Source organism: Prinia subflava, chromosome 2, assembly GCF_021018805.1.
Source record: "Prinia subflava isolate CZ2003 ecotype Zambia chromosome 2, Cam_Psub_1.2, whole genome shotgun sequence".
Taxonomy (NCBI): Eukaryota; Metazoa; Chordata; class Aves; order Passeriformes; family Cisticolidae; genus Prinia; species Prinia subflava.
The window spans coordinates 34,527,488-34,588,435 of NC_086248.1; the positions used below are offsets into that span (position 1 = coordinate 34,527,488).

Consider the following 60,948-nt stretch of genomic DNA (forward strand, 5'->3'; position numbering starts at 1 on the left):
GCTAAGTACCATCATTTTCTAAAATCCAGAAAGGTAATTTAGGGCTCATTTACAAAGCAAATGTCATGAATAGTGAGGGGCTCTCAAATTCTGAACCTCGAAGTCCCTGGCTAGCAATAGTCTGGCTCATGTGCAGTCTAAAGCAGTGTTATTATCAATGTGGCACAGCTGATCCTACTCAAACACAGGAGTACACCTTCCATGCCCTTTCTCTGGTTCACACACACTAGATGCACAGCACCTTCACCTGAGTATTACATCAGAAACCTTGCTGATGTAGTCAGGAGATGTGCTGCATGGTTAAACATCAGATGGCTCAAGCTATAGATACAGATCTGTAGACAATTTTGAACAACTAGGCCATTTAAATAACCAGTTAAAATAGCCTTCTTGTAAATTCGGTAGCAGTTCCCAAAACCTAAACTGGCTAACCATTATTGCAGCCATTAGTCATATCAGTGGAAATTATTGGTGCAATATTATGAGAACTGGAGGAAATTCTGAAATCTGTTTAGTGTAGACTGCACCAGCTGTTTGTGGTTGCTCAGAGAAGATGGCAATGCAGTCAGTGGGGTCCAACTCAGGACAATACATCTGAATTCAAGCACCTACTGGTGCCCACACACAGGCATCTAGAGCCTTTTGAACATCCCTTGGGCAGCCTGCTGGGCCTTCAGCTCCTGCTGCAGAAGGGTTTGGGTCTCCTGCAGGTCTTGCTGCCATATGTGGCAGCTCTGTGTGGATGAGTGAGATACACAGGGGCATCTTGAACAGCACAACTACTGGCATGTGGGTGCTGCATCCCACTCCTGCCCTCTCTCAGTGGCTGTGGGAGTTTGGACAATTGTCTCACATGCAGGCTTTGATATGCAGACATCTAGCTGCAGGCCTTTTCCTCCTTCCCTGTATGCCATTGAGGGAGAGAGATTCATTTCAAGAGGTTGTTTAGACATACCTAGGGCTGGTCCTAGCTGCACTGTGCTCTGGAGCACTTCTCACCACAGATACTTGAGGAGGTCTCACAGCTGCCCACAAATTCAGAGTCAGACCCTGAGACTGAACCAAGAGGGAGGAGAGAGAAGACACAAACCTCTGCCTTGGGATGGGCAGGCTCTCCAGGCAGTGTTGGGTTTGTGCACATGCCCTTGGCAGCACCACTGACTGCTCCCCTCAGAGGAGCTGCTGCTGGGGCAGGAGCTGCTGGGGAGCACTGCCAGCAGTGCTTGCCAAGAGGTGAATACACAGACCCCACACACGCTGCAGCACTGCTGGGCATGGGCTTGTCCACTCAGGGGTTTCAGCATCTGAGAGGTCTTTGCAAGGCCATGGGCATGTCCAGACAGCATTCCTAAAACAACACAGTGCCTCTGGCTGTGGCACTGAAGGCTGGCTGTCCTTGAAGGATGCATGGGAGGAAAAAGGGGATGACACAGCAACTGATGTGTATAATGTACTTATCATTTTGTCAAAAAACAAATGCTGTACCTTCTTTAGCACTCTGCTTCCTTTTTTCAGTAAAGAAGAAACTATCTTCCTAACTTCCTATGAAGTTTCCTTACTCCATACCACAAATTAATACTCTGTGCTTTGTATACAAAGGCCAATCTGAAAAGTATTTAGCCATTCCTGAAGGTACTAACAGCCTGTAGGAGCTCATACATAGCGTCAAACAGCTGGCAGAGAAGTGACACATGAATATCCATGGACAGATAGAAGGTGCCTTGTGTATCAGCGTCGTTGCTGATCTCATTAAACTCATCCCTATGCATGCTTGTCTTCCTAAAATGATCCTGGGCTGTGGGAGCCGGGCTCCGGCCGTAGATGGCAGCAAACAACCACGAGCGAAGCAATCCCTCCCTACGGATGGAGCAGCCGGCGGGGGCTGCAGCCGGGGCAGCCCAGGCAAACAGGCTACGTGCCAGGAGTGTCACAACTTCTTCTTACAAGGCACGATTCTGTATGTCCCCCCGAATCAAATAACCCTTCTGTGTGTCACTATTACATTTTCCTGTTTAATTCTCCTCCCTACCCTCGGGTTATTCCTTTTTAAATACAGCAGCATATAGAAAGTCCTACTACAGGCATGGATAGAGAATATTGACACTTTGAAAGAGTGTGGAATGGGACCAGAGCTCCCTTGAAGACCCAGCAGTCTGAATAGGTTTTTACATAGGGTTGTATGCCATGAAACCTAAATTTTATATTTTCATGCAATTAGGTAAAGTAATCCTATTCATAAAATTATGAAGCTGTAGTTTAAAGCCTAATTACTGGTTTCTATTCCCACAGTAGAATTACTTGGGATGTGTTACCTGTGTTTCTCCTGTGCCTCTCTGAAACTTAGAGAGTTTTTAATTTCCAGCCCAAATGTAGTCAGACTATTCTTTTTCATTTCTGTACCAACTTTGTGTTTTAGTTTAAATAGCTCTTCTCCCTACCCAGTATTTCCTGCTCAACAGAGCTTCCCACCATTAGACAGTGTAACTTGCAGCCACGTAGCCACAGGTTTAGGTGAAGACACTTGCTCTTCTAGCCTTCACTTCCATACCCTGAAGGTATACCCAGAGGTTTTGCCTCCTTGTCTCCCAACAAAATACCCACCTGCCAGTGTGGCTAGAGCATCACAGACTGGGTGAAGGGCTTACAAAGAGATCAGCTTGATGGGGCCATCTGGAGGGCAGGGGTCAGGTAAGGTCAGGGGAAGGACGAGTAGGGAATTAATAGGGAAGGGAAGAAGTGAGGGTGTGGGATCTCTAAAGAAGAAGTGATGGGGTTGAACTGTGGTGCAGATATCTTGGGGCAGACTCTCTTGAGTAGCTTTGCAGGCTTCTGTTGTTGCCTGCTGCAGGAATACCAGGGAGACTAGAGAACAGACATTTTGTCTCATATGTGAGGTTGAAGCCTTTCTGAACTCACTTTGTTCTATTACCTGATGTCTGGAGTCTTGCCATTAGGGTCATCACTCTCCTGCAGCTCATAGCCTGATGGCCCCCTGACCTGCTGGTGTCTCACGGCTTTGTGCACCATGGAGCCCACCCATTCCCCAAACTTGATCACTCAACTGGTGCTGATCCTTCATTATTTCTCAGAATACACTCTCTAATCATTTGCTTGCCTTCAAGCACAATGTGCCATTCTCCATCCCTCCTTCTCCTTCCCTCGTCATCAGTCGTGGCCACTTGAAACTCCCCTCACCATGGCTTCCTGGCACAGCTGAGCTAGCAGTGTTTTCCATTTGGAAGACTTCTTACAAACTTTGCAGAAGTAGAGTTAGGCTTCTCTCCTCTCTGAAATAAGTAATTTATTTTGAAATTAAAGAAGTTAGACTGAAATCAAACAACAACCTAATGAACAAGCAAAACTAGGGATTCATTTGCAATACTTACCCAGAGGTGGGCAATCGGTACCAAAGCATGACTACTGTATTTTGATCCAGCATTACTACTTTCTTTGCAATCTTAATTGCACAGATTCAGTGAAGTTTTTTGTATCCTTAGTTAAGAAGGGGGATAAAAAGATTGTAGATTGCTAGGTTTGAATGTCTGCTTTAATAATCCTCAACTTGGATGCACAGTATTACATCTGGGAAGACTCCTTTCCTTCCATTGCACATCCATTTCATTTTAGTCATTTAATATTGAGTGATACTGATTGATTGCTACTGGGACTGAAAACGGGGAAAGTACTACATGAATACAGGAACGGGATAGGCAAAATTATTTTGCAAACACAGATTTGGATTTTTATGACTTTGTTCAGGTATGTCATTAAACAATAGATAACAAGTTCCAGAGATAGGGGGGGGTTTGTGTGTATTCTGTAGAACACTTTAGCTATGAAAGCAATTATAGTTGTATTGAGAGTCTTGCCTTAGTAAAGGTGAAACACAAAGTGCAGAAGTAGAATACTAAAAAGGTTCAATTGGCTTAGCCCAGAAATTATGTATTAACAGTGACTCCCTCTGAATTAAGAAGACAGTATTTTGAGTTTCAGTTTGGAATTTGTTTTCTGTAAATTCCTTCACTGAAATGAAGTCCAAATCAGAGTACCAGATAAATTCACCTGCAGATTCCAGGATACCTAGCATCAAATTGCTGCCTTTTAGATAGGCTGAATATGACCTGCTTTCCAAAACCTAGCAGCAGGTTTTGTATGACCTCAGGCAGTAAAACCATCTCCACATGCACAGGCAGGTAGAGTGTTCCCAATGTCCTCAACATGCCTGAGCTCATAGAATATGAAAAGGCTCCCCTGTCAGGCCACAGAGGTATTTGGAGCATGTACTGATGGTGGCATAGAGGGTGTTATTTTTTCCTGACCCTGAAGCCTTGAAGCATGAGATTTGATTATAATCATTGTCCCGTTGCAGAGCTGTGCAGAATATTTGAGTATTAAGAGTGTGGCAGAAAGTTTCCTTTTCTCTGTAGAAGACCATCGGTGGGTATTTAGGGTGACCCTCAGATTTCAAACGCACACACACAGACACACACAGCTTTCCCTACCACACCCACAGGCCAGAGTGGGACAGCTACTTCACCTGAAAGCATGTAAACAGCATTTCTTTCTTTCCTGGATGAAGCGTTCAGGCATTCACTCCTCTCTCTGTCCAGCTAAGCTCAGAGGGAAATTCCTGAACCACATTTTTCTTCTATTTCCCAGGGTGAAACCACTGCTGCTTCTCCATGGCAGACATGGTTTTCCTGTCAGCTCCCACCTTTCTTTTGAGAAAAGTTTTTCCTAATCTCTGAATTACATGTGGATCTCTTCTCAAGGCTGGTGCAGTGTGGGCACTCTCCCAGCTGGGCTGCATGGGGGGCAGGTTTGCCCCCTCACTTACAGCCACCTTCATCCTGACATGACCCCTCCTTCCTTACAGCACCATGATTTGTCTTTCTTATTCTCCCATTTCTTCTCCTTGGAGCTGCTAATTTCCAGCATATTCTCTTACACTGAAAATGTGTAGAAATATGCTTCCCCCCCAGTAATTGGATCTTTCTTTTGTAGATGTTAGAGCAAGCCTTACTGCATCAGTACCATGTACGCAGCAGATCCAGGGCACTAAGAAGCTGATTCCTGGTATACATTACCAATGCAATCTTCTGAGATCCAAAATCATGCCAGCAAAGGCTTTGTGACTCACCCTGTGAGCCATCAGCATAAATACTGAACAGCCTTGGACCAGAAACTGAGTATTGGGAGACCTATCAAAATCTGCCCAGTTCATTGGAGATCTCCATTGTCATCTGCCTTGGGACCTGTCTGAAAATCTCTGGATTTAGCACTTACCTTCTTTGACCAGATAAAAGTTTTAAGATCTAAACATAGAAATAAATAACTTAAATATGTTATACATAATGTATATTATATGTAAATCACACATATATATAATGTATCTTATATGTAATATATAATATATATTACATACACATCAGTATACTAAATACATATAAATACTTTGCCAAAACCCAAGCAGATGCTATTGCCATATTGTCACTATTGTCCAAACTGCAGTAAAGTCAAAGACAGTGAAATTTGACTTAAGAAGGTCTACCTGCCATAAAACCATGGCATTGATTACTTGCATTTTTCATAGAATCACAGAATCATTGAGGTTGGATGACACTTTCAAGATCATCCAGTCCAACTGTTAACCCAGCAATGCCACTATAGCCCCTAAACCACTAAATCACATCACCCAGCAGATGGGGACATGGCTTGAACACATTTCTAGCCTCACTTCTTTGCTGCTACATCCTTATAGAAACCATTCCAGTGTTTTGCCTATCAGGTTCTATATATTTTTCCCATCTTTTTAATACTGAAAATGAATCTAATAAAATAGTTCAATACATTGAAATATTAATGCTAGTAATGAAAAAATATCTTACTTTTATTTCCTTTAAAATTCTAAACGTGACATTTCTAGGATGTATTTGAAAAGGTGTAAATTTGATAGGCGCTGCTTTGAATTTTCCCACGTTAATAAAAATAAAAGAAATCTGTTGCTGTGGTTGACATTTTTTTCTTTTTGCCTACACAGTCTGAGTAGAGCACTGGTGCTTTCATACCACTAAAGTATGCAGAGGAAATGTGAGCTTCATGTGAGAGCTTCACCCAGAGGCTTTTAGGATGCAGGTCTGGGGACCCTCGCTGCCACTGTGGAGGTGGGTGCCTGGGGCTGCCCATTCCTTGGTGCCTGCTACACCCACCAATGCCCAGGGCACACCCCTGGCTATTTCATCTTCAGCTTCCTCTTGAGAAGCTGATGTAAATTGAATACATTTAAGCTACGTGGTTGGCAGTTTTGTGTTTGCATCCTGATCCCATGTGGTTCAACAGGTGATTTTTCTAAGCACTTAAAGAGGTGCAAAGTAAGCAACGTTTCTGGGTTTAGTACTTTAATCACTATTTAATGATGCACTGTGCCTTTACTGCTCCCTTGCTCTACAGTTTTTCTTCCCCAACACTTATATCTGATATTCAGGGTGTATTTAAGCACTACAAAATTTAGCAAATTGCAAAGCACTTACCGTGTATCTTGGCACTAATTGCATTACAGGTCTTGTTTTTCTCTCTACAGTTATTACTTATGATACCTACACAAAGCCTTCCTCCAGATATCTTAACTGATAATGATGTTATTGATGACTGTGGTTTGAGAGCTCTTGCCTGTTGCTGCAGGGCATTTTGCTCTCAGATTGTACCAAACAGTAGTTATCTTTTTTACTGTATTGGATTTTAAACCACATAGATGTTAATGAATTATTTAACTTTTTTATTTTATTTATTTTATTTATTAACTTTTCCTTCACTGTGGAAATAGGCTCCCTACAGCTAGTTTGAACTAATCACTCAAGAGAAGTTTGAGATATCACAGTATGGACACAGTAGTCCTGGGAAGGCAACTGTTGGGAAGGTTCAGGATCACTCTGTGCACTCCAACATTTACCACAGGAGCTACAATCACTTTTGGTTATTTCTTGTCACATTGCACAATGACAATCAGCAGTTTTTTCCTCTGAACTATCATAACTAATGAAAAGTCACAAAAAAGAGCTTGCTGCTTTGTAGAATCACTTAACAATTTGTGTTAGAAGGGACTTTTAGGGGTAGTCTAGTCCAACCCCTCTTCAGTGAGCAGGAACAACTTCAACTAGATCAGCTTTCTCAGAACCCAGTTCAGCTCAGCCTTGGATGTTTCCAGGGATGGAGTGTCCACAACTCTCTGGGTGATCTGTTCCAGAAGCTTGAGAAAGTCTCAACCTGGTGAACAAAATTCATGGCATGGTATAAAAGTTCCCAGAATTGCTTTGGTTTTGTTCTAACCTAAGCACCTGAAGTATTCAAATGAATACTTCAACTGAAGTATTAAAATAAATCCTAAAGGCTTTCTACAGTCAGTTGGTTTTGTAAAACACTTCTGATGTTTTACCAAAATTGTCCACAAGAGCTAAACATGTGGAAAAATTCATCTCCAGCTGACATAAGCTCAGATATGCTTAAATATCGCATTATATTATTTTGGACTTTAGTTGCCTGAAAACATCTTTCTAAGACAATAGAGATTTGAAGGCATTTGTGTGTGAGCTTAGCTCATTCTTACTATGTTAGAACTTTTGTGTGTAACCTCTTACTGCTGTTGAGACAATCAGTTCTCAGGGAACTTAGATAATACTAAGTGGAAAAACTAAAACTAAAATGTGTCCCCAGTATAGATAAGACATGCTAAAATATGTTGATTAAATGCTGGCATATGTGAGTCAAGCATGTGAATCAGGTGAAGAACAATATGAGCATAAACATGTAATAAAGATGAATTCTTTGTCCTGAAGGAACCAAGCCAGCCCTTCAAGAAACTGCAAAACCTGAGAAGTCTCCCCAGCACTGGAGCCATGCACGAGTTGAGAGCAGTTCTGATCCTCCATGAAAGACCATGACTTGAAAATTATTCCTTAGTGGCAGTTGAGGAATTAAGCTGAATTAATGATTTGGGTTTAGTAAGTTTAAAAAAAAAGATGTTCATTTTTAACATGTCTTAGCTACTTGAGCAGGAAAATAGAATGAACATTGAAGTACAAGACATGCTCAAATGAAGGATTATCACTAAAAAGCTTTTTAAATCAAGTGCCCAATGTAAATAACAAGAACAAGCTGAATGGGCATTTCTGACACTTTCTGTATAGCTGAGAAGGTAAAAATATGGTTCCTGATTTGTGCCATTATGGAGCTTCAGCTCAAGTTTTTGTTGCCTTATATGCTCCAATATCCCTGTGAGTACTGTCTCCACTGAAGTTAACTAGAGGAGACTTATAGGGGAGATTTAATTACAGGTCTAAGACTTGTATTTTTTTGCTTCTATCTTAGATTCAGTTACTAAGTTTCCATTTTTCAGATTTCTTATTTCTGCTTCTTGGTAGCATAAAAAAATATTAAAACGTAAAAAAAATTATAAAAATGTAACACATATAGTTGTATTGGCACAGCCTGCAAACCACAACTCTGATGCTTTAGTGATTGTAACAAATGTGAAATAAAAACACTAGCATAAAATGCCTGCCAGGTAGGCCTCAAACTGAAATTCTCATGACTTCGCTTTATTTTTTGGCTGTTAAAACTCACTGTAAGGAAACAGGATCTTTGTTTCTCAAGACTTTTTTTTCTTCCACTTCCTATCCTAAGCCACAGATTGTAATCCTGTTGTCATCACAATGTGCCGTGGGAATATGATACGATGCTGTTCTCACTGATGGCAAAATGTGTTTAAACTCAGAAACACAGGCAACCACATTGAATAATCTCTTTCCTCAGTTTATATGACATAGAGTTGAGTCAGCCTCAAAGTATCAAATGGGTAATGAGTAAAATGTTGAGATAAGGAAAAGAATTAGAAAGCAGAATGTTCTGGGTATATGAGAAATAATCTCAAATTAATTTTTTCTTGAGTGTCAGTAGCCCTTATTACTGAAAGCTAGGTTGGGCACCAGGCTCAGTGTGTTCAAATATTTTATGTAAGTCTCTTCAGGCTTGAGGCACAAGGTCAGAGATTATGAACTAAAATTTCATCCTAGGATCTAGGCTTTCTGCATAAAATTGAGCAAACTCTCTTGCAGGAGCACATGATGTACTGTGGCAGCATCCCCCTGTCAGAAGGGCACCAGCATAGCATGGTTCATGGCAGTGCAAAGGGAGGCTCTGGAAAACGAATCAATCCTCAGGACCAACCTTATGTCATTTGCTCTCTTGCAGGGGTGTGACTCCAGGTTTTGTATTGTTTCATCACAAAGAAGTCATGATCTCTTTCGTTCTCAACTACTGTTTTCCTCCATTTCCCTCCTGTTAAATCCATAGTAGCACAGGCAGTGAAATTTGGTTCATGAATGTTCACATCTAATCTTAATCTGTTATAAAATTGAAAAGAAAAAATAAAAACATCAAGAACTGTACAGATTTTTTTTATTAGACAAAAGGATCCTTATGAAAAGAAAGGTTATATAAGAAAAAACATAGAGGATATTGGATGCACCACAATGATCTGCAGATTTCCCACTCAGCTTTTTGTAAACTTGGAACAAGGAATGTACTTAGAATCTATTTTTATTTTTCATTATGGAAACATGAAGCCTAAGAAGAATGTTAGACAAAATCTCCATGGGTTAGGAGAGAACATAAAGATCATCCTTTAAAGAACTGCTCACCTTGAATCTCTCCATAGGTTCTGTTCCAACAGGAAGACAAGAAGTCTCTATACTTACAGGTAATCATAGCTGCAAATTCTGTATTTTACTTGCCTCATTTTGTGCACTGAGTTGGTTGAAGGTACAGCAACATCTGCTCAGAGAGTTGTCAAAATTATCAAAATACACTCCCAAGGTTTACAGCAAGGAAGGAAAATAATGAGAGATTTCATACTACCAGCACAGTTAGTGAGGGAAGAGATGCAGACAGCACACATTCAGCTTCTTTTCGCTGCTGATCTCTGAAGAAAAGGCAGGTCATTCTCATCTTGATGAAATGCCAACAGGTGGAGTTAAAATTGGAACTCCAGGAAGAAATAAGACATTGTTGGAAATAGAACTGCACAAGAAAGTCTTGAAAGCAGAGGAAAAATAGACATATAAGTTTGAGTTACTAAGTACATATTAACTACCTAATCTGTGAATGAGTATCTTGAGAATAGTGTGGCTTTCCTACTTCCAGGATAACCCTCCCATACCAGCATGGCGGGGTGCTTCTTGATAGGCCATTTTCTGGGGAAGCTGAAAACCTGGGCTTTAGTCCTTTCCATCTGAGATAACAGACAGATATATCCAGGTGCAAAACACAGCTGAGGCCTCCCACATCATTTATAAGGATCTATAATCCCTATCTTCAACTGATACCTGTGGCAGATAAAATGGACATATCCCAGAGTGGACCACAGTCTACCCTGCCTTGTCCCTGAGTTTAGCACTCCAAAGGCAGTGACTTGTTTGTCTGCTCAGTTCAAAATACACAACTCTGTGAATATGAATACGAAGTTCCTGTGCACATTACGTCTATTTCTAATTGTAATATAATTCTGAGTTTCAGGAAGGCTGCTCAGATGTGAAAATGTAAAGGGAACTGATCCTGATGATAACGATAAGGACTAAGGGGCATTTGGTGTTTAGCTCATGTTCTCTTAGAACACGGCCTGATAATAAAAGGAACAAAAGAAATGTGATGAATGAGAGTGGGGCTCCTAAGAGGAAACAAAACACAGATGCAAACAAAGATAGTGAAATAACAGGGATCCTTTAAACCAGTTGGTGCTTTCCTGAAGAAACTAAAAGACACAAAATCCACATAGGCCAGAAAGGCTGATTGCTAAACATGTATGTGTTTGTAATCAAGGTGTAGTTTGCAGTCAGGAAGAGTCAGGGCTGGACGATGTGCTGACTGAATGGAATATTAATATGGTCGATTGGGACTTCAATTCTCCCCAAACTTCAAAGATTTGTTTAAACAATATAACTATTCTGTATTTCAAATGAAAAATAACCTTGGACACAAGCATTTACCAGGTTTTAGATTTTGAAAAAGGAAATTGGGCACTTAGCAGTAGAACACAAAATGGCAAGCATTAAAACCCAGAAGGTGAATCTGCATTTTTTGGCATCCAGTTTAGATGAAATAGAAATAATAATAAGTATCAAGACAAGTAACCAGGTCAAGGGCTGATGTCTTCCAGTGCAAACAGATGCGAGTGCTTTGGCTTCCTTTTGCAGAAACACTGACAATATAGAAATCCCTTCAGCTTTCTTTGTCTCCATTGTAATCAAAGGCATAAGAAACAACAACAGAAATCTTGTTACCATGTGTGCACTGCCAAGTTTAAACACGGATTAATCCAAAAGCAAAATTGCTGCATTTCTGATGCATCACTGGGCCAGTGTGCAATGCAGTCACCCTACAGCGCTCCAAAGCCTGGCCTAAAACCCCTAGGGAAGAACCTCAGACACTCCAGCAGGCCCCCAGGACCTCAGCTGTGCTGACACTGGTCTGGCAACACTTTACCACATTGTAGCTCCCAAATACTCTTCTGGTGAAGAGTTCATGGCTGTGATGCTTTCCTCTCTGAGCAGGGCCTGAGCAGAGCCATTCTTCCCCAAGAGACCCAGGAGCTCCAAACATGTCAGATCATGTGGCACTTCCACAGCATGAGGATGGGTAACTCCTGTACAGTTCCTCTGCACCCCCACCTCAAACACAATCAGCAGTTAAAAGAACAACACAGATGAAGGGAACTCGGAAGAGTGGAGCATTTCACAGCCCCTCAGATGGCGAGGAAGGTCTGCTGGGGCAGAGTGAGCAAGTGGCTGGTCTGGCACAGAGATGCAGTTGGTGCTCATGTGCCAATGAGCCCTTATTGATCAATATACAAACTCACATATAACCATGCACATCTGTATATTCGTGCCTTTTTCTTCTCTGTGTAAGATGTAGATTGGGTGGATACAGACTTGGACACAAGTAACTCTACTCTAGCCCCTCCAGACTGTGGGCAGTGCGACTGTAACAATCTGACCTTCTTCTTGTGGTGAATAACTGTAGACATAATTCTAGTTACTTGAGGGTTTTGGGGTTTGTTCACTTTTTTTTTTTTTTTTTTTTTTTTTTTTTTTTTTTTTTTTTTTTTTAGCCGTTGGAGGACTACCTAGAGTCTTCTTAGCACAGATCCTCCCCTCCTGATACCAAAGAAATAGTTTCACTTATTGACACAAAAGATTCAGCTCATAAGATACAGAACAACAGAATGAAGTTAACTTCCTAAGTGAGAAGTGATCAACACATGCTAGAAACCCTTTCAGGGCCATTTGTAGAAATAGCTGTAGTTGTGTTGTTTGCATTAGCACTCTGAACTATTCCCAAGCTGAGACCAGATCTTAGTGTTTGCTCAGGCATAAGGGGAAGTGTTAATGTTTACTGAGACAGAATGCTGTTGCTTAAGGAGCTTAATTAAATTTTTCGTTCTTAGCCCATGGTGTCTCACTCACTAGGCACCAAAGAAAGATAGATAAGGACAACCCCATTTCTCAGGTTTTTCAAGTAACTCTGACAGGTGGAAATATCAGTCTGAAAATCACCCTATTCTATTAACAGTTTTTCTTACCAAATCCTCATTATAAAAGAAGAATATGGAAGTGGAAATAATCAAATTGTGCATTCAAAGAGATATATTTCATATGAATTAAAGATACTTATCTTCATTAAAGTAACCTGACAGAGAGCTGCTGTGCCTCATTCAGTTAAAAATATTTGGTTTTCATGTTTATTTTCCATTTACAAATAAGAACCCCTTGGATATGGTAACTTAACTGGAGGTATTCACCTTGAAATTTTTACTTGGAATCCAGCCTGGTTTGCAATAATCAAAGGTTATTATCTGATGGGTAGAAGTGGAGAAAATAATATCTTTGGGTTTTTTTCTTGCATTTTTAAAATTACTTTGGTTAGAATGTGAGAACAGCAACTCCTAGATAGGCAGGGCACTAGTCCAGCTCAGTCTCTGACCCTGGATGCTGAAAAGGATGTGATGGATCTGCCTTATCTATGTCTGGTGGTTTTTTAAAACTTCTCTATGCTTTTGGTCTCTCTGACACCTTCTAGTAAGGAGTTTGAAATTTTGATCACACATTATATGAAAAAGCATCTTCTGGTAATTTTAAGTCTGTGATGCCCCACAGCTATGTAGAAATAGCTGCTTATATTCTATCTCATTAATGATTTACAGATATCAAATAAAACTCTTTTAGCCGCATTTTTTTCCTATGCTGAAGAGTAATATAAGAGAAAATAATCCATAATATTTCCTCCCCTTGCCTAGGTGTTGTTCCCATTCTCTGATCCTAAAGGCTGCCTTTCTGTACCTTTTTTTTAGTTACACTGTATCAGTGGAGAAAAAGGCCATGCAACATTCAAGATACAGTTTCACCAGCGGCTCAAAGGGTGGTATAATCATGGTTTCTGTTTCATTTTGCTACCTGCACTTAAGGAGCATCTGATAAGCAATGTTTAGCTCATTGGCAAAGAGTGACTTCAACCTTTACAAGTCATGCTTACTCCCATATATATAAAGCCATATAAGTTCGCCTTTATTTTTTATGACTCTTGTCTTTTTTTTTTTTTTTTTTTTTGACTAATTTCACCACTTGCAATCAACTAGCTCCCTTCTTGAACTTGGGATGTTGGTACCTTTCCCATTTTTTGCAGGGATACTGTATTTGAATACCTTAGACTACTACAGAGTATTCTTCCATAGTCATATGTAGAAATACTTACTTTAAAATGCTCAGGATTAAATCTGGAGTGGCTTTTCTTCTTGTGCATTGTCTGTCTAGTTGGGCCAAGAACTGAAACTACCTAAACCGGTTGTCTCTGAATAATAGCATGCTCTGGACTCTTCCTAATCCCCCTGCAGACAGCTGCAGTCTCCCCTTGCACCCATCTGACCCTTGCAGCCTTTAATCTGAGGGTGCTTGGCAGCTGTTGTCACCCTCTGTGTGAGTCACCAGAAGCACAGCCTCGATCATCAGGTGGATTTGTCATGCTGAGCTTTACCCACTGAACAGGTAAGTATTTTGTCAGAGTTTGCCAGGCAGACTCCCGTGCTTGTCATCAACAGAGAGGACAGGCATGCACAGAGTATTGCTGGTTCTACCAACTTTGGGATGGGGGACTGTCCTCTAGATTGTCCAAGCTGACTTCTCAGTGCAGGAAAACTGGGTTTTAACTATTGTTCCTTCCTGGATAGGAAATTTCAACCCACATTGATTTTACAGCACATATTCTTTCTGTTACCAATGCAAAACTGAGCTTTCTTTTAAAAAATACTTCTGCTCCTCCAATGGTGTAGTCTTCTCTGTTATTCAGATGCATTTGAACTTCACTGTGTCACAGTATCACACTGATTATTTTCTATCAGATGCCTACAATTATAAACATTTAAAATTAAATATTCCTGTTCACTAATCTCCATCCTCGGACTCCCAGCAGTCACACAGAGTACTTTCATGTGGAGTACTGATCTAAACCTTGTTTGTATGTCTTACTTCTTTTGAGTGTTTGCACCAATCTTTGTTGTCTGCTGTTTGGATTTTTTCGTCTTCTCTCAGGCATGCAGAGTGTTTTCAGTTTTGCACTTTCAATAATGAGTCACTCCAACTGGCATGCTCTCCTGCATCTGTCACCTTGTCCTCAATCCTCCATTTTAAAGCACTCCTACATTCTTTTTTTTTTCCTTTTAATCTTGAATGCTAGCACACCCTTTCCTTTCTACTCTGAAAGCTGGAGTTTTCACATATTCTGCATTTGCCTCTGTTATATTTACTGGAATGATGGTTTATGGAAATAAAGTCTCTTAAACACAATACTTGACATGTTCAGGGAATAGAAATCTTAAATGATAAACAAGAATCTGTGTAATGTCCTCGTGGGACACTCAATCATAGCAACCCAGTTCAACAAGAGAGCAGAGAGATGTGGTGAGTCTGTCAGTCTTGCTGACAGAGTTCCTTGGAATACATCAGTTGGGTTAGAAGGAACAGCAAACATAATATTATTTGTACATAACTTGTCAAAAATGGGGTTTTATGTTTTTAAATAAGCAAACAAAACTCAAGTATTTCTCAACCTGTACACACTTATACAACAGGAATAAGGAACAGACACATTTGCAAACACAGAGATGAACCTTTTGAAGGAAATGATTTATTAAAAATTGTATCTTTGGCTCCGATGCTCACTGAGATATGCTATTAGGCTGAGCTAATTTCTTGTGTCTGCCTTGGAAAGACAATTGTCACTATGGTTTGCTTGTGCAGCACAGAGGAACACATAAAACCTGTGTCCTCCCCCTCTAGGCAGTGCTCCCAACAAGGTTTCCAGCCTTGAGTTCCATTACAGATTTGTCCTGCTGCTTGGCCTGTAGGGAATCCCCTGTCCATGGAAAGCCCATGGAAACAGCACAGCCCTGTGCTGCCCGTGCTCCTTCTCCACGGTCAGCCTTCCATGCATACTTCAAGGGTGTGCTGGGGAGGCTGGGCTGATGCCATTCATAAATCCAGGCCTTTGCAGAACATTCACTGAGCTTCCTCTCATTACACTATACCAAGGGCACCTTCAACACAAGGGAGGATTAAGCTTGGTCAAGCCAGTACTTGCAGGGGCATCCCACCCCTGACACCCCCCTCAAACACCCTCATTTCCCTAAAAATGGAATTCTCCAGAAAATTAAAGGTATTTGCATTTATGACTAAGAGAAAGAAACTGAAAACTCTGTGTGGAACTTCCTAAATGTGTTGCTCATGCATAAATCCTTGGGTATTTTACACAGCAATGTTGATTATAATTATAGTACTAGAACATTTCTATCTGCCAAAGCGTCTGCCTTGCACCTGCTCTCCTACCACGGAAAGAGAGCAGTGAGAGAGAACAGAAGCTGCATCAGGAAAAGGAAGAAAAATAGTAATCTCTTTAGAAAAGCACCATCAGTTTTTATTCAAAATTTTTCTGGGATTCAGTGTGGGGAAAAAACAGGCATGGATCTTCCACTCTTTGCCTGCTCACGTTATAAGCAAACTCATGAAGGGCATCTCAGCTCTACAGTTCTTTGAAGAATTGAAATGAAAGGATGGATCCTCAGAAGCTGGTATTTTCTCTTTGTCTGATTGAACAGTAACAAGTCTTGCAGTGTCAAGACAGGTTTTCTTTCCCTCCCTCTGAATGGAACGTGTTGATTGGCACTGTGACATCGCCTGAGAATTCATATGGCTCCCCTGCAGGTCAGAGTAAAGTCACTGCAGGTTTCAGAGCGAGCCAGGGTGGGATTAAAAACAGCATTTCCTTTGAGGCCATTGAATCCTTTCTAGATTTCCAGTGTGCTGCCAGTCAGCATAAGGTTTTTCCTGATAAAAGCAAAATGTACACCTGGAAATGAAGTCCTCATCTATTCTGCAGTTAATACATAGTCCTGGGTTTCATATCTAATTAAAATTATATATTCATATACATAGTAATATATGTTCAAATGCAAAAAACCTTTGTATCAACGAAGTGTATAAGAATGCTCATGAGTAAAAGTTGCTTTAACAGAGTGCTCACTTAATATTTTAAAAAATTATGCCTAGCACTCCACATTCATGTCCTAAATCATTTCTATGTAACTCAGTAAATAAAATTAATAAACACACAATTAAACATTCATTTTTCAATGTATTTAAAATACTTATTTTAGACAGAAAGGCACTTGGTGTGCATGTGAAACCATATTTTATTACTTAGTATTTGCCAGCAATATGAGACATCTCTTGCAGTGCTGAGAAAATGAAAACCCAAGGTAGTGATTTCCAGGATTAGATCTGCATTTTGCATGGAAAACACTCTTAAATCTTTTTGTGTTTTACATTTCCTCTTAATAGCAGCACCATTTTAAAAAAATACATATTTTCCAAAATTTTTATTTAGGAAGTTACATCTGATAAAGTTTAGATTTCCTATTTGTCAGTTTCCAACTAGGCCATATATATTCAGGGGAAAGTTAATTTAATATGTATTTCATACATATGTAAAAACTCCATGCATATTTCATTATATATATATATATAAAATATAAATATTCTTGGATGACAAGAATATATATATTCTCCTATATAATGTATATTTTATATACAACATATTTTACAGTATAAATATAGGTAGAGATAAATATAAATTATATGAAGGTAAAAAAAACCAAAACAAACAAGAAGAAGAAGAATAAGAATTTACAGTGTCTGTTATAGCCACAAAATACTTTGGTAACAACAACAAGAAAATAAATTTTATATGATATGAACAGGTTTTTTTGAGAAAGAACCATTTCAGGAAGATGGGAGGTAAATGTAATGGAAAAATGTCAGACTCTTTTTTTATACTCATGCTGCAGTAATGCCTGGAGGCCAGAGAGATACTTGGCTGACTAACAAAATGCTAATTATCCAGAGACTTCTGTTTCACAGAGTAAAGCCACATCAGTAACTGGGAAAGTGGGATCTGTGGAATTCTAAAAGCATACTAATGAAAAAAAAATGCCAGGAGAAAATTTAAAGGATGAGACAGTAAAAATTTTTAATAATGTGATATCCCACCTATTTGCTACCCTGTGTTTCATATTGTGAATACTAGGATGTGCAGGAATGCAAGGTCTCAGACTGTGGCTGTAGCTCAAACAGGAAAGAAATCAATAAAAATGTGAGCAGAGGAAGAGGATTACAATATTGAGGATGCAGCTTTAAAAACATTGTGCTAGTGTTCTTCAAGGTCTTAAAAATGACAAATTTATGGCTATCAGAGAAAATTTTCTATTATCTACTTTGAAACTTTTACCTGCATGATACCTATATCTGAGTATCTACATTCATGTCAAAACCAAACATTGTATCCCATAGTTTTCTGCTTGATATAAAATATATTGAATGTTTTGATAAATTTGATAGTGAATAGTAGCTTGAATATTATATGTGGGCATATAAAGACATGCACAAATGCTTTTGAGGGAAATTAAAAAGGGGAGGATCTTAGGCAAAATCTCCAAATGGAATACACCACAGACAGGTCTTACACTCACAGACAGTCATGTGTCAAAAGAACAAAGTCAAAAGACTGTGAGAATGAGCACCAGAAAGTTAGAAAAATGCCAAAATTATGGTTGTCTACACAACTTAAATTCAGCTTGCATGAATGGCACCACCACCTCCTGTTTTTCACAAGTCCCTTCCCTCAGTTCTCAGAATAGGTGATGAGAAGGTATTGATTGGTTTTTCAGCACATCATTTGTTCTCTGCTCAGCCTGCACACTCTGATGGCTTTCTTTCATAGCAAAAGCAAGACAAGATTTCAAGATGCTGCTCTGATGGCCAGGGGAATTGGATCTAGGGGATTTTCAAGGTCCCTTCCATCACAAACCATTCTGTGATACTAAGATTCAACCATGGTGACTGCAGGAATTAAACAGACTTCACAGAGCCTTTAGGGACTACTGCTCCCATTTAATACTGGGTGGCTAATGTTAAAAAGGCTCTTTAAACCTGGCTGGCCAGTTTGAGATAATGAGGACTTCATTTTTCCATAGACTTAAATTATACAGTACTGCATTTAAGGCATGATTCTCATTAATTTCAGATGCAGTCCTGAGCTTTAGATCCATAGTGTTCAAGCTATTTAGGACACAAAAATGCAAGAGGGAATTTGCACTTGCAAACCTTGGGAGGGATGGACTTAAACACTTCTACAGATCTCACTGCAGTCTCTCGTATCAGACAAACAAATACAGAAACATGTCATTTGGATTCCTATTACCTTGCTTGAGACATCTAAAAGCTATTGTCAAGCTAAACTAGGCATTTGTAAGTTAAGCTGGTCATCTTTCAGAGACAGTAGAGACACAGATTGTGCCAGAGAGCTTGTCATCTTGCCTGCCCTGTGCATTTTAGACATTTTAGGACATTTTTAGAAGACACCCTCTTCTTCTAGGACACAATCAGTTGTCTGAAGGTTTCTATTGAACAGCAGCCTGAATTCATCATGTTAGATTTAGATGAATAACTATTAAACACTTAAATTGGATGAGCTATAACTCACATGTGAATCTCAGAGAATTTTTCTTTAAGTTTCTGGTTTTTTATGTGACTGACTGCAGCATTAAAATTGTTCCACACTACAGTCTAGAGGTGAATTGCCATGTTATACAAATACAAGTGGAACAACTAGGAGGTGAAAAAATCATCACACAATAATAGGACCTGGATAGAAAACTTCAGGCCTATGATACAGATTTTGAGCTAAAAGACTAAGTGTTACTGGTACTAACTTGGAGCCTGTCTAGAAGGCAATGGGAACTTTGCAGCAGGTTTCTTAGGCTTTGTGGAATAGCATTTCCTGAGGTCCACACAGGCTTTGGAAATGTGTACACTGGGGCTGCAACTCCTATAACTATTTTATTCCCAACTCCCAATTCCCCTCTCCCTTCCCCTCAATGTACTAATACTTAGGCATGTATCTTCCCAACTTTGGCTTTTCATCTTCTTATTAACCAGTCCCAGGTTCTAGCATTGAGACCTCTCTTTGGATCAAGTCTGGGAACAAGACATCCAGGCTCAATGTCCTTCACTAAGAAAAACCTGTCTCATGTCTTTTGACTGTCTTCCCAGTACTTTCACGTTTGTAAGCACTTGGAGGTCTTCCTGTCCTTTGTCCTTCACCTCAATCTTCTTACCCTGTTCTGACATCACCAAGTTATTCTTTTCCAGTCCAAATTGTCCTTCCCATGCTAAATGCTTTATTTTGCCAGCTCCTGTTCTACTCATTTTTGCTTTGCTTCTGCAATGCTGCTCCTTGGTGACTGTCCTGTCTCTTCTCTCTTCCTATTCTCTGCTGCCTATTTGGGACTTGGATCCAGTCTCTTTGCTCAAACATTGTCTATTCTTCCCACATCCTTAGGCTGTCCTTCCCCATATCTACTGAAGCCTACACCTCTCCAAAAAAGGCACCAGAACTTTTTCATATTGCAAGATGATCTCCCAATCCCCAGAAGTGTTCAAGGCCAGGTTGGATGGGGCCCTGAGCAACCTGATCTAATGAGTGGCATTGCTGCCCCTGGCAGGGGGGTTGGAACTAAGTGATATTTAAGGTCCCTTTCAATCCAAAACGTTCCATGATTCTTGAAAATGGATCATGGATTTGAGCTGTCTTATTTTGATTGGAGTCTTCTCCACCCCCACCTTCCCTCCCCACTCCCCCACTAATTCCTCTACCACAGGAAAATTTAGCCCAAATAAAATTTGGAAAATTATAAGCAATGGAAATTGTGATTTTAAGGGAACTGACAAACAGCCTTAAAACCGAGTGATATCAGTTTTTACTTTTGGTACCTTTAGCATTAATTTGCATCTTCATTAAAACAGACAGGCTAACAGCCTATTCCTTGTGTTCTGTGCTACCAATAAGGATCCCTGGGATGTGAGCATGCAAAAAGAAGTGCTGAAATTCTGACATGATGGAATTGGCAGCCTGATAACATCAGTGACAAGAAGCCAGGCAGGAACTGCAGGCTTAGAAGGTCTCTGTCAGCACCCATCTGCAGGCACCTGTGTAAGAGCTCTGACATCCCTGCAGCACAGTACGAGATATCGTGTGTACTCCCCTGGCTGGCACTGCTTCTCCTCAAGACTGACATCACCTTTCTCAGGTGCTTGTTTGTCAGAGGCACAGCTCTGTTTGTTGCAATTCATTCCTTTCTGAGAGAGGTTAAATGCTCCGTTATATACATCATGCTTAGCGGCCTGCATCTTTTTGGAGAGTTGGTGCTGTGCTGATAGCTTGGAGAGACAAGGGAAATTGAAAAACAATCACTCTGCCTCCATCGCTATCTTTGTAGCCAGGAAAGCAATATATCTGAAGAAACAGTTAATTGAATGGAACATTGTGAGAGAGGAATTTACATTGCTAGGGACTGTATTACCAGAGGGGTCAGATCAGGACATTCCAATAATTATCTTAATTTCTTCATCTCTTTTGTCAATATCTGTTGACTTCATTTCATTTGGCTGCCTCTCACTTATTTCCAGAGGCAAGAGGGTAAATCCTGCCAGTGCCACACTGCAGCACTGTGTGCTCCAACTGCAGCAAACACTGTGACATTATGCTGCATTATGCTGAGCCAGCCAGACACTTCTGCTGAGCCCTGGCATCAATGATGTATCAGTGTTTCACTGACTCCCATTTTATTAAAAGAGGTTAACAAGATTGGTGTTCAGCACTGATGTCTCTGTTTCTTATCTGCATGGAATTTAAAGTGCTCATAACTCCATAGCAAGCGATACTCCTGTTTTTTTAAAAGATCCCTGTAACTGGTGGCTGATTCCATTACACATTCTCAGTCCCTTAATGTGCTGCTTTCCCATGTGGATACGTTATCCTTTACCATTTGCCAGCCTGGGCCTGGGAGCAGAGTGCAGAGGGGGAGGGAAACGAGGAAGCCCAACGTGCTATGTGCAGTCACACTTTGCCACATGGACACGCGGGGCTCTCACGGAGCCGCACGTGTGCCATGAACGCAACACATCGCTCGTGCCCCAGCAGATTCCAACCATCATCCCTCCGTGAAGTTCACAACAGCATCAGTTCTCAGATATACCTGAGAAATTTGGAGGGTTTCAGTCTCATTGACAGAGCGAAATGTAGACCTGTGCCCCTTCAAGTGAGGCCATTCACTCCTGAATTACCAGGAGCTGGTTCCCAATAGCAAAAAAGAGAGTGAAAAGATATCCTTTCTTGGAATTGCATCTCTGCTTTTCACAAAGTTTTCCATCCAGTGTTTCAGTTAAATAGAGGAAGGGGAAGAATAATTTTCTCTATAAAATGAAAGAATGATGTTTAATACTACTACAGCCTAGTCAAAATCCAGAGAAATGAGGAGAAGGGGGATGGATATGTTCATGAAAGAGGATTCCATCTTTAGACCTCCAACATACTCCGCTGTAGGAATCACCTGGCACTTTAGTTTAAGTGGAACTACACTGTTTGATTATATCCTGCATTTTTGTATATAAATAGAATGGAAAAAATACACACCAGCAATAGGACAAGCACAACATTTATTACCCAAGCAATCATTTTATAGCCGTTGGTAACACTGGTAATGTGAATAGACTGGTCTGCTGACTTAGTTCTGTTCCTTTGGGTTTTTTTAATAAAAAAGTTAATTTGTATTTATTTTATTTCTTGGAATGTAGTTTGGATCTCATATTATTTACTGACAAAAACAAATCATTTTGTGGAAATGCTGAATAAAGCCCACTTTCAGGTACATTATGTCTATTGAAAATAACGTATCAAATCCAAACAGTGGTAAAGATAAAGGTTAATGAACACATCCCTGGTGGTCTTTTTTCTTTGCAAATTGATATTTTATTTTCAAACTACAGCAGAAAGAATGCCCCATTGTGTCATATCACAACTAAAATGTGCTTAAGGCCTCATAAGACACCATTGCAAAATTTTCAGTAAATTGTCATTGCACACAGGTGAACATCTATCAAAGTTGTTCACAAATTTCCTGCGCAAACTTTGCTTTTAGTGGGAAAAAAAGAGTTCAATTTATGAGCTAACAGACCAAACATGTAAATAACTGACATATGCATGTACAGTCAGTACCTGTATGCAAATATCAGGCATACACTTAATCTCAAAACCTGGTCGTAAAGTGTTGCTAAAAGTGGGAGCATCAAGATGAAGCTAGGTTATAAAATAATCAAGATCAAATTTTGTCTGTTAATCTATTTTCTCAGTTCAGACTCAGTAAGCAGAACAACAGTTCCACATGTTTGACCTTGCTTTTGTCACTAAAACACATTCCTGACAAGATCAAGCCAATTCTCTCCCTATACCAACTCATGCAATGATTTTCATGCAATGCCCCTGCTTTACTAACAAGTGAGAGGTATCTCTGCCTCAAGTGAGGTGAATATGAAGCCAGCTGACTGTCCTCTGTCCAGATATTCCCATGTCCCAGTGTGATTAGCACTGTCCTGTCAAATTTAGCCCTAAGCCATTTGTGAACACTTCTTTGTTTATAGTAGCACACTGAAATCTGCACAGATCTCTGTGTTTACTTTTCTGTGTATCCTATTAACAGTGCACTACATTTCAAGATATCACACTGCAGAAAGACACAAAAGTGTTTTAAACCATTTTAAACCAAATTTTTAAAAAAATTACTTTCATTCTGGAAAAATGCTGCTTGGTATAATTCTGAGAAAACAAAATTGGGGTTTTGTTCCACTATTGTAAAATCAGAGTGGCTGTACAAGAATTTTTGTACTGCACTTGAAATTTTTCAATTGCAATTTTGTACAAAAATCCCTATAAAAATCAAACTATGGCCAAGCAAGATTGAACCCTGTAAATGAATGGCTAAGATCTGTTTAGAAAGTGGTATAAGGAAATTTTTTAAATCTATGACCTTGAGAGAAATTTTCAAAAAGCTGACAACTGATCAAAAGCTCAGGTATTTTTATTATTGTACAGGAATAAGTAGAGCCATAAACCAAAATATTTCAGTTTTCATTCCAGTATAATAAAGCAGTGCATTAGATCCTGATTCCCAGCCTTCCTTTCCTAGAGGCAGTCTAGTTATATATGTACAACCAAAAACAACCTGCAACTCAGGTCGTGCACTTTTTTTAAAAAGTAGAAATACAAAAAAGCAGGAGCTAAGGCACAGAATGGGGAATATTGCTTTAGTTAGATGAGTCAAGAATGCATGAGGGAACTGCCTCTACTGGACTCCATGTTGAATTCACAGCTATGTATTCCACTACTATATTAAAAGAACCAATTTTAAGTGTATTCCATCACTCCTATTTGACCAACTAATTGTTCAGCAGCTGTATGTAACTCCTACATGAAGAGTTTTTAGCAAGATGAAACCAATGTATTGTTACTGTGCTCAAATTGCAGAAGAGACAAACATGACAAAGCATCTTCTATCCCTGATTTACCAGTTTCCAGCCTGTATTTCAAGGTCAATGGGAAGAGAGCAAAATGTTTAGGGTTTTTCTTGTTCAGATTTTTTTTATTATGTCAATGATAACAAGTTATTATTCCAACAACAGGCTTCTGTATTTCTCTCAAGAAAAAGGACTGCATTACTGAACTATAAAGCCAAGAAGACTCATCCAGTGTGAAAGTATGCAGGGAACAACAGCTGTTAGTCATTATTTTCTCCTTATCCTTTCAACACCTCTCCTTCAATTTGCTCTCTAATGGATAAATCACACTTTCTCTCTAGGATATTTTCTCATTTCAGGCAGGTACTAAAAAGAATCCTGAAACAATTAAGAACTGTTGGTCAAAGACATCCTATCTTTTGTTGCTTTTACTGTAGACATTAAAACTAATTCTTACGCTTTATCAAACCAACAAAGCTGTGTTCTCCAAGCCTTTTGTCACTACTAATGTGATGGAGGATGTTTCTGCTTTTCTTCTTTAGACAATTAACCTTCCCTCTTTTTTTGCCTTACACGGCCTATATTAAATTTCTCAAAAGAGAAATGTGAAATATAAAATTTATATTTTATATATTTATATTTTATATATATTATATGTATTTTATTCAGGCCAAAGAAGAATCTACCATCAGAGAGCTTTAAACATTTCCTTTTTGCTTTAAATTCACCTGACAAGCTTCACAGTAGTTATTTGGAAAAAGAGGAAAAAGTAGAAACAATTTTGCTTATTATCACATTTGGTTTATTGCACAAGTTACTATACTTTGCTCTATTCTCTATTTCTTAGCTGTAAGATGAATATGTATTGTAGTTTGAGCCTTTTGTTCACTCTGATTTTAATTAATCTCATTCTAGGCCACAGTGAAGATGAGGTAGGGAAAATCTGAAAAACTACAAGCATCATGTCCTACTAAACTGGACTTTTCACTGGGAAATACATTTTCCTTCATTAACTCTTGAAGTCATAATTATCAAATTTTCCAAGTGGCCAAATGGCACAGATCTCCCAATTGACAGAATGTGTCCACTGGTGAAGTTGGAATGTATCACAGCATGCACAAGCTTGAGTGTGTGCACACTTCCAACTATTTCTTGTTCAAAGTAAGTAGTTGCTTTCCTTGAGAAAGCCAAGTCAGTCTACATCTGATTTTGACTTTAGGATGTGAAAGATTAACCTGATTACATTTCCCACACAGCTTCTAATATGTAACATTTTTTACAACTAGTACTGCTGGTAGTAGTTAGTGAAATGGATTGTGTTGAAGTCTGTAGCTACTCCTTTTAGAGTAGCAGCTACTTCCAGCTGCTCTTGGGCAATGTTAAGGTAGACACACTCCTTATGCCTCGTGCAAACTCAAGAAGGCATAATATTATTCCAAAGAGTGCCTCAATCTTTGTGGTACCTCTGTAATGAGGGTCTTTAATGGGACAATAAATTACCTAGGATTTAAGCCCTCTTCCAGCATCTAGGGCAGCTCCATCCCACCAACCCTCCTAGTCCCTAAGGCTGATATTATTACTGTTTACCAGCTCTTAGGTAACTTGTTTCTGCCTCTCTCACATGCATCACTCATTGCAGCCTCAGAAAGAAAAGGGAAAACAAGAATAATAAATAAAAAATAGAAACGAAAGTGAACTCCCTCGGTAGCGGGGAACATGGGAACGGCAGGAGCTCCATGTAAAACCTTGCAAGTGTGGTGACAGCATCCGGTGCTGGCAGCAGAATGAAGTATCGGGACCGCACGAAAAAGAATCAAGGCAGGCACATTTCCTCGGTAAAACTACCCTATTTAAAAAGGTGTGTGTGTGTCCATATATATATAAAGAGGAGCTACCACCGTCGCCTGAGGGGGAGCACGTCAGGGTGCGCACTGACGCGTTATTGAGCAGGGACCCCTCCGCAGGGGTCATGTTCTCCGCCACCGCGGGATGGGGCTCCTTTGGCCGCGGCTGCTCCCGCGGGGCGCGGCGGGAGCTGCCCTCGGCGGGGTCGCGGTGCCCACACGTGTGCCGGGACTCGCCGCTCCGGGGCACAGACAAACGCGGCTGGAACAACAAAAGGCGGCGGTCGCGGCGGCCGGACGCCGCCGCCGGGGCTCAGGGCGGCCGGGCACGTCGCCGGTGCCGCCGCCCCCCGCTCGGTTCCCACAGGCTGGCCCCGCCCGGCCCCCGGCAGCTGCCATGTGTCTGCTCGAGTGCGATTAACACCGCCCCGCCAAATCCCCCGCGCCCGCTCCCCCTCCGCGGGCCATTTGGGGCATGCACGCGCCCGCGCCCCGTGTTTACACGGCGGCGCCTCCGCGCGGGGCCTTTTTGTGCATGGCGCTGGCGGATGAGCCGGGGGAGGTGGGGGCTCCGCGCCGCGCAGTGCCCGCCGCCGGCTATAAAAGCCTCCGGGCCCGCGGGCGGCAGCGCCAGCCGAGCGGCCGCGGACCGGCGGAGGATGGAGGGCGGCTGCCCCCGCCCGCTCTCGGCGGCGCTGCCCCCGCAGGGCTGCTCGCCGATCTCCTCCCCGCGGTGCGGGGGGCGGCCCGGCCCTGCCCTGACCGCCCTGCCCTCGCCCCGCAGCCCTGCGCCCTTCTGGAGACCGTGGGTGCCCGTGCCGGATGAGGCGGCCCGGCGCAGCGGCCCCGGCCCCGCAGCGGTGAGTGGGGCGGGCGCGGCGGAGCTGCTGCCGCCGGCATCGCCGCGCACCCGGCTGGGGAGTCCCGGCGGGGCGGGGATGCTCGGGGAGGGCCCGGTGCCGTGCCCACGGGCTGACCTCTGCTCTCTCCTCCGCAGCCTCAGAGCCCCGGCGGGCTGGCGGAAGCCTCCCGAAAGCTGGCGCAGTACACGCACCCTGTCAGGTAAGTGGCAGTCCCCAGCCGCTTCCCCCGGGGGACCTCGGGCACCCGGGGCCCGTTGCGCTGCGCTGCCGGGAGAGTCCCTGGCTCGCCAGTGTAGTGTCTCAGCATTAGCTCTCCCGCCCCTTTTGTTTCCACCCCTATATTTATGTAGATAATAAAGCGCCTTGGGAGTGAATTTGCCATCTATGTGCTTTTGAACTGAGATCCTAGGGCAAAGGACTGCCAGGACTCGTGGATTTAACATATTTGAGTTGCTGATGTGCCTCTGTGGTGTGAGACTTGAGACCTATTACAAGTTACGCGGGTGTTTTTTGGTGGTGGTGGAGTTGGCTGAAGCACCCTGTTACTCATTGCTGTGCCCAGGATTAAAAAAGGCACGGGGGTGTAGTTCCTAGGCTGTGTTGCTGTGCAAACATCCAGCGCCCTCCCAGAGCAAAAAAGCAGGTGGAGGTGTGGGAGAGAGTGGCAGGAAGGGAGGGTATGCACTGGCTAAGCACCATCGCCGAGGAAAATACTTGCGTAACTGCTGCTTTCATGATAAAGGTAATGACAGTATCTGCACGGTCAGCTCTGAAAACGAAACAAAGAAAATAACAACAGTTGAATCTACAGGAGAGTCTGTATTCAGAAATACTGGTAGGTGTGGCAAGGTGCTTGTAATAATTGCACAGGTAGTTTTTCCAGACAAGATGTGGCTTTCTTTCAAATTTAAGCTCCGATCCTTCTAACAGTGATGCACTAAGCAGCTGTACAGGCAGACTTCACTATGACTCCTCCAATGCTTAGGCTTGGGTAAATGCTGTTGCAGGGAACATTGGTAATGGAGACCTGTTACAAAGCCAATGACAGTGACTTTGGGCTGCCAATTCTGCGGTATTCTGTTAAACAGTAGCCTAAAAATTGTTTTTTGTAATTGCTAGAAAGCAGTCTAGTTCTGTTTCTTAATGCATTTCTATTTTAAACAATCTCTAGTCAGCATTTCATTATGTTGTAGTGTGCTAGTCTCTTGGCTCTCGGGACTTCCCATGGTCTGTTCCTTCTAGCTATTTCTAAACTGTAAGCAAAATAGGATGGTCATTGAAAATGAACAGGAAAGTGGAGTATATTAATTGTAATGTATTATCATTAGTGTGTAGCCCATGCTAACTATGATTTTATCAGCCTATTTTGTTAATTTCTGGATACAGCACAGACTGCTTTAAAATCCACATCCATGGGACATCTTCCTTAAGGAAGGAAACTGTTGACAGTTTTGGGAAAGACAGATGAAATATCAAGGCCTGATCATCCCTAGACCTTTATCATACTTTTGAATTTTAGAATGGTGTGAAACAAGTATCAACAACTTCCTAGGATTGGAACCTTCAGTAAGAAAACTACTAATTTGATTCAAATGTGGTTTTGATCCTGTTTGACACCCATTACATTCCCTAGGAGTTGTTCCAGTAGGGGCAGTACTGCTTGGATCAGATCCCTAGGTAGTATTGATAATGAGGTGCTGGAGTGGGAAGTTTGAGATGCAGGGTGTTAGGCTCTCGAAGCTTTGTTGCAAAACTAGCACTCTAAATGATCTTTATCTCTTTGGATGAAAATACAAATCCAGAGATTTTTTTTTTCCTAGTTGAATGTAGAAAGCAACTTAGCAATTGAGCATGTAAAGAAAAGCTCTGTGGGATGCTTGTTTTAGTATAATTTCACTTTGGTTTTTTGCATGTCAGCCTCCAAGTAAAACACGTAATAAGCAAATCCATTGTATACTTGTTTCAGACTATTTTGGCCCAAATCAAGGTGCTATGATTACTTGTATCAGGAAGCTGAAGCACTTCTGAAAAACTTCCCAGTTCAGGCTACAATTTCCTTTTATGAAGATTCGGATAGCGAAGATGATGAAGATCAACTGGAACAAGATTCAAGAACAGAATCAGGTTGCTGACTGCAGGGAAGGCCAATGTCACTTCTAAGACTTAATTTAAACTTAATATAAATATGTATCATAGTATTTTTAAAGATAATTTATTTCTATGTAAGTTATTCTTAATAAATCTGAGATGTCTTGTAATTGTATATTATTTCCTTTGTTTTGTTCCTGTCCTGGTTTAAGTGGGGAAGATATTGATTAGTATTTTTATATGTGAGGTCCTATAGTTTGTAGATCACAAACTGAACACCAATTTTTGAAACAGAACAGATGCCTTACTTTGAAGGGCTCTATGGTTATGTGACTTTCTCAAAGTCTGAGGACACAAGGAAAGGTTGTCATTGTGATTAAGTAGGCTCCATATGGAAGTGTATCAAGGAATCATTGGATTAAGTATTCCAATTGTGTCATGCCTGCTGTTACAACAGTTTCAAACAAGGACCAGAGAAACAATATAGCTGTTTTTGAAAGGGAGAAGAGAGTTCAAATTCTAATCTAGTTCTTGTTGTGTAGAAGCGTTGGCCTTACTCACTCATGCTCTCATGTATATGTGCTGTTATACATAAAAGTGATAGTTTCATATAGCATCTGTTTGTAAAGTGGACATCAAGAAATGAGAAAAATGTCTAATTGAGTTACTATAATAGTGAGCTTGGTTTTTAATAATTGAAACAGTTTGGTACCGATCATCGTGAAGGCCAAAGCCCCTAAAAGAACAACAAATACAAAGCTTTAAATTAAAGGGCTGTGCCTCTGTCAGGTAGCGCCTGTGTGCTTACCTAGCTCTGGCCTTGCCTGCGCGCTGTGTGTTGGCTCATTATGCCAACACCAGCCACGGAGTGCCTGTCCCGTCCCGTGTGTTCCCACGGGCCCTCACCCAGAGCCTCTCACGCTCAACCTCCCGAGCGTGGGCTGCTGCAGCCGTGTCTGCCCCAACCCTCCAGCCTGAGCGCCTGGTGCTGGGACACCTGGACGGAAAACCAATCCTACTGCAGGGGCAGGCAATCCCCCTCGCCCCCGGGAGACGGGGCGGGGTCCCTGCCCACAGGGATGTCCGGTCCCGGGCGGTCCCCGCCGCGCCCCGCCCGAGCCGAGGCCGCCGGCGCTGCTGCCGCCCGGGCCGCGGCCCCGCCCGCCGCGGCGGAGCGTGCGCGCTGTGCGCCAGCGCTCGGCCCGCCCGCCCGCCGGGGCCCGGCTGCGGCCCGGCCCGGCACGATGCTGAACGTGACGCCGCCGGCCTTCCCCGCGCCCGGCTCCCAGCAGCGAGCGGCAGCGGGTGCCCGCAGCAAGGTGGGGGCGGCTCTGCCGCTGTTGGTCGCTGGGGGGGAGGTGAAGGGCGCCCGCGTTTTCCCCGCTGCGCCGGCGGCGGCTGCCTGGTCTGGCCCCGCCCGGGCGAGCTGCGGTGCTTCCCGGCCGGTTCCCGGCCGGTTTCTGGCTGTCTCTGGGGCGGGCTGCCGCCGGCCGCCCCCTCCAGCCGCCGAGGGCCCGCGGCAGGGGCTCGGGGCCGGCTCGGCTGTGTCGCTGACAGCGCTGGGCACTTCTCGCTCGAGAGGGCGGCGGAGATAACGCTTCCGGCACTCCTGCCCCGGCTGTTCCTCCTGTGCGGAGATGGCGACTTTCACCTTGGAATTACTGCGTGCAGCCTATGCGTTATGTGTTGGATCTTCATCTTTGGAGGGGTTTTGGGAGCACTTGTTGTCTAGAGACCTTGCTTGGAAAGCAGACTGGGACTAAAGTAGCATTGAGCAATGTGGCTTTATGCACGCTTTAGTTTGTTTACTTCTGTTTTTCCTGTGGTTTTGTAAGACCGCAGTTCTTTAACCCTGTTTCCTGCTGTTAAAGTTTGGATCAGAGGGGTTCCCAGACTGTGGTGCTGTTGGAAAGGTGTCAGATACCGTGAAGATTTTGCTTTGCCTTTCAGGACAGGCAGGCCATGGCAATACTTCTCTGGAAAGCCACTAGACTTCTGTTCCAGCTTTCTCTGGATGAGGCTTCCAGTTGCTGTAGGGCTTGTGGAAAGTCTTTATGAATGCTGTGAAGGCGAAACTTGTGTTACCTGACCAGGATTTTTAAATCTCCTTTATTGCTCCTAGTTTTCCAGACCATATCTTAAATGATTTACCACCACAGGCAGACTTGGTATCTTCAATTTGCTTTGGGAAGAGTCATCTGAATGTTGGAGTTCAGTAGTTTCTGTGACACTACCCAGAACACTCCCTTAAACACCCTTACTACTGAGTAGGGCTCCCAAATATCAGTGAATAATATGAGTTAAAACGGCTTTTTCTTCCTTTAGAGTTTGAAGTTGTTTGTACATTTGTTATTTTTCAGGTACCTTTAAAACCAGGAAGGAGTCTTATGGATTGGATCCGGCTAACTAAAAGTGGGAAGGACTTGACTGGTTTGAAAGGGAGGCTGATTGAAGTGACTGAAGATGAGCTCTCTAAGCACAACAAAAAGGAGGACTGCTGGATATGTATAAGAGGTTGGTTGCTGTGATGCTTCTTCTGCATTTTTTACTTGGCTTCTCTTTTTTGTACTTAAAAAAAGAAGCAACAAAACTCAAAAAACGAGAGCAAAAGCCTCGCTCCAAGAGAAACTGTGCATGTCCTGTGCTTAGGCCAGGTGTAATCTTGACATAATTTGGCATAACTTTAAGTAAGAGATTGTGTGTTACAAAGATTTTTATTGCACCAAACCTTTCAAAAGAAATCTTCCAAATGGGCATATTTATACCTATTTTATATGCCTATGAAAATAATAAGCACGTGATTTTAGGTAATGTATTAAATAAGAAGGACTTAGCAAGAAAATAGGGCTTTGAAAATGCTGACATTTACACTCCTTGGTCTTGGACAGTTTATAATTTTGAGCAGTTAACTATTTTTAAGGAATGCTTTAGAGCATCCAAGGACATGTAAATATTAAAAGTACTACTTAAACCTGGAGAATGGTCTTTAGGAAATAACTGTGAAAGCACACATCCTACTTCATAAAATCTATGTATAGTATAATATAATGTATAGTATAATATATGTATAGTATAGTATAGTATAATGCAAATGACAGTTGCCACACAGAGCAACTGTAATCTCTGTCTACAACGACAATACCTGTGGTAACCATGCAATTCTATTTCTGTTACTATTTTAATGAAATTTTAGCTCAGAAGTTGAATCATATGTTATTTAGCAATGCATGAAGGTGGTCTGGAGCAATAGCTGTGGCTAGAAGAGTATTTTCAGAGTTGCAAATGAAGTTCTTAATTGTCCTACAGAAAGGAGTAAAACATTTGCTCTGCAGTTTAATCCTTTACAGGCTAAAATACACTAATATCACCATAAATTTGTTAGGAGATAACACCAGTTTCTATGAAGATGGAACCACTCTTTCTACAGACATGTCTCGTTAGCTACTCTGTTCTTCTTAATCTGTTGGTGATAACATTGATCTGGTGAGGAACAGCATTGATATTTAATACAATGCCATGTCTGAATGTCAGCAGAAGAAAGTTAATTTCTGTGTGAGGGTGATTGTATTATTGTTGGGTGTTAAAGGGGATGAGAGTGAAAGTAAAGGTAAAATGTTACTCAGGACTGACCTTTGAGCAAAATAATAGGATTATTAAGTCCCTGTGCTGCAGTTGCATGTGCTAGTAAAACTATAATGGGAGGAGAGCTAAAGAAAGCTTGTTTGCTATGGACATCTGTTAGTTTTTCACTCTGAAAAGCAACATATACTGCAGACAGAATTCCTGTCTAAAATGCTTGTTTTCTTTTTAATCTCATCCTACCTTCACTGCATCTCTCAGACTGGTTTTACAAGAACTCTATCAGGTTGCCTCTATCTTTCCTTAAATCTTTCCAGGTCTGCCTTTTCTGTGTTCTCAGATAAGTAGTGAAGAAACCATCATAACTGAAAATCTCAGTAGCCCTCATATGTGGACAGGTAGTAAAAGAATATAATTATGGGAAATGTAAATTAGGTCTCTACATTGGTAGTTAGACTGTGTCTCTGTGAGAAAGTGCAGAAAACCATGAGTGCAATGTGAAGTCAGAGAAGAACAGAAACAAACTTGGTTCAAAACCCTAGTGTGGTCAAAGAAAGCTGTCATATAGGGCACAGATTTGTATATAAAGGAAGGTTCCGGGGAGTTATAAAACACATGAAGGGCATATAAGTGATACTTCTTTTGCTTCAGCAAGTTTGATGGTAAATTTGAGTAATAGTCAGGAGGCCATGGCTATGCAGATACTTAAAATTTATTGTGTGCAGTAATCACTGCTGCACACAAGATGGCACAGTGAATACAGCCATCAGAAGAGCAGGTCAGTAAAGTGTGCAAAGATCCTTCCTTTGTTATTGGCTGGATATTTGTTGTTGGCTGGGATGGTTGCTCTTGCCAACTAGGATTGCTCCCAGTATTTCTGCCCCAGGCTCAGTGCTGAATGCCTTTCTGTCCTTCTGAAGTAATTAATGTACACTCCCTAATGTCTTCAAAGCTTGTTCTGAAAGCACTGCCACAGTTAGTTTTTGGTAGCTTCCTGTTTTGATAATGTTAAATCTTCAAATATTCAGCTAAATAGGGATGCAATAATCACGTTAACAGCAATATATCTGTAGTTAAATCTGTTTATAGCTGCATTCTTCAGGGCTCTGATAACCCAGTTGCCTAGCAACAATAATTAGCCTTTGTCATTTTAGACCTGTAAAGCGACATTGTTCTATCTCACTGGAAGTGTAAAAAGAGTGCTGAGCCCTTTTACTGGGACAGACACAACCAGAGTTGTAAGCCATTAATTAGCACAAGCTATGTTAAATTTCTTATATTACTGAATCTAAGGAATGGAAGTTTTGTTGCTGATGGTGACAGTTTTTCCTTGTGTGGGAGAGTTCGTTCCTGTAGGCATTTCAGTCCATGATGGTGATGGGTGGTAGGGAAACAACTGTGACAACACTTCAGGGATAGCTTAATAACTGAATACTTAATAACTGAATACTTAATAACTGAAAACAGTTCTGTGCACTAGCTGGTTCAATTTTGTCTCACTTTAAACCTGCCTGTGCTACTTTTGCCCCCTAGCTAGGATACATCGTGTTCAGTTTCTAGGTTGAAGTCTTAACCCAGGGCAAGAGTTGTGGCATTGTAGGATTGGCATCTCCATGTGATAAAACACCTCTTGTACTCTGCACAATTGTGCCACTTATGTTTCTGTGAAATCATACTGTTTGTTCCAATTATGCCTACTGTTTCCAAGTGCACTCTTTAATTTATGCTAACCTTTCCATTATTTTTGGAGAGAGGAGTGGTTGTAGACATGCTGCTCATATGCTTTTATATTCTGTTTTCTTCAGGATTTGTATATAATGTCACGCCGTACATGGAATACCATCCAGGTGGTGAGGATGAACTAATGAAAGCAGCAGGAACTGATGGTACAGATCTCTTTGATCAGGTGAGAACAGCTGGCAGCAAACGGCACATGCTCGCTGTACTTTGAAAAATGCATATTTTGCAATTATTTTTAGGGCATTTCAATGGAAATGATGATTTGAACTTTTTCAGTCCTAAGGAAAGGCAGCAGTTACTGCTCAGAATGACGCTTACATGTGCTGGAAGAGACACGTGGTTTAAACTTTGTATCAAAAGATAGTAATAACAATGTCACTTCATGTTGTTAGAATTATACTTCAATTAGACCTCTTTTTTAGCAGAAATAGCAATAAAGGTAGCAGCAATTTGAGATAGGACCTTCTTAATAAATTGCTGCAATGACTGCTGTTGTTGGAGAGGCCTGTTTTTCTAAGAGCTTTCACTTACTGAAAAAAGCTTGTAGAATTCTTTGTCAACTTACTTGGCAGCTGCATTATCAGAAAAATTGCTGGAGCTTCTATTAACTTTAACTGGTGAACAAATCACAAGATGACAGTTGGTCTCTTATTTGTTTACTATTTTTAAAAATGTTTTGAAAATACTCAGAAAATAAAGGTTCTGCAGCATGGATATGCTTTCTGCAAGGAATCGCAAATTTGATGCTGTAAAATGTGATTCACTGAGTTGGTATTTGTTAGAAACAGACATTCTGTGGATCTCCATTACTCACTAGGTTTTTCTGAGAAACTGGGGAAGAGCAGAAAAGAAATCTCTGTTTCTGAAAGGAAATATGTTACCTGTTTACATGACATGCATCAGAGTATGTTATGCCTTCATTTGCACAAGTTTTTAACATTGCAAATAAAGATGGATAATGTTTTAGGTTTGTTGAATTTATCCTTGGTTAATCCTTTCACAAATGAGGTTTTGGGCATAATTCTTTGATTTCAAGAAATTTGTATTATCAAGTATCCAGTGTTGAGTTGTGCTTGGAATTATGTTACTGGGTTGTTATCTGATGTCCTTGAAAACAGGAGTCTTGACATCACTAATGTTTGGGGAAGCCCCTGTAGTTAAGTTCAGATACATGCTTGCAACTTTCTAGTTTTTTGCCATGGAAATGGAAGCAGGTTTAGATCCTGAAAATATGATTTTCACTTTTATTTTGTCTGGCTTACGACTTTCATGCAGCTGGAGGTGTTTGATTTCCCCTCTACTTTAGCAATCTGTGTCTGGTCAGATAGTGGTCTTTTTTATGAGCTTGGTAGATTGCTAGGGTTCCCAAATTTCTGGAAAAATTACTATCATTCATAATCCTTCTTTTTTTTCTGTTACCTGTATATGAGGAAAATACAACTTGTTGATGGGATTCTTTATCTCATCTCCTTAGCTAGTCCAGTTCAAAGTTTTTATTTTTAAATCTAGATATCATTCAAATTTGTCATGCAACACTCTGTTTCCTTTTCTCTTCTTGTGATGTTATCCTGGATGCCCTATCAGAATTCGCTTTTCTGCCATCCATTTCCTCTACAAGTTCTCCAGTTCTGGTCTGTAAAGCTACTGCTTTTTCTTCACTTTATTTTACTTTCTAAAATAGAGAATTTCCAAATGATTCAGTGATAGTAAGACAGAAGCAAACAGAAATACACCAGCTTGGTAGGAGGTGTTTGTTTTTCTTAACTATTATTCTTTGTTGGTTTCCTTCATCCCTTTTCCCTTCACTTGTCTAAACAAGACTAATAAACGTTGTGGTAATGACAAGGTCTTTGGTTTCTTAGTTGTGTAGCATGCATCATAAAAATACTGTTCTGAAATATATTCTGTAGCTCAAGGTTATGATGTTCAGATACTGCAAAGTATAAATGAGTAAATTAAACTATTGTTATTTTTTTCATCATCTGATTGTTTCACTTAATGCCATGATATCTGTAATGGAAGTAAAAATAAGTACTGACTGATGTAGTAGTGACTTCTAATATGTTTAAAAAATAATCTGCTAAATTAATTATATTTAGTCAATGTACAAAACCAAACTTTTCTATTTCAGTGCGTAGAACAACATAGTAAGAATTCCAAATTTTATGAAAAAATATTTTGTTAATGTAGGTTCATCGTTGGGTCAATTATGAATCAATGCTGAAGGAATGTCTTGTTGGGAGAATGGCTGTTAAGCCTATTGCTGCTGCAAAAGGTGAGTTGTTTTAAGAATGAAATATTGTCTGTTATACTTTATTCCAAAATTATCTGGAAATTATGAGAAATCCTAAATCATCTCATATTTATGAGGAGAGCCTCTGTTCTTGCATATAACAATTTTTTTACAACAGATATCTGAAGATGAAATTGCTGTATAGTTGAAGACTTTTAGTAATGTACTGCTATGTTTCTTCTTTTGTTTTAGTCATTAGAAAACAGCAGTGCATGTGTGTTATATGTCTGTGTATACAGAAAAGACCTTCTACTGCCCTGCCATCCCTCTTTTTTCTTCTGGTCTCAGAGGGCAAACTATCCTAGGCAGCTCTCATATTGAAATAATAGTCAGTATTTTCAGTCTGGTGATTTCAGCACCTTACATACGTCTGGCAAGTTGCATATGTATTGAGATACTTGAATACACTTCATGAGCAGTTATTCTTTCCAGAACACTTTATTGGATATATTGAACACTTTATTGAATTTACCTTGAGAAAATTTTGCTGATACAACAGACTCCTTTGAGCCAGGAGAGCAACAAATGTAGTAGAGTCTTAGAATGCAGGTGATGGTTTCCAGAAACTTTATAATCTTCAGTCTGTTTTCGGTTTGTAGGCCACAGCCAGAATTTCCTATACCTGCAAAGCAGACACTGTTAGTCAGTATTGGCCCTTGGCAAAACTGCAGTGAAAACATGAAAGGATTAATGACTACAACTATTTTTTTCTCCAATTCTGTGTCATACTTTAGTTCACAGTTTCAGCTATCTTGTAGCTCTTCAGCTCCTGAAGAAGTGCACTGCATGCTTGCTTAATACTTAGATGACATCGTCTTAGCAGTTAGGTTGAGTTTGGTCTTTGTGTGAAGTGGAATAGTATTTTCCATCTCCATGATGCTAGGTAGCTAATTCTAGTGTGGAACTTTTAAGGTAAATGCTGGGAAGTATGGAGAAACCTGAGCAGCATAACTGCCTCACTGAGTTGAGGCATTACAAAGACATTATTGCTACTTTGTCAACTGAGTTAGAAATTTAAAAGTAAACATGAATTTTATTGATTTTATTAATCTAAGTTTTCTGCAACTGGAAGAAATTCTTGTGACAGCCAGTCAGTGAAACACAAACACATCTTTGCCCTTGCAGGCTCTGGCAGTTCATTTTCTGCTGTTCCCTTTTTCTGCTTTGTTCTGTAATAATAGGACTATCCATTTTGCTGTAGTAAAATTTTCAGGATAAAGGTCAACTATATAAAACTAGTTCTGTTGCCTTTGTCACTTTTAGCCATTTCAGACTTGAAAAAAAGTAATTTTGTTAATAAAGAATCAAACTGATAACGGAACTACAGAGTAATTTAGGTTGGAGACAACTTCCAAGATCGAGTCCATCCTTTGAACAGCCACCACCTTGTCAGCTAGACCATGAGCTAAGTGCCATGTCCAGTCATTTCTTGAACACTCCAGGGATGGTGACTCCACCACCTCCCTGGGCAGCCTGATGCAATACTTGACAGCCCTTTCAGGGAAGTTCTTCAGATTTCCAACCAGAATCTTCCCTGGTGTAGCCAAGAGGTTTTCATAAAAGGGAGCAGGAAGAACAGATTTGCTTCTCCTACTTAACAAACTTGACTCCCATAAGAGAGAATATAAGTTGGATCTTCCATATTAGGACATTCTAAGATGAGCAATGCAGAGAAGGGCAGAAAGGAGCCCAGGTATATCCAGAGGTATACTTTCCCCACAGATTTACTGTGAACAGAAGGAACAGAAGGACATGTGGCTGAGAGGTGCAGTGCCTTTCCAATCAAGTTAAGCACCTTAAAAATGAATTGGCACCGTGCTTGGTCTTTTTGGTTTTCTTTGTTTGTTTGTGATTTTTTTTTCTGGCAGTTGTATGCTAGTTGTAGCATACTGTAGAATTAATGAAAAACTCAGATAATAACATGAAAATAAAATTATTTGGCAGCAGGAGTCTATAGAAAGATTTTGTTTTTCCTGTGTTCCTCCCAGGGATTTGGTTTAGATTTCTAAGGATTGGGTTGGTCAGATTTTGCAGTCCACTATGCCATGTCTTGAGACAAGTGTCACTGGGATTCTTAACAGATTCAGTGAGCTTCTCAGCTATGAAGTTTATAAAAGATGATTTCTGATGGGGTTTTTTTGAAGTGTCAGTGTTCTGCCATTTCCTATCCTTAAGTGCTGTGCAACATTACTGTAACGTACCAGTTTTTTAAGTAGACATAATCTTTTGGAATGGCAGTCAGTGCTGCATTTATTTGTTGCTTCTTGATGTCTGAAGCATCCTGGTCATTCTGTAAAGCCTTTAGGAAGATTTATTTGGATATCCTTACTTTGGCTAATTTGGCATGATGTGAGCAGGTACTGTAACTTCTTAACTGTTGTTTTTTCTTATTGTTTTTTCTTAATGCTTGCAGAGATTTCTCCTACTGTGTCTGAAGACAAGAAGCAGCTTAATGGTAAGTTTTCACCTGAAGCGAAGTGGGGAGTGGATCTCAAACTTATGTGAATATCATTGAATGAGCAGTATTTACCCACACTTCTCTTTGCATTTGAATCCAGAGCTGAGACTGTAGTGATCTGTGGAAATTTCAGAAGGCAAAATTCTAACCAAGTATTTGAATTCTGTGTTTGAAAGTGTTGTAAAACTGCAGTAGAATAGTGTAGAAAAGGGAGATATGGGATGGACAAGCAAGGTCAGCTTGTCTGTGAAATGCCAGGAAGATTTTCTGCCCAAGTCTTTTCTATTCAGTCAGGTCTTCCACTTATTTAGCCGGATCTTTTTTCTTTTTTTTTCTCTTTCAAAGTGCAAAATTTTGCCTTTTCTTCTGAGCTTCATGAAGTTTTTGTCAGCCCATTTCTTCCGTCTCCCTTAGTAACCTTAACCCTTCATGTTTTGCTTGTTTGCATGATATGTTATTGCTCTGACTGGGAGAGTGTGTGCCCTGTAGCTTGCTAGTGATGGTGTGAAACAATATCAGCGTTCCCTGTTCCTTAGGGAGTGCTAACAGTAACTAGCCTCCAGCTGAACTTTGTATGCTGATCACACCTTTTGTGTCTGGCAGTTCTGCTGATTTTCTGTGACACAATCCACCTACCAAACCCAGCTCTTTTCCCATGTGGCTATGAAGATGGCATGAGAACCTTTAGCACTAGCCTGTGCACAGGTGGGACTGTGCAAAGCAGCCCTGTGATCTGCAGGGTTGTAATTCTGCCGTTCATCTGGTCACCTTAAACTCTTCATTTCATGCCTGCCACCAGCCTTTGGCTTCACCCACAGCTTTTCTTTATTTGTGATCACCATGACTGATAGAGCACTTAGCTTAATTGGTTCACAGATCACCTGAATCATCATCTTTTTATTGCAGCGTGAATCACTGTTTTCTGTAGCATCTTACAGTATTTAAAAATAATTCATAAATAACTTGGTTTGCCAAAATGTTCTGTTCTATTTTGGCTGTTCACATATTTCTCTGGACCTGCAGAAGTGAATAGGAGTATGTATGACCAGGGATTCCTGTTATCCCTAGAGACCAAGCAAATCATATGATGTGTGTCCTCAAGAAAGGCTTAGCTTTTGAGAAGGCTTTTATCGTTAGGGGGTTGGTTCTCCTTTGCAGTGATCTGACTGCTCTGCCATTTAGCTTCCTTGGCAGCTGCAGATGGTATGTACTTAGGAGTAATTAAGGATCAAAGAATAAGTAATTCGACTGAGTTTTAATTGCTTTGGGTTAATTCTGGATGATCAAATAGTTTTGACAGATTGGATTAGACCAGAGTGGCTCTTTTTGTTTTTATCCACTTCCCACGTGGTAGAGCCACTCAAGTAAGTAGAGCCACTCAATTATGTGTTTAAGCTTGTAGTCATACTATGAAACTTACTGGCATTTAGAAGATAATAATCTGGGTAACTGAGAATTCATGTGCTAATTATTTTATGCATAGCCATTTCAGGTTTGCAAGGTTTGTCTTTGAATGGGCTTGAAACCAGAACTTACCAGCTGTTCAATCTGCAGCTTCCTCCATCATCATTCTATCTAGCTTCTTTGTGCTAAAACTGATGCAGGATTGCAGTTGCTTTTATCTATCTCTGTCCTCAATTTTTTGCCAGATATTTTCAATTTCTGTTCTGCCAGAGATTAGTACAGTTGACATTTTGAAAGACTGACCAATTGTTGCTTCCCAGCAACGGCTGTTTCAGAGTCTTCATGCAGTTAAATAGTTAAAGTGAGTATCTGAATTCTGTGAGAATTCCTGGTAAAGTGCTGTGTAGAAAGATTAAGGCTGGTATCTTTGTTTAGTCGACTGACATTTAATTTTACTTGTGAATTAGGTTAGATCAGACATCTCATTGAATTTATTCATCTGAATTGTATAAACAAGTAGTTCTGTTAAAGGAAAGTAATTCAGATAACCTTTTTTATCTTTTTGTGCTTCACAAAGTGTAAAAGCACAAGCTAATAACAGGTGAAACTGAGTACAACACAGATACTATGGTGTATGAAAATCTTAATTTCTGAAGTAGACCTCTATGTTTTAGGACTCTGCTCTCTAAGAGAAAGTGCTGAATAAAAACTAAAGTATAAAATGTATGTAGTCTGGCTACCTGTGGGGAAAAAAGCCACCAAATACTGTTTGAGGACACTTAGAACATTCAATCAAAAACCCAAAACCACAAACCCCAAACGTACCTGAGCATTATTTCTATTAAGCAAGCATCCCAGCAAATATTTTAATGACTCTCTGCTCTTTGCAGGTGTGCTTCCTGAGAAGAAAGTACTGGCTTCTTCTAAAGATTTAAGTCCGAGGTAAGCCTTTGTCTGTCTTTGTCTATTGGGCATTCTATTTAAGAATTCTGTGCACTTCTTAGTAAATACAAGGCAAGTTCTTCTATGGGTAGCTCTTGAAATTTCAGTTAAAAGAGTATATGTCATTGTATAAGTAGGCAAGTTGAAGTTTGGGTTTAAACAACTTGCCAGAGGTCATGGGCAGAATAGCTTTCAACATCAACAACTTGCCATATGGGCAGATGATGGTTCTTGGCTTGTTCTGTTGATTCCTGAACCTTGTGCTGCTTTGTGTACAAATGTATGGCTTATATTTGCAGGCTCCTCAGCTTTGTTTCTTAAGAAAACTCATGGAAAGTGATTCCAACTGGACTGATTACTTTCTTGACAGTAACTAATTTGTCCATAAACAATTGCTGTGCCTTGAGAAAGGCATCATTTCCAGCTGGAATATATTAAGATGTGATAGCTGCATTCCAGTTTCTACAATAAGTGAAGCAAAGCAGGCCCTAATAGGCCCCTGTGATATGCCTGCTGTTGTCACTGAGGCATCGTTTTACTCCATGATGCCTTTGGTCCTCAAGGTGCAGTTTCTCACTGGGCATCAAAATCCCCTGGGAGTGTGTGTTCTCTGGGCTAGTTACGTGCCCTAATCATAAAATACCGTGGTTTGTGAACGATGGGAATGAGGTTTATTTTCTGAAGTGCTCTCCAAACCTTTCTGCCTTTCTTCCCGTGTGTGTCTGGCATATTCTGGCATGTGACTGGAAAGTGTGCAGCCTAAAATGTGTTGTCTGTCAGAAATGCTTGCTCCTCCCTTTGTGCCTGTTTTTCTGGTCCAGGAGCAGATGGAAGTTACCTCCTGCATATGCCATGCAAATAATTAGCCAAGTTAGCCAAGTAAGGCCATGCAAATAATTGGCATTTGAAGGCTTCCTTTTTTTTTTTTTTTTAAACTTTATTACAAGGTTTGGACTTGAGAAATAGGAATGAATGCAAAAATTTGATTTGTGGAGATGAAGGGAACTGTGGTTTTGTGGTCTGTGCATCAGATCTTTAACTCTTGGAAGCCACCCTGCCTGTTTAATGCTTTTGTCTGGATGCAAGATTTTGATCATCCATTAGCAAGGTTCATATACTATAAAGAGGGTGCATGTGCTTTTTAAATGAAACTAATGCCATACAATTTTAACTACAGTGTACTTTCAGGATACATAATTAGATAGTTATTCTAGTAATTTTGTGAAAATTACTGACTTTTAGCTTGGTCTTCAGAAGTAGTAAGTCATATGTTTGGCTTGTAAATTTGTTAAATAATCTCTTTTTGAAGGCTTGAGGTTAAATATGTTTTTATATGCTCAAAGCAAGTATATATTTTTTTCTTTATTGTATTTTTTTGTTTTACAGTTATGACTGGTTCCAAACAGATAGTTTGATCACAATTGTCATATATACTAAGCAGAAGGTAGGTATATTTAATGAAGGAAGAATTAAAAGAACCAGTTGTGATCTAGCTTGAATTCTGGGAAAACTTTATAAAAATTGTTGGATTTTTTTCCCTTGGCTATGAAAGGACATGAATGCAGAGTTGGTGATAGTTGACTGTCAAGACAAACAATTAAGGGGAGAGATCATCATGGATGACCACTCATATCTTGTAGAAATTGGTAGGTACTGTAATTTTACAGTTGAAAGTACTGAATTTTTATTCTACTATATTAAAACCTCCTCATCAGACCATAAGCATTTTACATGTACCAATTAATATTTTATTCCTCTTTCATTAGAGATGGTTAAAGTGCCTTGATGTAAAGGAATTATGTTGTTTATCAGCTCACATCTTATTTTGTTTAGTATGTCCTAAATTTCTTACATGTGGACTAAAATGCAGTAAGAAATTGATTTTAAGGTTCCGTAAAATTTTTCTTCAAGTGTGTTTTTTACAATTATAAAAAGCCCTCCTTCAGAAGGGCAAGTGCAATAATTGCAGATTAGTAGCTTTACATGAGCCATTGTTAAAAGCAATGGGCAAAATAATGCCTTCATGCATGAGGCTTGTACAAGTCATGAGTCACATTTCAAGTGTAGAAACTGTTAAGTCATCCACATGCATAACTTTTTAGGATTATTAGTTCCCTCAGTATAAGTATATATGTATATATGATGGCTGGAATAGAATTTTGTTTCTGCTTAACACAGAGTTTGTTTGTATTTATTTCAGACTTGGATCATGCAGTTTCAGAAGATGTGTCTGGTAATTTCTGTCTCCTGCAGCACTTCTGTATCTTTTCTAGGATAGTCCAGTCAGGATCTGAACTTCCATGATCCTTATGGGTGCCTTCCAACTCACAGTATTCTATGATTTTGATATCAGAATGGGGAATTTCAAATTATTTTTCTGACTCATCAGATACTTTACAATTTTACTTACCATCAAGTCCTGACACAGTCACTCAAACCAAGCCACAACATATTTTTTTAATTGTGGCATTTGGGCCTGTGAAAGTTATTAGTTGGTAGGGTGCTGCTCCCTCAAAATATGACTAAATGTTAAAGTAGCTGTGCGTATTCTGCTGTAAACTGTTCTTTGCCAGACTGGGATTTTCTTGGATTTAGTTATTAATTCAAATGGTCTTGAAAAGAAAGTAATAAATAGTGGTAACTACCAGTCCAGTACATGAGGACTCTGGGTTCATGAGCATTTTTCTTGACTACAATGGTCTGTGAAGTTGTCATAGTTCCACAATCTATTTAGCAAATAATGTATATTAATTATGAATATGTAGTTAGTGCTTGTTTTAAGTGCACTCTAAAACGTTATAGAAAGATAGCTTGGAAGTACCTTCAATTAGATATTCTAATGTAAAAATTTAATTATGTGCGTCTTGAGAAATATGAGCAATTGTTCTGAATTTCATTATAGTTGATGTGTAAAATAATTTTTTGTATGGAATATAACTAAAAGTAACCATATGAAATCTTTTCTCTTGTAGTAAATATTGCTGAAAAAGTGGGGAAAGTAGAGATTATCTTAAAGAAAAAGGATAACATTCATTGGAAAACGCTGGGACAGCCCTGGGAGGGTCACAATACATTTATCAAACGCACAGACAGAGGTAAGCAATTTCATGGCCAGCTGCCAGCTAGTTCAGGACCTATTGGAGCTTGTTAGTCATATTTGGTTTTTTTATAGGGTTTTCTTTTTCTGTTGTTGTACCTTCATTTCTTACACAATTGTTGTCTGATCTTGAAAGCTATTCATGAGTTTTCCTAGAAGGGAAAGGTTTGACTTGGAGGAGGGCGTTTTGCTTTGCATTAGTTTCTTGGTTTATGTTGTCCCACAGTGGTGTTGAAGGTGAACCTAATGTGGGAGGGTGAGCACTGCTGAGTGTTGTTCCATCTCATGGTTACCTGTGTGCTCTATGGCCTCTCTGTCGATTTGGAAACCTCAGTAGACCCTGAGGAGAGAGTGCATGGACAGGTGTCAATGGTTATGGGAGGAACTGGAGTGAAGGATCAAACCCCTTCACTTCCAGTTGTTACTGTAGATACAGTAACACCTGTCACTGCTCTAAGGTTGTTCCAGTACACTGCAGCTTTGTAACTTGAGCTTGGATTAAATAAGGGACTTCAAGTCATGTGTAGGGATTAAAGCCAGCTCTGAATAAGCTGATGTGTCTGTAAGAAGCAGTAAGTGTGATATATGGATTCATTTTGTGGTTACAGAATAATATGAACTTGTTGCAGCACCGGAGTACATTACAGCGATCAGTGTGGCTTTGGGTTTGTTTCAGCTAAATTAAACATTTCTGCACAATTACATTGTGTAATGTAACCACACTCCTGATGTTATTGTGGTCACCTAGTTTCTCAAAAGCCCTCTTGATCCTCTGTCTATTAATGCTCAAAAATTGACTGTTGGATTATATTATATGCCTTATTATGTGTGAAAGCAAAGCTGTGCATTTTTAAGAGTTAATGAAATGTTGCTTACCATATTAATGAAATGTTGCTTAGTCTTACTGGCCCTCAGTTATGCTACATGAGCCTTTAAAGTTGAGAGATTACTGTGGTACAAAAAGGAACACTGCATAAAAGGACATATTCCTAGCTACCTTTAGCTTATGTGGAATGTAATTTCCCTTTGAGATTTCAGAAACTGTTAAGTCATCCACTTGAAAATTAGATTTTTCAATATAATCCTCTATTTAAGGGGTTACAGCCTGGTCTAATATGTTGTCCACTGTCCATTGCTCATTTTCTCCCTCCTTGTGGTTTTTTGTGATTATAGAAAACAGATAGAGAAGATCATCTGAAAGAACAAGAGATATAGAATATAGTGGTTTTATAGATCCTTTGCAAATGAGGAAGATGTGGGTAGTTAGATGCAATTGACAGAATACATGTTGAGCATTAGTAACCAATGCTTTCTAGATAATTATTTTGCTTTTTTTTTCTAAGAAGTCAATCTCCAATACAACATTTCTCCTGCTACGCAGAGGAGTGGTATTGGTATTAGATTATTACATGTCATTGACTGAGTTCACACCACCTTAAATTGAATATGAATAAACTAAGTTAAAGGGCTTGCTGACCCTGAGTTTCTTCAAATCCCTGATTACAAAAGTGAGGAATCTAACAAATAAAATTATATCTATAGCTTTTTCATCCCTACTCCAGAAAGTCCTATTTTGCATTTTTTTAAATTTTAAAACTTCCATATTTAAAATTGAGCATGCAAGAGTGTTTATAGAAGAATACTCAGGCCTACATGTCTTTCCTTCATTTGAACCTGTACTTTCGGCTCAACCATAAAATCTACATGTTGGAGGCTTCTATTCACTTGGTTTAGTTTTAAGTAACCATTTCCCTTTTCTGCTTAGAATTGTGCTCCCTTATTCTAAATTGCAGAGTTTTCATTTTTGTTTCCACTTTCGTGGAGCAAAATAATATTTTGGGTAAAGAAACCCATATCTTGTGCAGTGTGAACAAAGAAATAATAATTAATAGCTAAACCAATAATTTTTAAAAAGCTGTTTTATAGCTTTATGTCTGGTGTTTCTATGCAGCACTCAATGTACAGTAGTACTGATGTGTTGCTCTAAACATTCTAATTTTTTTCGCTTGAATCTTCCTCTGCTTCCTCTCAGCATTGCCCTTTATTTCTGATGAATATGAGAGTCTTGTGTGGAGATAGTGCAACTAATAATTTCCACTTCTGAAAACTTGGGAACAGAACAAAAAGTAGCTATGTTATCTTGTTACACTTTTTTTTTTTAAATTTATTTTATTCAATTTTTGTGTATTACTAGTTCTTTCAGTAACTTCTGCATCCTAATAAAAGTAATCGTTTTGCCTGAAATTATTCCAGTTTGGTGGCAAGGCTGTGAATAGTCAATGCTTTTGGAACCACTGGTGTTTCATTCATTAAATTTTTCTTATCTTTGAGTTTTTTAGCATTTTTGTGTGTATTGACCAGTTAAAACACTTCCATTATATTCAGAGCACAGGAAGAACAGCTGAAAAACAGTCAAGATTGACATTTGAAAGGTTTACTTGATTTTATGTCTTTATTACACATTGATATGACAGCATTCAGGAATGAGTTTGTAAAGGATGGGTGTATCTACCACATGTGCAAAAGCATCCATACGCTATAAAGTTATTTAATATTTATTTCCAAAGCAGCCATGTCTAAATTCTGCAAAAAAGTGATAAAGGTCTTCTTCAGGAGCAATGACATAATGCAAAGATGGTACTGGAAGCCTATGATAACTTTATTATATGAAGAAACAATTAACATAAGCCCCTACTTTTTTCTCCAAAGGCTAGCAAAGTCATGCTGCAAGATAAATTGCCTATGTACTCTCATATTTGTGCTGTGTTTATAGTAACATTTTGGCCAGTGTATTTTAGTTAATTGGATAAAATGAACAGAATTGTTGAATTTCCTTAAAGTTGAAGGGGATTTTTCTTTTTTTTTTTTTTTTAATTACTGCTATTTCAGTTAACTCTACTGTGTCTTAGGATGGTCAGGAGATTCAGAAGAATATTCAATACTGCATTTACTCTTTAAGAAGGATTAAGTGCTTCGTTTTCTGGAGAAGTAATTATTTACAACCCACGGTATTGCATCGAAAACACAATTCAGTATAATTAGATTGTCAGTGTAGGGGAGTTGATGACATTACCTTTAGGTAGCTATTATGAAACTGGTCATTGAAAGTGCAAACAAAAGCTTGTGGTCATAGGCCTGGCATTCTGTGAAATTTAAATGCAGTATAAAAAGTAAGATAGAGCTTTCTCATTTAACCAAAACAAACCCTTAAAACCTGACCCCTCCCAACCAACCAAAACATCATACAACACAATGATAGAGTGCAGGTTTTCACATAGGTATTAAGCTGTGATTTTCTTGTTGCTGCTTTTTCTGGGAAATAAGATATGGAAGCCCACTCATGAGGGGGCATGCACATAAAAGCAGTAGCCATATGCAATTAAAAAATTGCATATTAGTAGGGATGACTTGGGGGGGGGAGGTGTATTTTTTCCCATGGAGAATAAACTACTTTTTCCTTCTGAAAATGATTCTGAACTTTTTACTCAGATTCTCATTTTGAAAAGTAACCTAATACTAAGTTCTGCTGTTTTGAAGAGTGTGCAACTAGTGGCAGATGTTTAGAGTGTTCAGTAAAGAAACAAGGTGTTGTTGCCTCTGAGGGCTGAAATGGGATGCCATTTCCTTGTTTTGTGCAGTGGTTTTCATACACATCAAGTGGATGATCACAGAAATTTTTTTGTTGGAAGTACCAGAAGGGAGCAGAGTGCTGCCACAGCACTTGATTGTGTATCAGCAAGACTGATGCTGTGACAGGGTGCTGTGTAACCAGGGAAAGTTTAGAAGGTGTTGATTCAGTTGGAACTTTATTTTGGAAGGGGAGAGAGGCCATCTGGGAAGAGCATGGCTGGCCTTTTTGGATAATACGAGATAGCCTGTGAAATCTAGTAATTACCTGAAGCATTTGAGGGTACCGATGATTTGATGGTCAGCAGTGAGGGTTTGTGGTTGTCTGAACTTCTAAGGCTGGGCTGCTGCTGGAAGTGGTAGGCAGCCACCTTCCTTCAGCTGTGTGGTCTAATCTCCATTATGTTGGCAGTAGTAGTATTTGAGGCTCCTCAACCAAGTAACCTCAACAAAATAAGGATGAACTTTCAGCTGGTTGGTGGACATGTTTGGGTGGTAAATGCTTGCTGGCAGTGGGGTCCTCTGTCTGAGATGGAAGGGTAGTGGAGCTGTTCATCCTTTTCCCAAGCCAACAGGCTAATGTTGCTACTGCTGCATCACTAGGATTATGACTAGTAACTAAGACTAGTTTTATCAGTGAAGAAAAGCAAAAAACATTAAGGAGAAATTCTTAAACTCCCTTTCATGACAAGGAAGAACATGCAGTATGCAGAAGGATAACACTCTCCAAAAGCTATCACTGTCTGTACAGCAGGTTTGTTACTAAAACTGAATTTGTATGCCTATAAATCAAGATGCTACAGTTCTTGATTGCAGCAAAGGTGGAATCTGAATTTAGAGAATGATGTCTCTAGCCCATGATTGTATCAGTTTTTTGTGGCAAACCTTTGGTAGTGAAGCACTGCAGGGCTTCTCTAGATCAGGAGCTGCAGTGCTGGCAATTGATGTCTGCAAAATGTTTTATCACACCTGCCCTTCGCACTTTGAAAAATCAGGGTTTGCTGCTGGACATTGACATTGTGATCCAAAATTGAGAGAACAGTACCTTTTGCTTCTGTACCGTAGCAAATCATACGTCTTTGGCACCTGACAGTTATCATGGGTTGCAAAGGCAGCTGTTTGGCTTCAGCTTGCTACTAGGGGCTGCCTCCTTTTGTTGAAAGGCTTTTCTCCTTTGACAGTTCTTTTTGCTTGTGGCCTCAGATTTTATAGGAGTGACTGATAATGAACTAATTTTAGTCAATGCAGCAAAGACTACAGTCTAAATGAGAAGTTTACTTGAAAGGTTTTTCAAAAGTTACCTTGAGTGAATCAGGACAAAAGTTCTATGTAGCAATTAAAGAGAGGGAGATAAAGGTTATTTATGAGGAAAAGGCTGGAATTATGTTGGAAAGGTGAAAAAATTGTCAGGGAACGGTGAATCAGTTGATGAATCAGTTTTTAAACTTCTTTCTCCACTCCCAAATATGTATAAGAGTATTAGCTGATGAGTGTTAAGGGTTATATTACCAACTTCACACATCCTTTTAAGCAATTCTTAAGTCTGCAGAATTCACAGCAGTCTTGGCATATTTATTTGGCTGCTGTACTTTGCAATCTTCTTGTGTATTGTTTTTTCAAAAGAAGGACAGAAAACAAATTTCCATGAAGTTTTCATAATATTTATACAGCTGGAGAGATGCTGATTTGTTTTAATTCAAGATTGGTATTAAATTGAATTACTGACTTGCACTTTTTCAGGGCTTTAGGCATTGTTTTGATTCATCTGAAATGCTTCAAAATAAGGGATTTGTAGGACGTTAGATGGCAGATGTGAAAAAATCTTAATAAAAAAATATTTATTCCATGTCAGAATCTTTACATCATGTTTCTGCAGGCTTTTGTAGTAGATAACTCACTGGTAGCTATTTGAATAATTTAAGAAAACCAGTGTATGCAGAAAAATGCCAATTGTAGACAGACTTAGTCGAAGGGGAGCTCTGGAAGGCATCTGCTGAAAGCTGTTCAGTGAAGGTTTGAATATCCAAGGACAGACTCCCTCTGAGCAGCTGCCCCAGTGTTTGACCAGACCATCCTCATGGTGATGCCTGGTGGGAATTTCCTTTGCATCGCATCCTGTTTCATGAGTAGCTCAGCTATTCATGCCAGCAACATGAGTATTTTTCAATGCCATGAAAAAGAAATGTTACTTCACTGAAATTGCTCCAATTTAGTAGTAGAAATTGTTGTTAGAAGGGTGTCATGCTCAAGTATTCTCATAACCTGACAAATTTTGAGAGGCTTTACGTAAAAATATCCACTGGGACTGGTCACAAATTCGGTATTGAAAATGGCAAGTGACATGGTGGGATTATTGTAGGAAAGTGGCTCCTTCTCTCTGCCTTTTTGTTTTACTGTTATTTGGCTTGTTTTGGATGTATGAAGTTTAGGTAATGTTTCTCATGAGATTTTGTTGCTTGTTAGCTTTCTTTCTTTTTTTTTTTTTTTAATTTAAATTCCTTGCAGAGCTTCTAGTACCTAATAGCCCATGAAAGTTCCTTGAGTTACAAACCTGTTTAAGCAGTGTGGTGCTGTGATCACACGGATATTCCAGGGTGGAGATAAAATACTCCAGGGCTGAAACAAAGGTCTAGCTGAAAAATGCTCTTCTAAAGGTAGAGGAGGAAAAATTACTCATGATCATCTTCTTTACTGAAGGCTCCTATGAACTCCCTGGAGTTTTCTCTTCTCCAGGCTGAACAACCCCAGCTCTCAGTGTATCTTTGTAGGAGAGGTGCTCCAGTCCTCTGTTCATCTTAGTGGCCTTTTTCTGGACTTGCTCCAGGAGGTCCACTCCCTTCTTATATTGGGGACCCCAGAGCTGACCATGGTACCCCAGATGAAGTCTCCCAAGAGCAGAGCAGAGGTGCAGAATCCCCTCCCTCAGCCTGCTGGGTGGCTGTGGGTACTCTGGTGCTGAGGACTGTGGGGTGATGCTGGCTTATATTTCATTTGCATTCCACCAGCTGGTTTTGGTCTGCTGATGTGTACCCATGCTATACTTGTATGGGGAACTCAGTGCAGGTGCATTTTGCTACAAATGGTTCTGATAGTTTTTGGTGCTTTTCTACTTATTTCCAGTCAATAACTCAGAGACTCTTAAAATAACGTTATGAATGAGTCCTTAGTCCGGAATTATAAAAAATATTGTAAGTCATTATAGAAGAAGCATCTATTTCTTTTCTTTTTTTAAGTATATAGTGGAATACACAAATCAGTCTCTCTTATTGAAAGATATATAATAACAGAATGAGCTATTGAGACTTAACTAACAAATAAGATGTTTTTAGGACTGTTCTACAGAAAATGCAAGTTGATTTCTAAGACAGAAGTTACCCATGACACCAAACTCTTCTGCCTAATGTTACCTAAGGGCACACATCTCCATGTTCCCACTGGACAACATGTTTACCTCAAACAAATTATTGCAGGTAAGAGAAGCTGAGAATGTAGTAATGGATATATTTGCATAAATCCTTTTCATAGTGTTGGGAGTGTGCCAAGTCTATGGCCACTAATTCCCTGGTTGTTGCTGACAAATCTCTGCTTCCAGGATCACAATCAGTGCTTAATAATGAACTGACTGGATTAATATTAATGGAAAGCTAATTACTGAGATGGCTGGTATTTACTGGAGACCTTATTGTCTGTACTGTCAACTCTCCTTTTAAAAACACCAAAGCAGTGCTGTTCATCTTTGAAGTGTGGGAAGCTTATTGTGTATGTCTTATGTATCATTAGTCAGTTCCTTTTAGTTTGCAGCTTTTTTGAAGTGAGGGAGTACTCTTGCATTTTTTTATTTTTTTTTCTTTTTCTGAAGGATTTATGGTAGTCATGGTAACACAGCTTTACACTCCAGTTGTGCAATATTAATGATAACGTGAGGTTATGAGAGGAATGTGTCTTGAAAAGCACATGTGCTATTCTTCAAACTTTTGTAAAAGCTAAAAAAATAAAACAGAAGGTCAAAGAAATAGCCAATTTACTGTTATAATGTGTACTTAAAATTTGCATATTAATAGTTATCACTGTGCTTGGATTGCAGTGTACATGGTGCAGACTTCTCAGAACACTTTGTGAACATCCATTAATTGAGAACTGTTTTGACCTTCTCCTCCTCCCTTCCTAATTTTTTACTGGTGCCCAGTTCTTGAGATCTTACTATCATTATACAATAGCCTTTTGAAATGATACTGCAAGAAATTATAATTGTGCAGTAGTAAAAATCTGCTGTTTAAATTCAGAATAAATCAAACTGTGGTACTTGAGAATTAATGAAAATGTTTAGATTTTCATATTCTTTGGGGGTGACTCAAGATCTTTTCATCCTGTGTCCTGAATTGCTAAGGAGCATGGAAATAACATACTCAAGTTTTTAACTGGAAGTAGAAGGCTTCCAGTAACAAAAAGTGGTGCAGTGGAAAGTAATAGCTTGCCTAGAAAGCATGGGGTGGTTTTATTTTACGGTACAGGTTATTTATTTACTCTGTTTATTTTGGTATTTGTTTGTAGAATCTGGATGTAAACTACTTTTCATATTATTTGAGCTGTATCTCTGTCTGCTCTCTAGGGACAGAGGTAGTAAAACCATACACACCTGTGTTGCCTTTTTTGCCACTGGATTGCCAAGAACCACCTTGCCATGATGGAGTGCATATATATTTAATGATTAAAATTTATTCCCATGGATTGTTCACGCAGGCACTTGACCACCTCCAAATTGGTAAATATACGTTGGGGGGTTGTGTTTGGTTTTGCAGTAATTGCATTATTTTTAAAGATTCACTGTCTGAGTGTTGTGAGTTTACCTAGTTAATCAGGACTTAAATCCATTCTCTCAGTGTAAAGGCTTGTCTTCACTGTAACTAGGAGCTGTCCATTACAGAAAGCTCTCTCCTGAGTGATGTATGTGAACTGTATCACACATCACAGTTGATGGCTTTGATGTCAAATGCTCTGAGAGCAACTTCTTGTACTTCTGCATAAAGAAAGTAGGTCTGTTTTATGGGACTTAGGATGCACTTTCTTTTCCATTTCAGATACAGAGGTAGATTTTAACATTGACTTTGCAAATGTTTTTGTACTCATATTGTGTAAAATCCATCAAGACAAAACATTTTATTTGTACATCTCTTCTTTTAACAAGAATGATCCTTATGTGAAGTGTATAGTACCTTTCTGAAAGAAACCCTCATATTACAAAGATGAAGGCGATATGAAATGACTTTTAAAAAATCAGAATGCTAATTAGCTTGTTTTCATCAAATTAATGTTTACTTTCTAATTTTTTAAATAAAGGAGATTATATTTCTGTCAGCAATCCTGAAGGCAACTTCAAGAAGTCACAAGTTCAAACTTCAGAAGATCTCCTTTTATTGGCAGGAGGCACAGGTTTCACACCAATGGTTAAGCTCCTGAATTTTGCTCTGACTGAAGTTAGCTGTCTCAGGTATGTGGACACACAAGTTTAATAAGATGCTAATAAAACAATTAACAGAATAAAATGGCATGAAAGCATTTTTCTTCAACTTACAGCTAAAATTGGCATGCATTAGGGAAGAGTCTGTCAGAAGCTGAGGCAATTTCCACTTACTTGGTCATTGGCTATCATCAACATAAAGGACCGATTTGCACTTTGAATTTTAGTTGTGGTACAAATGAGCTCACTGAGTAGAACCTTTGAAGATTTTTTTTTTTTTAATTAGCTTCACATTTGACTGCCTTTTTAGTACGGAAATATTACTATATAGATACCAGATTTTGGACTGAGGGGGGCTGCAACTGTTTACTTATAGCTTCTCTCTGATACATTGGAATAGTTAGCTAGTAGTTTTCTGGTTTTCACCTGCTAAGCAGCAGTAACACATTGTTCCCAGATGAGTTCCAGTCTTCACAGATTTATGTAAGTACAGCATTAAGTATATGTGAATTCATGAAAAGATGTGTATTGCATGTGCATTCTGTACTCTGTAAAATCTACAAGAAAGCATTATTTGTTCTTGGTCAGGGGAACAGGTTGTTATGTCCTTCAGAACTGCAGAACTGGTACTTCTGCTTTTGAAACATAGATTAATTGTGCACTGATTTTCACACTAAAGCTACAAAGCATGACATAGACTGTAAAAGTTTGTTTCTAAAAAACCAAGCTCTAAATCCAGACACTATTCTTATATTGTTGTATTTCAGCAGTTACATATAATCCTGTTTTGTGAGCAGAGAGACTGTACTGTTTGGCTTTTCCAAAATGTCCTGTACTGTCAGTAGCAGATAAAAAGTGGCTGACTGGCTTTGCAAATCCAAAGGATGAGTCTATCATCTGACAAAGTGCTTGGGAACATATTTTTAGTTCTTTTCAGCACAATTTCATATGGGAACTCAGTGTTAGTTTAGGGTGTACAGCATCTATTTCCTTACTAGTGAAAGTAAATGAGTTTTTCCTTCTTGTTGTGGAGGCTGGTTAGGTGCTGGAGTGACTTGAACTGAGACAGGTGCTATTTATATGTAGACTCTTTAAGACTTTGTTTTTCTGACTGTTCTAGGCAGTTTGGTTCCTTGGCCTTATATTTGTTCTTTAACCCTCAATTTATTTTTTGGGAAAGTACTACCAGAGTGTCTTTTATATAAGTATACTTATCTGTATGAGATACATATGTGTGTATATGTATATATGAGCAGTATAAATATGATTTGCATAGAATTACCTTTCTTTGCAAAATAACTAGCCATAAGTTTGGATTGCATATGCTAGTACACAAATCTCAGAAAGCTGAGGAATAATCTGTACAATGACAGATCTGTCACCTCAGGGTGCCAAAGCAACCTCTGGAGTGCTGTGTGAGTGCTGCTGAACCTCAGGGGCTGCCCTGTGAATGCTGGAGAGTCTTCAGCTTCCCTGGGTAGCATTTGCTGCAATGGGCTTGGATAATTGAATTTTCTTTCTTACTGTCTAGACAAAGTCTGCCTATTATCTTGTAAGTCTATTTCTTGCCTACTGTAAACAGACAAAATAATTTGTTCCCTTCATAGCTGCACTATCCTTTTGTGCATCAAGTCATGATGCTCTTTCTTCAGTCTTGTTTCCCCTCTTATGGGCCAAATTGTATTTGACCAAAGTATTAACTATAAAAGAATGCTGCTCCTCTAGGCTTCCTTTTTGAGATGAGGTTTTTTTGCTCCTTTTACTGGTTTTGTACAACTGCAGTCAGGTGGGTACGTTTGTTAAAGAAGACTGAAGCACAAGGGCCCTAAACACTCTGTGGGGGCTAATGCTCTTCTTGAGTATAGGATGATTGTAATCTAATCTTGATTCTTCTTGATAGTTGTATCTTACGAAAGTCTCCAGCTTTTCATTTCGAAATTAGCACTCTGTTCTCATATTCACTTTTAATATAGTACCCCACTTTCATCACAATTCTTGTTTGGAAGGTAATTTTTTAACTTCTCCTTCCTCTGTGTTAAAATCCTATAAGGGTATCTAACTCCTCTTTTTGAGCAGTCTTCCATAAGACCTTGCATACTAGTTTTTTCAGTTTGTTAAAATCTACATCCCTTGAAGTATTTTCCAGTATTTCATTCTCTTTCCTTACAAGGGCTGATGAAGCTTCTTATTTATTATCTAAAATTTTGTCATCATGCTGTCAAACAGCTTTTCCTTACTGGTGGGGATCATATCTAAATTTCCACTTCTTCATTTTAGTTGTGTTCTCCCTTATTTCCAGCAAGACTGTGACCAGTTTATTCCAAGTTTGTAATTTTCTGTTGTTTATAGTGCTGAGTACTGAGCAGAACTGAAGCAGATACATTTGTCCACCCTGGAGAGTACCAGTAAGGGCATCTCAAAACATCATTCTCCAAATAACCAGTTTTTACTTTTGTGCCCAGTGAACAAAATGCATGGCTTTCCTATGCATTTTTTATTGACTTTCCTCCCACCTGAGTAACACTCAATGTTGTGTTGCACTGTGCCACCATTCAGAACACTGCTTTAGTGTAGAGGGCTCTATTTTCCATGTTTTCAGAGAGGGGTGCCCTGGGAAGCATGTGGAGATTCTAGGACATTCCAGTTTCTGAATAAGATGATTTTAGTGTTTAAGGATGTAGCATAGCTGATTTGGGGCTGTTTTGTCTATACTAGGCAAGTTTTCCAAAGCTGGCTCAGTGTGTCTCATTTTGACTTACAATGCCTCTAGAGAAAGCAAAAAATACAAGTAAAATATTTCTGTATGATGCATTAAGTTCTGATTCTTTAACAGAAACAATCTGCAGTTGATTTTAAATTTTGTTTTGGTTTTTTTCTTTAAGGACAGTGAAGCTGATCTTCTTCAACAAAACCGAGGATGACATACTCTGGAGAAACCAATTGGAGCAGTTAGCCCTTAAAGATGAAAGGTAATGAAAAGATTTGTGGAGAACAACTTGTAACATCTCTGTGTACAGAACAAGTCTTGGAGCTTAGAATAGTTGTACAGCTTTGGCACAAGGACAGATTCTGATTCTGTAAGCTCTTAGCAAGGAGTACAGTGAGACCTAGGGAGTGGAAGGAGATCCATTGCTCACAGATGCGTAGCAGTGGCTGTGTTCTGCAGGTCCCATGGGAGCCAGGGATTTGGTTTACAGTGTTAACTGTAAATGGTTATCAGAGATGATATGTTAGATGAGATGGTTTTCAAAACTGAGAAGCTTTTTGATGCAGAAGAAAATTTGCCTTAACCTTAACAATAGAAAACACAGTTATGCAAAACTGAGCACAGAAGAGAGAAAGAAGGGGACTGTACCCCAGGAGAAACATTCTGAATGTAGAGAAGTCTTACAAAAATCTTTTTGGTGTCACTGGTTATGTAGAAATTAAAAGTTTAAATAGGCTCATTACTTAATTTTTTTCCTAATAATTGTTGCATTTTGCCCTCAATTACAATGTAATTGCAGAATAAAATGCAAGTAGTGCACATGTAATGTCAACTTAATTCAGCAGGCCATAGTTCTGTCAGGAGACACAGGATTATCAGGCTACCCTTTAATTTCAGTTCCGTTGCTGTTACCACTAGATAAATTGTCACTGCTTAGATTTTATGTGATAAAAATAGGTTTTGTTTATGGTTGATTTGTAGTTGAATTTTTCCTCAGTAGAAACCACTTGTTCCTTCACAACACTGAAGTGAAAAATCAATGCTATTTCATACCCTGGTGATGTCTGGCACATTCAAAGCTTTGTAGTCTAGACATTGTGCAAATTTACAGTGAAAGCCAGTTCTCCCTGTCCATAGGAGCCTCAGATACAGAAGTGCTTGGTTTTTACTCAGTTGCTGTTCTGTTAGTGAGTGTTTGAAACCAACATTCAGTGATGAGTATTTTCTCATTACTGAAATTGTACTGGCATTTTCACCAAGTATTCTTATCTCACTGCTTGTGTATTGAGCTACATCAACATTTGTGTATAAGTGACCAATGGAGCAGTAAAATCTGTGCTTAAGTATCTTCATTGGTGCCGACTGGGAGCTTTTATAAGGTGAAATAGAAAGCTAGAATTTTTAGCACTGAAAGATTTAGTTAAATAAATATGCAATATTGGATGTAATTTGACTGACTTTATCAGTAGGAATGACTAAATACCTGTGAGATCTGATACTGCAGTGCGGAGCTGAGCAGAACAGGAAGATAACCATAGAAAACATTAGTCTCTTGGTCACTAGCATTTTGTGTAGTAGATTTCTAATTAGAGGTAATATTTATGAAATATTCTTCTGCTTACCAGGTTTGAGGTTCAATTCATTCTTTCCCAACCATCAAAAGAGTGGGTAGGTAAACAGGGGAAGATTTCTTCATCTCTTCTCTCTGAGTTTGTGAAAAGAAGCAGAAGAGACTCCAAAGTGCTTGTCTGCATCTGTGGTCCAGCACCTTTTACAGAACAAGGAGTACAGTGAGTATTTTCAATAATGAACTGGAAAGTGCAAAATTTAAAAAAATTTGATCACCTAATCAGCTGTAGAGATTCTGATTTGGTAATCTTTAAAAAGTGGCCTTATGTTGTCTGCTTTGTAAGAAAACTTCCAAAATTAAAACAAACAAAAAGAATTAAAAAGAACACCTTGCGCCATGTTTGAGGAGTATATTTATTTCTAGCTAGGTAAGTATCAGCAATATGTAAGTTTCATGAGTTATAGTAAGTTGTCTAGAACTTTGTAAAAGCAACTCTTTAACGGGGATCTTTTTCCCAAGGTTTTAAACACTGCTTTTAATTTGGTGTTCATAGAAAAGTTGAAATAATGGGAAATAAGCTGTCTTTATTGGTATTAGCTTGATAAATTAAGTTACAGAAGTAAAGTTCAAAGGAGTTGTTCTATCAGAAGCATTTTTCTCAATTATTTTTTAAATTAATGCATTTATTTGTTTCTGTACCTAGTATTTTCTTGGTTTTTGTGCATGTTTTAAGATAAAAAGTCCTCTAAATTTCTCTTGCCCAGCATCAAAATATTGAACCAATATGATGTCATTTGCATTTCTTCAGGCCTACTGAAGTCAACGTGTATTGGCCAATAATTATGCTGCCTCTTGAGAAATCTGAGATAATTCAGATGATATCTGTATTTATTTTTAGAAATTGTTTTCATTACCCAAAATGTTCATGTAGTATATCTGCTCCTGGGCATTGATTGTTATCTAAGTGTACTTGCAGGGCTAAAGCTGAATGTGCATGTCTGGATAAAAACAAGGAAGTGGTGCTGAAGTTATGCTTCATCTGTGTCTGTGGTGGGTTTTGAGTTCCAAATATTAATATTAACAACTTGATTTTTGACTTCCAGATATCTGAAGGATCTTGGATACTCCGAAGAAGAGATACATGCTTTTACTGCATAAACCCATAGGAGGATATCAATGTTTATTTGTATAATTCAGTGTTATTTATTTATCTTCATGAATTTAAATAAGTGAGAAATAATTTTGTAAGACTTGAAATTTCACTCTTGGTACCAAACTGTTTCTTGGAAGAAGCATATCTTTGAAAAAAAGGTTTTATACTGTGTTTTATCTTCTTTTTGTAAATATTTTTGCTAATATTTAAGTCAGCCAGGGTATTAATTTATTGTAGAAGCAAGCAAAAAAGTGTAGGATGCATTATGTCAGGTGTTTCATGTTGTTGGTTCATGAGAATTCTTAAATTTGCAACAAGCTCTGATTAAGGTTTTGACTTGATAAAGCTTATTATTTCTTACTGTAAAAAGTCCAAAGAGCAATACTGTCCAAAATTAAATATTGCACTGTAACTCAGGTAATTGGTCACTGAAAAATTTTCCTTTTCATCTGTCTCTATTTGACTTGCAAGTGATCGAGATACATTTTTGGCTTTGTAAACAAAGAAGAAAAGTACCTTTGGTAAAACATAAAATTTACATCAAATAAAAGAAATTGACATTACTTATTTACATGTATTTCTGCTCTTTTTTTTTTTTTTTTTTTTTTTTTTTTTTTTTTTTTTTTTTTTCCAGTTAAATGTTATTAGAAAAGGTTACCACAAGCTTAGTACTCCAGCTGAGAACTCAAAACAGAGCCATGGAGTCTTGGTCTATCACAAAACTTCCCATGTGACTGATGGGTCAAGCATCCCTTGTTATGACACAAACTGAAGTTAAAAATATTACAGCACAGATACCAGGGTTAGGACTACAGAAATACCTAAAACTATTCAACAGGTTGCACTAGTATTAAATGAAGTTATTTCCAACAGTGTGATTTTTTACACTCCACTATTAAAAATGTGTTATCCTGAGGTACTAATCTGCAGCCTAATAGTATTTTGGTGAAAAAGCAGTAGAGCAGCTACTCTGCTTCAAGATGTTGTAATTAGTATACATAGGTGTTTGTGTGACATCTAGTACTGCTTATGTCTTCCTGTTGTGTTGAATGGATATTTCTTCCTCCTAAGAAGCAAGACTGGTAGTTGTGCCATTAATACATTCAAGAAAAATGTCTTAATGATACCCTTTAAAAAGGCTAAAATTGCTATCTGACTAATTGCTAGTGAGTGGATATGCTTAACTGAACTGTCGTCTCTTCAGTGCCCTCCTCAGTTTATTGGACTTGAAGTTAGAAAGGGATCTGGCTGACAGCTGTTGCCCGTAAGTCACAAGTTATTTCAGCGGACTGTAGTTGAGAGCAGTCATAATTTGGTGTCTGAAGTGCCTCAGATTTCTGTTGGGGTTTTGCATAGATCTGTTATAACTCATAACAGATCTTTGTGTGAGTAGCTCAGCAACAAATGGTCACTTGACATTACTTCGAGTTGCTAATCTAGATATGATACAATTTGTTTAAAATGCCTGAAGTGTATCTTTAAATTTTACTTATATTGTTCTAATACTTGAAAGACTTGTTGCAGGTTATAAATTTTATAATACATGCCTAAAGTGATGGCCACCAGGCTGAGCATCTAACATCAAGTGAAAATGTTTTTTGAAGGCAGCAGTGGCCATGGTGTGGCTGTTTGCATTAAGAATCATCCAGCCTTAATGCAGCTGTTATAATGGAGCTGCTGGCAGTCAGGCTTTTCTTGTAATTAACCATTGCTGCTGGTGATGTGGCACAAAACATTTTGACTGGAAAGCAGCCCAGTGCAAAAGGACCTGGGGGTGCTGGTGGCTGAACATGAGCCAGCTGTGTCCAGGTGGCCAAGAAGGCAAATGGAATCCTGGCCTGTACCAGCAATAGTGTGACCAGCAGCACCAGGGCAGGGACTGTCCCCCTGTGCTCAGCAGTGGTGAGGCCACACCTCGAGTGCTGTGTCCAGTTCTGGGCCCCTTTACTACAAGGATGGCATTGAGGTGCTGGAGCAAGTCTAGAAGAGGTTATCAAGGCTCTTGAAGGGTCTGGAGAGTGACTCACTCCTATGAAGAACAGCTGAGAAGGGAGCTGGAGTTGTTTGCTTGGAGAGGAGGCTTAGACATTCCCACTCTGCAACTGCCTGAAAGGAGGCTG

General features: G+C 39.5%; 2 protein-coding genes across 3 annotated transcripts; both read left to right on the forward strand.

Annotated features, from left to right (window-relative positions):
- Positions 1 to 25,922: 25,922 nt before the first annotated feature.
- Positions 25,923 to 28,975, forward strand: RIPPLY2 (ripply transcriptional repressor 2). The gene is made up of 3 exons (XM_063389572.1): positions 25,923 to 26,709; positions 26,847 to 26,911; positions 28,679 to 28,975. Exons 1-3 carry the CDS (start codon positions 25,975 to 25,977, stop codon positions 28,842 to 28,844), a joined length of 966 nt encoding a protein of 321 aa, XP_063245642.1. The 5' UTR covers positions 25,923 to 25,974; the 3' UTR covers positions 28,845 to 28,975.
- A 988-nt stretch (positions 28,976 to 29,963) lies between these two features.
- LOC134546633 (cytochrome b5 reductase 4) lies at positions 29,964 to 59,395 on the forward strand. Of its 2 annotated transcripts, none has more exons than XM_063389570.1 (16): positions 29,964 to 30,119; positions 31,161 to 31,314; positions 34,185 to 34,285; positions 36,310 to 36,394; positions 38,826 to 38,867; positions 41,165 to 41,216; positions 42,603 to 42,660; positions 42,769 to 42,862; positions 43,417 to 43,449; positions 44,189 to 44,311; positions 51,270 to 51,410; positions 52,550 to 52,702; positions 53,278 to 53,428; positions 56,281 to 56,367; positions 57,731 to 57,895; positions 58,779 to 59,395. In XM_063389570.1, exons 1-16 carry the CDS (start codon positions 30,045 to 30,047, stop codon positions 58,831 to 58,833), a joined length of 1,569 nt encoding a protein of 522 aa, XP_063245640.1. In that variant the 5' UTR covers positions 29,964 to 30,044; the 3' UTR covers positions 58,834 to 59,395. The 2 variants fall into 2 exon arrangements, with proteins under 2 accessions (XP_063245640.1, XP_063245641.1); XM_063389571.1 differs by lacking the exon at positions 29,964 to 30,119 and adding an exon at positions 30,263 to 30,478.
- The last annotated feature ends 1,553 nt before the right edge of the window (positions 59,396 to 60,948 follow it).

Coding starts and splice junctions, on each gene's coding strand:
- RIPPLY2 (XM_063389572.1), top strand. CDS start 25,975: ATGTTCTCCGCCACCGCGGGATGGGGCTCCTTTGGCCGCGGCTGCTCC. Junction 26,710..26,846: donor GCGGCCCCGGCCCCGCAGCG/GTGAGTGGGGCG, acceptor TCTCCTCCGCAG/CCTCAGAGCCCCGGCGGGCT. Junction 26,912..28,678: donor CAGTACACGCACCCTGTCAG/GTAAGTGGCAGT, acceptor TACTTGTTTCAG/ACTATTTTGGCCCAAATCAA.
- LOC134546633 (XM_063389570.1), top strand. CDS start 30,045: ATGCTGAACGTGACGCCGCCGGCCTTCCCCGCGCCCGGCTCCCAGCAG. Junction 43,450..44,188: donor AGTTTCAGAAGATGTGTCTG/GTAATTTCTGTC, acceptor TTTCTCTTGTAG/TAAATATTGCTGAAAAAGTG. Junction 52,703..53,277: donor ACTTGACCACCTCCAAATTG/GTAAATATACGT, acceptor TTTTAAATAAAG/GAGATTATATTTCTGTCAGC.